The sequence below is a fragment of the Paroedura picta genome, chromosome 13 (assembly GCF_049243985.1).
Source record: "Paroedura picta isolate Pp20150507F chromosome 13, Ppicta_v3.0, whole genome shotgun sequence".
NCBI lineage: Eukaryota > Metazoa > Chordata > Lepidosauria > Squamata > Gekkonidae > Paroedura > Paroedura picta.
The window spans coordinates 22,235,054-22,306,442 of record NC_135381.1 but is presented as its reverse complement, the minus strand read 5'-3'; the positions used below and the strand labels follow the sequence as shown (position 1 = coordinate 22,306,442).

The following is a 71,389-nucleotide window of genomic DNA, read 5'->3' as shown; positions in this document are numbered from 1 at the left end:
TTTTTAAGGTTACTTAGTTTTTTAATTGAACAAAGCTTAAATTCAATAACACCTTTAAGACTGACTAAGTTTTATTCAGGGTGTTAGGGTTGTCTGATGACGTGCCCTGGGCACAGGACAGCTTACACCTTGAATAAAACTTGGTTGGTCTTAAAGGTGCCAATAGACTCAAACTCTGTTCTGCTACTTCTGACCAACAAGGCTGCCCACTTGAATTTGATTTTAATTGTTGTTCTTCCATTTGTATTGATCTGCTGTTTTCAAATGATGACAATTACTGTGTTAGAGAATATAGTTGCAAAAGCCATTTAAAGTTAGAAATATAATAATTACATTATAAGAGTATGGAGCTGCTCCAAACTGAACTGCTTGCATAGTCACAACCATTAAGAATGCTATTGTCTGCAGTTACCATGGGATTTTCAACAGCTAGTATCTAAGAGCAACCTTGGTGATTATGCTGGGTCGTGTACTTACATGCAGCAGGTTCCAAGTTCCATACCCATTACTTCCCATTAAAAGTATCTAAAGCTGCCTGTGTTAAACTACTTAACATTTAAAGGTTCTCAACCTTCATAGAATCATAGAGTTGGAAGGGGCCATACAGGCCATCCAGTCCAACCCCCTGCTCAACGCAGGATTAGCCCTAAGCATCCTAAAGCATCCAAGAAAAGTGTGTATCCAACCTTTGCTTGAAGACTTCCAGACTTCCTAATGCTACGACCCTTTAATACAGTTCCTCATGTTATGGTGACCCCCAACCATAAAATTATGCAAGTGTCCTTAATTCAGCCTTTTCCATGCCTTCCCTTTCATCCGGTGATTTTCTGAGCAGGAGGGATACTGTGTGTCAGCAGTTGAGCTACTAGGTCAGATGCCTGAAGCAGAACACCTATCTTTCCCAGCTAAAGTTATAATGCTGGAACTTATTCTCAAATGCTTGTTGTCTGTAGCTGGACAGAAGGGAGAATTTTGAAAAGGCAATTTTCACATATGCAAAGCATATGATGTCATCCTAGGAAATGGACCAACCCACTTGTGTAAACAAGGCCAAAACCCTTGGCTGGCTTTCTGTTTCTTTAAGAAGAGACCTAAGGATTTGCTAACTCATCTCCAGATGGCAGTTTGCAGGGATCAGCGGCCCCAGAGGAATTTATCTTTTCTACTACAACTTCTCAGGAACTGACCAGTTTAGGGAGGTTTGTGAATGAGTGAACCTGCTGTCTACTTTCCAGTGTAGTTATACACACACATGCATTATAGCAGTTAAATGACGCATTGCAAACTTTTTTAAAAAGCTGATTAACTAGCTTTTCTTTTTAAAAGTTTATTCTAAATTTCCTAGCTTTTATGGGAATAATATGTTTTTAAATGGCCTGGACCCAACCATCCTTGCCTGGATTGCAGATTTCTCAGTGTTCCTATCCATTCTATCTGTCCATTATGACACCCTCCCCCCCCCCCAGAAAAATGATTTCTAGGGTTGCTGGTCTAGAGGAATAGCTGTATGGAATGGTGCCCTGGAACACAGAGAAGGAAGGAAGTGAAACTGTTCCTTTGGTGTTTTCCTCAAATGCTGGGCCACTGTAAGCAGAAAGAGGAGAGGGCAATTTCACTCCTTTTCCCATAAGAATCTGAAGCAAGCACCGAGTTCTCAACAAGACACATAATCCTCTCACTAGGAGAATAAGCAAAAAAAACTAAAAAATAAAAACCCTAAAGCTCAGGTCTAGATTCTACAATAGATTCTTCCTGTCTTTCAAGATCCATGCTATGGAGGGCTGACAGTCTGGGAGAAATCAGGTCAAGGCCAACAATGAAATTCACAATTATGTGGGTAGATTTTTGTCTCAATAAGTTAGCCTGGTGGCTAGATTACATCTGTCGTGTCAATGTGTGTGCTATTCACCTAGCTTTACACTAACCAGGTGCGTTCGACCATAACCTTCAAATTTTCTATCAAATTGATGTTCCATGAAGACCAAACAAATTTCCCTTTGTTACTATCGGCGCACATACCAAGGGGTCTTCTTTTATTCCAGATTCATTAAATCAGCACCTCAGGCTCCAGATCCATACTAAGTTGAACATGAAAAACAAAAGACGTTTGTATCCAAGAGGACAAACTCAAATGGCCCTTGTCAAAATTCACTTCAGGACCTAAGCTAAACTGTGGATCACCCATTTTGCATCATGCTGAATATACTGGGAGTGGGGGAGACTGTGAGGGGGGTTCCGGTGCTACAAGGCCCACCACATCTTTATCACACCCCCAGTATAAAACCTACTGCTGCTCATTGAGGGGAGGAGAAAAAGCCCGCTAAACCCTGTAATACTCGATTATATTATTATTATATTGTAGATATACTAGAGAGAAAAATACTGCCGACTACTAACAGGAGAAACAAAATGAAGCAAGGCTACATTTATATCTTACTGTGATTCTCACATACCATCACAGAACTGTATGCTGAACTTGGTACCCAATTACTTTTACTACCAGTTTTATAACTCTGATCCTTTATCTTTCAACGGGGCCACTGAAAGGCTCTACGGCAGGGGTAGTCAAACTGCGGCCCTCCAGATGTCCATGGACTACAATTCCCAGGAACCCCTGCCAGCGAACGCTGGCAGGGGTTCCTGGGAATTGTAGTCCATGGACATCTGGAGGGCCGCAGTTTGACTACCCCTGCTCTACGGCCTCCAAACTGACTCAATCTGCCCCCCCCTTCCAAACTCAGACCACACAGATTCAACCCAAACATCTCATGAAAGCAAACAGCATCACTCGCTAGGTCCTCGGGCCTCCAAGAGGAGCAGGGTGACCCCCTTTTGTCACCCCTCTTGACAAGTGACCCATCAAAGGCCTGGTGTTCTATATCAGGGGTAGTCAACCTGTGGTCCTCCAGATGTTCATGGACTACAATTCCCATGAGCCTCTGCCAGCAAACGCTGGCAGAGGCTCATGGGAATTGCACTCCATGAACATCTGGAGGACCACAGGTTGACTACCCATATTACCACAACACCATGCCACAATAAATTGGGCTAAGACAGGCATGCAAATGAGCGTGTTCCTCCTGAGATCTGAGGGTTTTTTTCCACATGAGTTTTGTGGGTAGGGGAAAAAGCTCCTTGATGCTGGTTCCCATTCTGCCATCCGTTCAGCAGGAAAACCATTTTGTCTGCAACAACCAAGAAACTCAGACAGTCTATCTTCTGGGACCAAATCATCATCAAGATGGTTATCTATTTACTAACCGTTGCCCATTTTCAGTTTAACCCAGCCCAGTGCGAATTAAAGCATCTTCATGCTATAGGAACAATGTCTGAAAAGTTTTTATAAAAAATCCAAGCAGGATTCCATACGTGCAGCATCTTGCTCAAGCTAGGCACCCCCATAGCTAGCACTGGCATGTCACACTAGCATGTCAGACAGATCCGTTACCCAAGTGGGTTATGTAGTCCTTGGGTTTTGTCATTACACATGTAGTGGCCGGTAGCCTAGCTTAAATGCAAAGCTAGATGTAGGAAACGAGGGGTGTAACTTAATATTGCAGACCCACCGTTTAGATACAAAAATCCCCATTTCGTTTGTATTTCTCCCTTGTGCAAATCTGTCCCGTGAGTCTGTATTTTCACATCTTTTCCTGTTTTCTCACAACTTTTCCCCCATTCAATTAACAGAATTCATGACAATAGGTACGTGTCAACTGAACAATATTGGCATGAAATAAATGTAAAGAGTAGAAATGCTGGCAATGAAAGGGAGCTCACAAAAAAAGGATTCAGATAGACATCATACAAAAACAAAAGAAGGGCACCTTTGTAGATTCTACATGGAATATCACATGAGCAATAAGTAATTTTAGCCTGGATTCAAATGGGTAGCCATGTTGGTCTGAAGTAGCACAATAAAACCAGAGTTCAGTAGCACCTTTAGGACCAACAAAGATATATTCAAGGCGTGAGCTTTCGAGTGCAAGCACTCTTCCTCAGGGTTTGCACTCGAAAGATCACGCCTTGAATAAATCTTTGTTGGTCCTAAAGGTGCTACTGGACTCTAATTTTAGCCTGGCTAGTGTCATGTTTAAAGGTCATTTTCCTTCACAGCCTGTGTGCCACCCTACATAGAGAAAAGAATGGAGAGATTAACTCAGAACAGGATCATCTGCATTAAGGGATCTAGTGTAGCTACAGCTGCTTCTATCAAGCCAAGGATAGTTGTTGACATCTCCTGTGCTTTGTCCTACACCCTGGACAGACCCCCAGATCTTCACCTAAGAAATTCCCTATCAGCTCTCTAAAATCTTACAGAAACAGACAGGCAGCTGCATCCAAATCTAGACCTCAGGAGGGAAGAAGGTTTACAACCCAAGAGCCCAACTCTCTGCTATTAAACACATCAGGGTAAAAGGCCAGGTTTCTGGTATTTTTGTACCAGGTTTGGCCACCAATAGTGTTCTCAGCCCTGTGTGAGCAAATGTTCAGAGACCTAGGAAAGGTGGAGTTTCAGAAGACTATGACAAATTGAATATGCCCGGAGTGTCACCAACAATGCTACTTTCCATCCTTTTTTCTCTCACTTGTTGAATTATCAAGGATGGGAGATTCAGGGAGGCAATAGGGCAAGCAGCAAGCTTCTCCTACCCAAAAACATCATGCTGTCTGCCAATCACACGGGCTGTTGCTGTAGGTTGCTTCCCTTTCTAAGTGGACTCTGATTCCCAGCCTTGCGAGGTTTAAACCCCAGCACAATAAACTTTCTGATTCAAATCCTGACATCCAAGACACATATATACACCAGCTCTCTGCAATATCACAACCAACCCAAATATAAATACAAAAGAACCTCATGAGTTCAACATTGGCAGGGATTCAGCCATCCCAAGGAGAGAGATCGACCCCAAAATAGCAGTAAATGCTGAAGATCATTACTTTAGATTGTTTTTATAAAGAGTTAAATTAATATAGGCTAGGTGTATCAACAGGAATTAGCCATAACAGCTAAGTAAACCTCCAGGTTCAGAAACACTATACTAGATAGTAACAGTAACAACACAGGAAGGCTACCACACACACTTCTTAACTGGACATCCTGTGAAATAGATTCTGCAGTGACATAAATTCTCGGATATTTCCTGTGAAGCAAACCCAGTCACTTACACCCAGAAAGTAGCACAATTAAATGTCCAGGAGCACCTTTAAGACCAACAAAGATTTATTCAAGGCGTGAGCTTTCAAGTGCAAGCACTCTTCCTCAGACTAAGAACTGACCAACAGAAAGTAGGTCCTTCCTGATCCTCAGATCCTCCAGAAAGATCCTCCAGAAAGAACATCAAATAGGTCCTGGTCCATATGGTCATATAAAGCAATGGCATACATCTGACGCCCAGCATTCCACACCCTTTGATAGATCATGCAACAAAGCTTCATAAGTTATATTTTGAAACCCCAGAATTAAATACACAACCACAGAATCCCGTTCAAATATATATTCTAGTTCCAGAATATGCTAAAACTAACAACACCTTGGAACTCTGGCCAAGAGCAGCCTTCCTCAAGTTTTTTTTTGCCATTGAGAAACCCTTCCAGCGCCGTCAAGAAACCCCAGGGTTTTGTGAAAGCCTGACCTAAAGAAAAGACGATCTTATTCTGCCCAGATATACCTGTCCATCTGCCTCTATCCCTAATGGTGTTCCCAGTCCAATGTTTCCAAAGACAAAAGGCTGTTTTGTACCTGTAATACCTGGAATGAATTAGTTGTGTTCTGTGCAATGGACAAATACAGAAATAAAGAGAATCTTGCTGTCTAGAAGGACATTGCCCTGGATTCTGGGATACCCACTGGTCTGTTAAAAGGCATTGACTCTCAGGATGTACATTCCTTACAGATGAATGGGACAAGCCCCTGGAGAAACCCTTGCCTACAGTCTGCAGGATGTAACGATGCATAGGGACAACACATACAGCAGGAATCCGTTCTCTTCCACGACAATGCTGTACAGTATCTAGGACCATCTATCAGGCCCAGAATCCATCAGCTTTCTAAGTTGCAGGAAAAAGTGAATTTCACCAGATGCAACTTTGCCATGGGAAACAGAAGCTCTTTGTTTCATACCCTCTTTATAGCCATGCTGAAGACGGGCGCTGCCTGCTGGTGCACACGCAGTCTTCTTGCCCCAGTTGAGCTCTGCCGATTGCATTTGCCAGGCTCAAGGACAAAGCTGTGCTGGATTCTTGCTGCCCCCACATTGCTGCACACTAACCAAAGTCTGAAAACAGATCCTGGGCCTGGCTCAGATTAAACCCCTCTCCAGAAGAGGCCTCCTCCAGCTCCCTGATGGGTCCATCTATTTCCCACAGCGTTGCTGTTCAGCCTGTCTCCTCCTGCTTTCTCTTGGCTTCTTGCCAAGGAAGAAAGCAGAGGAGCCAAGCAAGGCAGCCATAGCTGTTTCTCTCCAGACTGGGCTGCGCTCCACAGGACATCCAGAGCCCCTCCAAGAGTTTTGCAAGAGCTGACAAGCTCTCTGGGGGGAGAGGGGTGGTCAGCTGCACGGCAGAGTTTCCGCTGACTGAGTAGCTAAAACAATTCAGTGCTTCCCTTAGTAGCTTAGAAAGAGGACCCGGAGTTTAGCGCAGTCTCTCTGCCCTGGCAATGCTTTCTGCATAGTGAATGAATCAGATTCTCACCCAGTTGAGAAATCTGCTGTATTAAACAAAAAACTGGCTCTCCGAATTGCTGTGAAGTTTTTGATCTTCGGGAGCCGGCGTGGGGCTAAAAAGACCTGAAACAGCAGGTCTTCCTGTGAAACCCAGATGCATATGAGAGAAGCAGAGGGACTGAAGCTGCTTCCCTCAGTCATCCCAGCTTGGGTGCCTTCCCTTTGCGTGCAGGAAAGAGGTTAGTTATATCGGGTGTTCTTGAGTTTTAAGCCCTGTCCATCTATAAATAAACTGTCTTAGCAGAATCCTGAAAGTGACTCCCAAGGGAATAAAAATACAAGCCAATCTCAGGCAAGCTTGCAACCTCTGATGGGGGGGGGGGAGAGCAAAGGAAGGGATGGACACAGGGTTGCCAACTTTCCAGCTGGTGTCTGTAGCTGTGCCTTTCATAGCAGCTTGACGTACAAGCAGCGGGGGAGGGGGGTTAACTCCCAGCTGGAAAAAGCTTCACCTGCTGATTTCTATATGTGAAGCCTTTCAAAGGTTCATGGGCAGGTCAGGCTGATTGTCCTTGTCCTCCCCCCCCCCCCCAAACTGGCACTTCTATAGAAAGGAAGATAGAATTTGTTTCCTTTTTAATGAAAGTAAAGGCTGCAGTCCTTGAACTTGGTAAGGCTTCCTTGTGAGTAAATGTGTCTAGCGTGCTTGATTTCCATTAAATTTATTTCCAAATACATGTGCTTAAGTGCAGCCAAAAAAATTGGAATTCTGTGCACACAAATGTTATGCAAGAGCCACCTAATCGTGAGCAGACTAACAGTCAAGAATTTCATTTGCTCTGATGTAGCCAACTTCCCATTCAGTTTACTTCTGAGTTAATGGAAACAGGCTTTGGTTGTTGTGCTACAATCCTACATATATTTATTGTGAAACTCCATAGGACTTGCTTCTGAGGAAACAGTTATAAGGCTGCAAAAGATCAGAAGCCAAGCTGTTAAGGAGCAGGTTTTTCTGTCTTTCTCAGTTTGTAATGTACCAGGACATCACAGAAAGAAGACAGCTAGGACAATACTTTTCTAGTACATGTGCAGAGTGCATGTGATGACTGCAGAGTCACACCTGTACTTATGACCAATTAATTTATTCTGTATGAATGACTTCTGTTATCAACACTTCCTTAGGATTGATCAGATTTATATTAATACATTAATCATCAATCAAGTAACAAGGTAAGACCGCTATATAATAGATTTGCATGTCAAAGGCATAATCATTTGCATTTTAAAAAATAAAAAAAGTTAACTGACCAGGCTTGAATACAATGTTTTAGCTAATACTAGTAATCTTACCCAATATTTCTAAAAAGCACTGTGTTTTACCCAACCTGAAAGAGTGCATATACAGCCCCCAAACATGGTGGGAAGAAAAGGAATTCTTTACCAGGGCCCAGGACTTCAGAGGGTGCCATCTCCAAGCTACAAGTCCACTTATGTTATTGCAGAAATGAAATGTTTTTCCTCTTTTATGACAGTGCATTATGGGATGGAACTGTGGTCAGGAAGACCATATCACAAGCTTGCACTGGGGCCAGAAAGACGGGGACTACACAAACAGTAGAATTTTTCCTTCTAGCTTACTTTATTCTGATTCTCCTAAATAATTTGGAGAAATCTGGCTTTTAAGATGAACGCAGATCTCTGCCCAGTTCTCTCCCCCCATCTCTGTGCTTTCAGCAGAGTCACAACCCTGACCCCAAAATCAGAAGCAATAGTAAATCTCTCTCACACACATACACACAAAAAAACACTACCACCACCCCTCTCTCTCCCCAGCCTGCCTCAATTCTTTGCATATGACACCAGCCATCTCACTCTAGTTCTGGCATTTGCAATACAAAAAGATCCTGGGAGACAAACTCAAGCGCCCATCTCCTAGCTCAGATTGCTGCTTTGGGGCAAAAGGGGTAGGGTTAAATGACAGCAAAAAAGCAACTCTGTCCACATAGATCAAGATGCGCAGCCCTTGCTGTAGTAGTAGAAAAGACCCAGAGTCCAGTAGCAGCTTAAAGACTAACCAAAAATTGTGCTAGATTCAGATGGGTACCTTTGATGGTCTGGAGCAGCAGAACAAAGTTTGGGTCCACTGGCCCTTTTTAGACCAATAAAATTTCATTCAAGGTACAAGCTTTCATGCTCATTACTTCAGATCAGCTGTTTCTGAAAAAGTGAGCAGCTCCCCCCCCCCCCCGCCACAAAATTCTGCTCTTTTTTTCTGCACACTTAAAAACAAAATACTGTCATGAAAGTGCCAGAGGGAACAGCCATATTTCCATTCAGAGAAAAGAACTAGGATGCTAGCCAATCAAGTCAAAATAGTGTGTGTCCCCCACCATAAATTATGGATTTCATCTTCCAAATAACTGGTTTTGCTAAATATTTTCCCTTCCACTGAAGAGTCATGTTTACTCAGAACTGAGCTGAATGGACTTACTTCAAAGCAAGTATTATTTTCCAAAGAAATAACAAGTGATCCACCCAAATGTAAAGCCATTTTAAGATCTACTGATTTGCACAGAAAATGGTTGAAATCCTCTTTACCTGAGAGTAATCCCACTGATAATGATAAATGCACATAGGCCTGGTTGCTGAACTCCGTAGGAGCCTGGAAGTTTGATTTCTACAGACATTTTTGTGTATTAGAGTCCATTTCTTAAGATGCTAGAAGCAAGAATCCAGTTTGTTTTGGTTGCTACAGACTAACCTTAGCTTCCCTTGTGGAATGATTCTCAGCCAGGTTCAAAACTCTGAAAAGAAGGTGTGGCCACAGAAAAAGAAAGGGAAGGGGCAGGCCATTGCAACCACTTAACTATTTTACAGCCATAAATAAACCCTCAGTATGGATGGTCTTTTTTATTTTATTATTTTTTTAAAGCCAAATATCTCACCTTTTATGCCTTCCCCCTTTCAAAGTGCAGAATTCCTTGTTGGAGTGCAAAGATAAATTTTTTGTTCTCCTGCCTGAAAATGTGCCCCCTATCCTGGGGCCAAGAAGAGTGGTTTCCTTATCCTCCCCTGTAGTTCTGCATACAGTAAAGAAAGAAAGAAAGAAAGAAGGAAAGAAAGGATTAAAATGTTAAAATATACTCACTTTCTCTATACTGAGTAAGCAGAAGTTTGAAAAGGGGGGGGGGGTACGTGAGAGTGGAATTCTACCATTCTAGCCTCTGCATACACACACCCACAGACAGAGAAGAGTAATGTTTCCTCAGAATCAAGCTGAACGGACTTACTTCCAAGGAAGTGTATTGACTGTGAAGTGTGGCTACAGTGGAACTGTTCCAAGCTGCAAAGGCTGTTTCCAAGATGTGCCTTTCTCTAAAATTACTTATTTCTCTGGCTTCAAGTGTGTTTTGGCCTCCAACCCTAAAGCAGCGTAAACCCCCGCTGAATAAAAGGGGACTTACTTCAGAGTAGACCTCCTTAACTTTGCTCCCTCACTCCTCTGCAAATAGACACACTTACTTCCTAAGGTGACCAGATTTTAACATTGGTAAAGCAGGACACCATTGACCTATGGGGGTTCTTGATGACAAATTTGGTCTATATGGAGCAACAAAAAGTTTCATAGAACGCAAAAATCATATTGTAATATGTATATATTTTTTTAAATTTCAACCTAAGTACAATTTGCCAGGTGCCCCCAGATGTCCCTCCAAAAGTGGGACAACCTGGTCACCTTAGGGAAGCCTGCACAAACCCGATCGCACGCCTCTCTGAGGCCCAAAGCCCACGCACGGCTGCCTCGGGCTTCCCACCGCGCCAGCACCTCCGGCCCTTGAACTCTGCAGCAGCCGGGAGGCCGCGCAGGAGGCTCGGCCCTGTGTCAAGTTCAAGCCGCGCTGGAAAGGCAGGAGGTGGAGGGAGACCCTCGGCTGCCTCAGGACAGGCCAAGACTTGGCGCCGAAGCCCCCCCCCCCCCGCGGGGCTGCCGGAGCAGAAAGGAAAGCGCTCCCAGCAGCCAAGGGCGCCTGCTTGCCAAATGGGCCGGGAGATCCCGATGCTGCCCGCCCTCGAGGGGAACACTAACCCAGGGGTAGTCAAACTGCGGCCCTCCGGATGTCCATGGACTACAATTCCCATGAGACCCTGCCAGCGAAACAGTGTGGCCAAGTCCGAAGCGCAGATCCAAAGCGACTATCATTCCTTTGGGCCTTGAAGATTTACTCGCAAGTAAATCCCGTTGGTTCCACGGTTAGGTGCGCGCAAGGTTACGCTTTGCTCCCAAGTGACCCTCCACAGGATCGCACCTCCCGTTTGCACTGTTAAATTGACTGCGCTGTAAAATTACAAAAATGACATATATTCGCGTCCAAACAGGTTTCACCAAAGCCACGGTTTTGGGGGGATGAATAAAATATCGGATTCCTAGTTTTCTGAAATCCTGCTTGCATGTTGATCGGCTATTGTTCCATTGCGATAGTCTGTTATGCATTTTCTGTACCCAGCCTTTTTTTTAGTAAGTCACAGATGCATAGAAAACTGATGCACACATCTACCCCAAATATCCATTGTTCCATTCTCTTTTAAAATCCAAGATTGAGAAGTTAGCCAGAAATATTTCTTCAGTGTCTTTCGCAAATACATACATACATACATACATACATACATACATACATACATACATACATACATACATACATACATACATACATAGTAAAATAACATACTCCCCCCCAAAAAAAAGACCCCTGCATTTCACAGAGACTCATGCACAGAATATTGACCCGAGAGCATTGAAGGCAGCCCAAGAATCAGCTGCAACCCCACCCCCACCCCAGACATTCAAACACCCACACAGTCTTTAGGTGCCCCAGTTATGGACTCCCATGCTAACTGGTTGCATGTGCTATTCTATTGAGACACCCCAATCCTCTGGCTTCCTGTTTCTGGATCAGAGAAGCACTTTGGCTGGTGTTCCCATTTACTAGGGAGTAAGTTCCTCTAGAATGAGAGCGATCCGCTCTCTCTGAGCAAGGCCCAGTAAAGGAGGAATGTTTGCTGGGAGACACCCTCCTTCAGGGGAACCCAAGCCCGCCCTCCCACCGACCCTTCACCCGCACCTAGTAGGTAAGTAGTAAAACTCTTTTACCTTTCCGTGTTGACACGTGGCTGGCAAAGGTGGCTGCAGGTAGATCTTCCTCGGAAAGGGGGCGTTATGTTGCCACAAGATCAGCAGGAAGCGGGGGGGGGGGGCTGAAATGTTTGCGCTGAAAGGAAAGGGGGTGCCAGGGGGGGGGTGTTTTGCCCAACGGCAAAAGGAGTAAAAACCCCAACCTGGTCGCTTTTATGAGAGATGGCAGCATCTTGCAAAGAGGAAGCCTGGGGGGGGGGGTCCCCAGGTAGTTATGAGAAGGGGGGGAAGCTTGGGAAGAAAAGTGTCTGCTGGGTTCTTTCCAAAACAATAAACTTTTAATGCTAAAGCAGTTATATAACCAAAAAGTTGTACAGCATTTGTTTGAATTTTTTTGTTAGAAAAAAAAAAACAATTTTTCATTTATCCTGTTTTGTGGGACTTTTTTTTTTTTGTCCCCATAAATATTGTTGAGTTCCCGGCACTTATCTCAATAATTAAATTACAAACGATAAATATGGCATCATGGATATGTATTTACAAAAAGAGAAAGAGAGAGAGTGAGAGAGAGAGAGAGAGGTTGTTACGAAAAGGCAACTGTTTATACTAGACCGTCACGAGGTGGGTGAAATTAAGATCACATTTCTGTTTTGTTCGCCATCCTGGAAAACAAGTATGCGGAAGGACTTCTCCCCTACCACCCCCCACCCCCACCCCCCACCCACCCCCCATCCCCGTCAGACGAGATACATTCACAAGTGTATGCTTGGAGAGTGGGACAGAGGGGAGAGGCGCCAGAAGAAAGGGAAAAGTGGAGGATCAGAGAGAGACAGAGACAGAGAGAGAGAGAGACAGAGAGAGAGAGAGAGAGAAAGTTCAAGACAATACAGGACTTTGGCAAGTTTGTAAGACTGCGTTTTTCATTTTTTCAACAATCACAACTAAGGCCAAGGAAAAAAATTGGAGTCCTCGTTTCTCAACATCCCCTAGAAGGAGGATGGAATGGGAGGGGTGGGGGGATCCACCATCAAAGTCAAACTGACCAAAGCTGGCCAAAAGCAGAAAAGAGGGGGGGGGCTGGGGCCAGAAAGCAGGGGTCCCAACGAACAGCAGAGAAATCACCCTCGATGCAAAAAAAAAGAAAGAAAGAAAAAAGTGTATATGTGGGGGCTGGAAAACCTGAGAAAAAACAGACATAAAACTCGTCCGGCTCTCTGTGGGGAGGGGGGTCGATGAAGCGCGACCCTCTCCCCCCCCCCCTCCTCCACGCCCCAAGATTGTAGTGTAAACTCCAGGCTGCAGGCGAGAGCTGGGGGTCTTCGAGGGGGCTGGGGGTCCTTTTGGTCCAGGGCCTGGCGGGCTCTTCTTGGAGGGGGGGTGGGGTGGAGAGTTCCGCTTGTCCTCCTCAGACGTACCATTCGTTGAAGTTGGGGGGCAAGCCGGGCGTGTGGCTGGGGGGAGCCGTCTGCGGCGCGGCCGACGGGGGGGTCTTGGCGGAGTCTTTGCTGGTGGCGGCCGCGACGGCCGGGGGCGTGGAGGACTCGTAGCCCGAGCTGGCCGCGGGAGAAGAGTCCGAGCCCTGCGTCTCGTGAACCTGCGGAAGGAAGGCGGAGACGGCGGTGAAGCTCCAGGCGAGGCGAGGCGAGGCGAGGCTTGGCCCAGCCGCTGGCCGCCCCCGGTGGCGATCCACGGACGGCCAAGCGGCGCTCGGCTGCGGAGGAGGATCTGGGGGAATCCGGCCAAGGGGAGCGGGAGCCGTCCGCTTCGGCCAAGCCTCCTTCCAGGAGGAGAAGAGAGGCGGGGAAGTGCAGGGGGAGCCGGAGAGGGTTCAGCACCCAAAGGGACCCCGGGGCCGGGAGAACCCATGGTCGGGCTGCAGGGAAACCTCTGAGGGTCACGCTCCGTTTCCCTGCGAATTAGAAGGGTTTCCTTTCCTCCCTCTCTTTTTCAAATAAGGGTTCCTCATTCGGAGGCTGAAGGACTCCAGTCCAACCCCACCGCTTAGGGCCTCTCGCAGGGCGAAATTTAATTCTTGATCTACCAAGAACGTGGGTGGGTTGAAAGTTGGGAGAAAAATCCTACCTTGGTCAAGACAAAACCAGGCCTCGGCTTGGGCCAGGCCGCCCCTTCTGGGACATTTTTGTAAAATGCACACATATATGGGCCATATTTTTAAAATGCATATATATATGTATATATATATATAGGGATGCATATAAATGCATATATATATATAGGGATCCCTCCAAGGTGAGGGTCTAATGTACAAATAAAATTAGTTAGAGGGTTAGGATTCTACACATGGAGTTATAATTCCATCATATTTGCAAGGCAGAATCTCTTCACTTTGACCTCTTCAACCACAAAGTAGAAAAGATTTTCTCTGTACATGTGTAGGTGTCTCTACATACATTGAACTATACATGAATACTGCAAGTATCCCTATCCCCGCCAACCGGGCCACGAGGAGGGGTTCGGTACCTTCATGTGTTTCCGTAAGGAGCTGGGGTGGGTGTAGGACTTATCGCAGACTTTGCAGATGTAGGGCTTGTCTGACGTATGGACGTGCATGTGTTTCTTTCTGTCGCTGCTGTTTGCGAAACGCCGGTCGCAGCCCTCGAATTCACACTTAAAAGGTTTCTCGCCTGCCACATTCGGAGGTGCCCGTTTCACAATGCAAAGAGGGGAAAAGAGGACATGGTTAGTCTTCTGCTCCGGAGGATGGCCTGGTGGGAGAGAAAACACAACTACGACTTTCTGAATATTCAGTTTTTCGTCTCTGCTTCTTCCACCCCCAACTCCCCGCCCCCTTTCTTTCTAGGGCAGAAGTTTCGGCTCCCTCTTACAACTTCACTCCTTGCTCGTGGCACAGACAGGAACTTTCTGGCGTAGGTTCGAAAAAGGGCAAGGCGAAAGGAAGGGGAGCGGACTCTTCCCAGACAAGGGGGTTTGTTCGGTTACAGTTCAATTAAATCCGCTCCTGGTGGCTTTTCATTTGTGCCTTTCCAGCGTGAGGTTCCCTGGAAGCGGAGGCCAAGCTGGGAAGGGGGGGGGGGGGGGTCCGGGGAGAAATGGATGTTTGCGGGAGATGTGGAGGAGAGAAGGGAAGCCCTCCGGATAGAAACAGTACAGAAGGGTGCTTGCACTCGAAAGCTCGCGCCTGGAATAAATCTTTGCTGGTCTTAAAGGTGCTACTGGACTCTGGTTTTATTGTGCTACTTCAGACCAACACGGCTCCTCATTTGAATCTATCAGTACAGATTCAAACAGTTTTAGACGATGTATTCAAGGAGACAACAGAACGCCTTGGCTTCCTGCTTGAACGTTATATTCCCCACCCCACCCCTTTTTTCCCCCTTTCTTTTTTTTCCTGTGAATTGAAAAGAGAAGAAATAAAAAAAACAGGTAGACAAAAAGTATCACTGATTTAATTAGAAGATGTGCCAATCAAGGCATTAAAAAAGAGGAGAGAGAGAGAGAGAGCGGAAGTAACCGAAAATTAGGTGCCATTAGCATTTGTATGGTTTCCTCCACAGAATGTCTCCACCGAGCTGAACCTCTAGGAAAGGCCGCCGAAAACAGACGCCGATTTCTGGTGGCCTTCTATCAAAGCAGAGGGACGGGGGTGTCTCTGAGAGAAAGTGGGAAGGGGACAGGGGAGGGGAGGAACACGGAGACGCCCACCCACCCACCCCAAACCCGTTTCACGTCCCGTTTTATACTATTTTGCTGTCTTGTGCAAATCTATCCGGCTACTTTTCGCTTTCTAAAACGAATCCAGAGCAAAGTGGCAAAATGTTTCTCTTCTTTCCTCTTGCCCCCCCTCCCACCCGCCCCGATCCTTTGATCTTCCTCTAGGGGTGAATTCCCTCCCTCCTCCTCCCCCCCCGCCCAGCCCAAACCATTCCTGTAGAAACCCCACGCGGAACAGCCTTTCCCCTTTCGGCTGCAGGGCTGCGCGGCGGTGGCGTCGGGGACGTCCGTGGGGCTTTACCTGTGTGCGTCCGCTTGTGGATCTTGAGGTTCTCGGAGCGGGCGAAGATCTTCCCGCAGCCGGGGAAGGGGCAGGGGAAGGGCTTCTCGCCGGTGTGGACGCGGATGTGGTTGACCAGCTTGTACTTGGCCTTGAAGGACTTGCCCTCCCGCGGGCACTCCTCCCAGTAGCAGATGTGGTTGTTCTGCTCCGGCCCCCCGACGTGCTCCATCGTGACGTGCGTCACCAGCTCGTGCATGGTGCTGAAAGTCCGCTCGCAGCTCTTCTTGGACCGCACCGGCGGCGGGGGGGCCTGCGGGGGGACCGCCGCCGCTGCCGCCTCGTCGAGCCACTTGCACGACAGCTCCTGCTTGATGGGCTGGCGCATGTAGCGGAAGAAGGCCCCGGCGCCGTGCGGGGGGTGGTGGTGCGGGGCGTGGTGGTGGTGGTGGTGGTGATGGTGGTGGTGAGCCGCCGCCGCGGCCACGTTCATGCCGCCCATGTTGACGTTCATGGGGCTGTAGCCGTGGAACTGGGCCGGCCCGCCGTAGGGGTCTGCGCGGGGGCTCGCCACCGCTCGGTAAGGCTCCGGCCGTCCGAAGAGGTCCCCGCGCAAGCCCAGGTGCATCTGGCCGTTGTCCGCGGGGCCCGTCGGGGATGGGAGGCTTTGGTTTTGCTCGTGCAGGCCGGGGAAGAGCAAGTAGCTGCCGGCACCGTCCGGGATGCCGGGCGCCGGGTGGAGGCCGCCGGCCGCGCCGCCGCCGAAGAGGCCGTGCTGAGCCGCCGCAGTCCCGCCGCCGCCCGCGCCCCCTCCGCCGCCCGAGGCGGAATCCCCGCGGTTGCGGAACAGAAAGTCCCGCGTGGAGCTGAAGGCGGCGGCGGCGGCGGCGGCCGCATAGGAAGGCACCTGGCCGGCATGGTGCGGGTGAGGCGGGTGGTGGTGCGGATGGTGATGCGGGTAGCCCGAAGCCTGCGGCGTGAACGCCGAGCCTTGCCCCGACGCCAGCTCGTGGGGAGCCGGGCTCAGTTTGAAGGACGAGTCCCCGAAGGGGTGGTTGAGTCCCATGGCGGCGGCGGCGGCAGCGGCAGCGGCGGCGGCGTCGCGGTTCGCCACGTCGTGGGGGTGATGATGGCGCGGCGCTCCGAAGCCCCCGACGCCCAGCGCCGGGAACTGAGGCCCGCCGTCCAGCAACATGGTCATCGCCCGGCTGCGGGCGACGCAAAGAGGCAGCCCAAGGGCGGCGATCAGCGGCCGCCCCGCGACGGCGATCTCCTCCTCCTCCTCTTCCTCCTGATCGTGCTCGCCGTCGTCTTCCTCCCCCCTCCCCAAAGCGGTCGCCCCCCCCCCGGCCCCCACTGCGCGTGCTGGCTGGCCCCAAAGCTGGCTTCCCCCTCGCCCGCCTCCTCCGGTTCAGCCCCAAACAATGGCCAGGCAGGCAGGAGGGCTCGCGCGCCAGCCCCCCAAGTGCCGCATTCACGCGCGGCCCGAAAGCCCCCCAACCCCACCCCACCCCCGCGAGGGCCGAGGCGCCCCCTCTGCCCCGCGCGCGCCGCCCCGGGGGGATCCCCGCTGCCGCCCGCCCGCCCGCCCGCCCGCCTTCCCGGAGGGCGCCCCGCTCTCCAACTGCGCGGCGTCCTTGCACTGGGCAAAGTCAGGCGCTCCTCCCTTCCGAGCCCATCTTTTAAAAAAAACTGCGAGCCGGAGAAAGAGGCAGAGAGAATACCCAACTCCGGGAGGCAGCTTCGCGGCGAGCCAATGAGGAGCCGCCTGGCGAGCCGTCACCTGACCCCCAGCCCGCCAGCCCATTGGCCCCCGGCCGCCTGAGTGACAGGGTCTAACATTGACTATGGCAGCTCCGCTTAAGCCCTGCCTGCTGATTGGCCGGGCCGGCTTTCGCGAAGCCCAGGTAAGGTTAAAGGGTGGCCTGCCTGCCCAAATGTTTTGTTTACTGGAGCTACAATTGGGCTGGGGAGGGGGGAGCCAGAGGAGGGTTCTGGGCGAGGACCCGATTCTCAGCAAAAGCAGAGCGCGCTCGGCTTTGCCCGGGATTCTCCAGCCCTGGGTCAGCCCTGGGTTGGCGCAGGCAGGAAAACTCTGGCACCCTGCTGATGGTCGGCTCGGGATCTCCTGCCTACGTTATCTCTTTATCTATATCCCACCGCCCCCGTGTTCACGCACACCCACAGCCACACGTCTGCTCCCACCGTTTTCACTATGGGTGGGGTGGGAAAATGTCCCCTCGGTTTCAAAGAAAAGGGGGAGAAGGAATGGGAGGAGGAAGGGGACTGAAAGAGATGAGAAAAGACGGGAGGATTCGCCTCGGGCGCCAGACCTGCCAAATTTAGGTTCAAACATTGCAATGGTTATTTAACCACAAGAATGATTCGATCTAATGATACAGGGCGTGGAAACGGTTTCCAAAAACCGGAGTTCTTTCCTCTTTTTTAAAGGAAAAACGGAGAGGAGTGTTGAAATAGTCTGTTTACTCCTTTTTTTATTCTTTCCAATAAAAGAGTGTTTGGGGAAGTGTTTTGTTGTTTTTTTTTAAAGAAAGAGACAGAAAAATGTCTCTGGCTTCTTGTCTTCAGGTAAATATTTCTGGCAAAAACAATCAGAAATGTGCATAGGTAGTCACTCCTTTGGGAATCGAACGCCCTTCAGATTTTCAGTGCGTGCAAATAATTTCACACACACACACCCTTTCTCTTCCCCGCTCCAAGCTGGAGAAGATACGTTTACATTTAACTAGGGGGATTAGTGTATGGTTTTGTTTTGTTTTGTTTTTTAAATTAAACTTGCTTTAAAATTTCTTGCACTTCGGCCGCAAGGAAACAGGACAAATGGGTGTTTGCCTCTAGACAGAGAACAGGTATAATCCCGAAATCTGCAGCTAGCAGATCAAAGAGCTCCCTGTTTCATATTTGTTGATTAATTTTTCCCCCTTCCTTTTAAATGCGTCTGCGGTGTTTCTAACCAGCCTTAATGCTCCTCTTTCTTTGCAGCCGAGCGTCGCCCCCACCCCACCCCTTCCCTCCCCCAGCAGCCCTCTGTAAATCCACTCATTTTCTCGTCCTGGAAAGCATTTGCAAAGAACGATGGGGGGGGACCAAGTGTGGAAAGAAAAGGATCCGAAAGAAAGATGCCAGTAATTGTAATATCCTGAGATTTGCCGAGGCTCCCAAGACTGGCCATTGAGCGCTCCTCACAGGATTGCCGCCGTCTCTCCGCAGGAAACACACAATCTGATCAAGTTCAGAAGCGCAGAGAGAAAGTGCTTCAAACGGCGCTTTATAAAACACAAGCCCCTTTTCACATCCTTCCCCCCCAGTCCGCCCCAGGAAAAGACTCGCACGTTCTTTATTTTAGGGTCTAGCCAAAAGGAGAAAGGCACAGGCAGGCAGGCAGAGCAAGCGAGGGGCAATATACATCCTTACTTATGTAGGCATACAGACCCAAACCATTCCTCGGCCTTTCCCATTCCGCCAACGGGCCCCCACCCCTCGCCCGTCAGCCGCCAAACTGAGAGGTGAGTCTCTGTTTCTTCCAATATTGCTGCCTATTGATCGGTTTGCCCAGTTGTTTGTACCAAGTTCTCTCTTCTCCCGTTGAAGATAGTAGGAGGCAGAAGAAAGTGCTGGGGAGGGGCGACTTATTTTACTGGGGTGGGAGATTTGGGAAGGGGGGTGGGGGTTGCTCTTTGGCTCCTTCCTTCTCAGACCAGAAGGCTTCACTTTGTCGAACACGGCCAAGAGCGAGAGAGATTGGGCGAGGGACGTGGCAGCGAGGGCGAAGTCTGTCTGTCCATAAACACGCGTCGTCCTCGTCTGGCCTTCTTCTCTGGCCCTCTGAGATTCTTGTTTGGGAGTGAGATGGGGCGAGGCAGAGGGACACCCGGGGGGGGGGGAATGGGCGAGCTGAAAAATTGGACCAGAGAATGTATTTGGGAAGCTACAAAAGGGAAAGAGGGTCTTTTGCCACCCTGAAAAGTGGGGGTCTGAAAAACCCAAACAAGGGTCTCTTTTGCCCACCCATAGTCTCTCTCTCTCTCTCTCTCTCTCTCTCTCTCCCTCTCTCTCTGGTTCTGTCGAGATTTTCCCAGGAGCTACTCAAGGTCGTGGGAGGAACCGATTCTGCTTTTTTTAATTTAAAAAAACCCCTCTTCAGCTCCTTACTTCCCCCCAGACACACACACACACACACACACACACAGTTTTAGTTAAGGGTCTATCCAAAACTCCTTGACAACAGCAACTTGAGGCTGTCCCGGGCGATCCCTCTGGTGTGTGTGTGTGGGGGGGGGAGTCTCTGTGCCGACCGAAGCCCTGGATCAGATAATTAATTACCTCCCGCACGTGTTCTGTTGTCTCTGTAACAAAAAAGGCATAATTCAATCAGATCATCAACTGGGCACTGGGTTAGGGGACCTCTGTGAAGCTCCGGCGTGGGGGCAGGCTGGGGCGACTGACCTTTGCTAGGGCCAAGGGGCTCACGTGTAGCCCTTTCTCCATCGCCTTAGGCTTTCAGAGGATGTCAAACAACTTTTTGCTTTGGGGTACTCGAAAGCAACTTTCGCTGGACGTAAAAAATAAAAAAACAGAAACGAACAAGGCGGTTAAAAAAAAAAAGACACCCCTCCCCCAACCCGAATGCTTCCAGATTTACTCGTTTAAGTTATGTCCAAGCGTGCAAAACTCACAGCTTTCCTTGGCCTGCTCAGTTTTATAAATTATTTTATAAATTATAAAAGACTCTGTACTTTTAATGCTGGTAGATTACGTAGTCTGTGTTTCTACAAAACATGAGCTCATCGGGATGGGAGAGGAGTCAAGAAAGAGCCATTTCTTTTAGAAAAAGAAGTGGTTTGGTCCAAAGAAGAACGGGAACAATTACTTCTACTTTCAAAAGGGAGGCGGAAATAAATCGTAGCTTTCAACAAGGGATAGTAGTTCTTGGAAGTAGTTTATTGCTTTGGAAGAACGGGGGCTGCGGGTGGGGGCGGGAGAAGGAGGCAGACTTGACACCGTGCGGAGTCTACTTGTAGATTAGCCAACATAAATTATCCTATAAATCTTGTTTATCCACCCCCCCCCCATCTACTCTCTCCTGACTCTGTGCCCGAGTGATTGATAATAGGAGAGTCCATAAGAATGATCAGACTCGTGTACTCAGTCGAGAAGCGGAGAGAGAGAGAGTGTGTTTGTGTGTCCTCTGACGAAGTACGTAGCAAACTACTGCAAATATAGATATTTTCCCCAAGCAGAACAGCATATGCTGATTGTAAAAGGATATCTGTAATCATTCCCCCATCCCATTGCTTTTAAGATCCCCAGATTGCTTTGTTTGCTCTCTCTCTCTCTCCATCCAACCACCCAAAGTTAAGCATATATCAACCGCGTTGATTTCAAGGGGGTAAACGAAGCACCAACTTTCCCCCGTTAAAATAAATGGGACTGCAAAGAGTCTAATGTGGGCCAAATGGTGCCTGAAGTCTGTATGCACCTAGCCATGTATTTATGTGTTCATTTTCTCTATCTCTGCTCACCCTTTCTAGATCTTCTCCTATGTTCTTTGCCATGCTTTCCGGCATGAGATCGAATTTCTAGGAACTTAAAATCCCTTAAAAGATCAAGCTGGGCACGAACACACATGCACACAATTTTATACACACACACACCATTGTTCTTCTGCTGTTTTGGATTGGGGAAGATGACCAGAAGAAAAGAACTGCCAACAATTATGTCTTCTCCATAAACAGTAAAACCAGCGAGTGTTAGAAATCTGGACCAGACAGCACCACATTGATAATGCCAAAAGCATATCCAAGCATAACTCTGCCTCCTTTCTTGTATTAAATTCCAGGCAGCCGCCTATTTAATATTTAGCAGACGTTAGTATCTTTATGTAGGTGTTCCTCTCCCACGTAGCCACACCTTAAAACGTTATAGTTCTCACGAGAACACTTGAATAACCTTCCTCGAAACCCGGGAGGGAAATTTTATTCCAAGGTTTTATTCCACGATTTTTCTTTCTTTTTAAGATGACTGTCCCCACTCATCCCACGTGAACGACTGAGCCACCCTAGTCAATTTCGCCCTCTTCTCCGTCCTCCGTGTCAGTTTCTCTGGAGGGCCTTCCCTGGTTACAATCCCTGTTGCGGATCGGCTGCCCACCGTCTACTTGACGGCTGCTCCAAGCTGCTGGCAGGTTTTGTTTTTTTTTTTGCACGAAAATTACTAACAGTAAAGGTAGCCGTCGGCTCCTCGACGCGCCCCGTGTTTTTAATCAGTTCTCAGGCCAAAAGGTGAAGGCTAATAAGCCTTCGAGGAAGTCGTTCATTCCTTCGCTATAAACATGTGTGCGATTCCGGCGTAATTAAATGCAAGCCACAAAGCGAACGAGGCGTTTTCATTGTAGCGCTCCGCCGGAGCAAAAGGAATCACATGTACATTTGAACTTCAGGGACCCGAGCCGAGGTAAACAAGTCTGAACTCCGGCAAAGAAATTGGGGGGGGGGGGGCGTAGGGGGGGTGGAAGAAGTTGAAGGATAGGGGGAGATACTGAAGTACTAATAGAATCAAGGATGCTGCCCCAAAAGGGGGAAAAAAAGCCTGTAGAGTGATTTAAAAGAAGGGAAGTCAAAAAGGATTAGAAATTCAGATTTGAAGCATCTCCACTCCTAAATTAGTCGCATAGCAAAAATCTGAGCGATGGGAATTGGTTGTCCTGTAGAGTCAGCCCTGGCAAACCGCCGCCCCATCTCCTCGAAATTGGGGTGTGGGATATTTGGGGATAAAGGGGGCTCAAAGGCTTGCTTGTATAAAGGACATTGGGGGGGGGGAGACTAAAGGGAGTTGTGTCCGAGTGTGTGGGAGAATAAAACTTGGGGAGTAACATTTAGAGATGTTTAAAATGTGGGAAATGGGGGGAGGTGTTTGACAATACTCCATTGGCAGGAAAAGATTGCCTGCCACTTTTCAGCACACCACTAACGAACGACCCCTCTATTTTCTACCCTCTTTCACCGGGAAATCAAAACCGGAATTTGATAAGGACATGTTCCGTTTTTGGATCCGGGTTGCCTCCGCTCCTGGCCCTTTTATCCGAGCTCTGTGCGTAGGTCTGATCACTCACCCATCTGCACACTCACCCGCTCACACGTGCTTCGCTTCCCAAAATATACAAGTATCAAATCAGAATTCCTTTGATGGCGCTTATATTCGGTCTTGTCACACTTATGTAAAACATTCAGCTACTTGCTGTAAGTTGTACATACACACGCGCTGCCTGTATCTGCCAGATATATGCATTTAAGCTGGCTGTTTTATTTACATACTTAAGCATGTGTGTCTCCGCCGAAATAAAATCTTGTTTTAGATCGAGGACACCCAATGCAGGATAAAATGTATCAATCCATTTTAATAACATGATAGATAGATAGATAGATAGATAGATAGATAGATAGATAGATAGATAGATAGATAGATAGATAGATAGATAGATAGATAGATAGATAGATAGATAGATAGATAGATAGATAGATAGATAGATAGATAGATAGATGCCCTGTGGGGAATGTGTGTAGATGTAAGATTGCTACATTAAGACTACCAACAAATACACATTGGTTGTTCCATATAGGAATTAACCCTAAAAATGGACTAAGTCCTGTTAGATACGTGTTTAGGATTCCACCGTTACATGATCTAGAAATTCATTTGGTTTAAATGGTGGGTGGCCCCCTCTCCCGGCTTTCTCCTCTAAATCTTAAAATCGTGGCTTCAGAAATTCCGATTTCTGGAGCTTTTCTCGGTGGCAAGAATAATGTCAAAAATCTGGATGAACGCCATGCTTAGTCCCCATGAAACTCATCGAATTTATTTATTGCAAGGCAAGGTGTGTTTTTGGAGTGTGGAGCCAGAAGAAATCGACATAAATCAAGTAATGGGGGGTTAAGAGACTCGGGGGGGGGGGAGATTGGGTCTAGTATTTGCATCATTGTTTGGATGGGAAGGGAATTACCAATAAGGCCATGTTTACGGGCAGGGGTGGAGTGACCCAGACTTTCTCCCAAATGGCCTCTGAGCATTTTGCAACAGGCTAATAAAACGTTTGCTTTCATTGGCATGCTGGATACCATCTTAGCTGGAAATGCGAGTCCGGGTCGGGATTTTGGGCCTGGAGCCACAAGTATTTTAAAGGGCTGCCCCGCGGAGAACACACACACATGCAGCCGCTTGATTGACGCTTCTGGTTTATTGAGTTCAGATGGGCTTCTCCCGTCTTCCCGTTTCTTCGAGGTCCGGCGAATTCAAAGTCAAGTTTAAATTCAGCCTGGCTGCTAAATTTCAGGATGGGAAATCCGGACAATGAATCCCTTTAGATTTTTTTTGCAGATTTCGCTCTTTTTTCAAGAAACCAACTTTTAAAATTATTATTCCCTCGAAAGTAACTGTTAACGAACTTGGGGTGGAGAAGGGAAGACAGGAACGTGAAACGCCCAAATACGATTTTTCTAAATAAAATGAAAGAGCAGAAACGTTTAAAAGGGAATGGCAACCATTATCCGTCTGTCTGTCCAGTCCTAACGAGGGAAACAGATGCAGGAGAGTAGCCTGTGTTGGTCTGAAGCAGAAAAAGAAGGGTTTTTAAAAAGAAAGCCAACAAAGTTTTATTTACGATGTAAGTTTGACCAAGACTTCTTCAGATACAACGCTTCTTCAGTTTGGACACGAAGCCGTATACCGTGAATAAAATACTGGTCTTGAAGGTGCCCCTGGAGTCCCCCTTTGCTGTCCTGTCCTTTCCTGGAAGTCAGCCCGAGGAAGATTCTGAGTAGACCTGTTGAGAAGTGTTCTCTTAATTTCTTTTCTCATCTGTACACTAAGCGCAGGGGTAGTCTGCCTGTGGTCCTCCAGATGTCCATGGACTACAATTCCCATGAGCCCCTGCCAGCGTTTTCTGGCAGGGGCTCATGGGAATTGTAGTCCATGGACATCTGGAGGACCACAGGCTGACTACCCCTGCACTAAGGTGACCAGATTTTAACATTGGTAAAGCGGGACGCCATTGAACGCAAAAAATAGTATTGTAATATATATATATATATATATATTTTAATTTCAACATAAGTACAATTTGCCAGGTGCTCCCAGATGTCCCTCCAAAAGTGGGACAATCTGGTCACCTTACTGTATACGGTCAGTGTGTAACATTCTCTCGTATTCATGAAACCTGCATTGTTCTTTTTTTCACCTCGGCGAGGTCTATTCATTTGACATGCGTGCAACTTTTACGCAGACAGAGGCATATATGCATAATGGCTCATCAGGTCACGAGCCATGAAGTGTTCTTGCGAATCGAGGGCATGGCAAAAAGGAAGAGAGAAGCCCCTTTCCTTTCACCGGCTTGTGTGCCTTAAAGTTTTGGAGTAGACTCCCTGTTTCAAACCGCCCCGGAAGGGACATTTTTTACCTGGATGTTAGAACTAAAACCTATCGATCGTCTTTCTTTCGCTCGCCCTCTCGCCAGCCCATTTCTGCTTTGGGGATGACGAAGATGATGGTGGCGAAGAACGAGGAGAAAAGAAAGTTGGGAATATCTCAATCAGTGACGGAGTGACCTGTGACCCGGAGGGTGGCTTTATTGTCTCCCTTCTTTTGCGTGGGACGCACACTTTATTGACCCTTTCTGCCTGATTGAGCCCTGAGGAGCAACCGAAGCAAACAACCCTTCCGAAGGCATGTCTCGGCTTAAAGGACTCGCCACCCTTCCTGCCGGATCAGCCGCGACGTTTGGGAGAGTTGGTCAGGACAGGCCGGCTCCCCCCCCCCCCTGCCGCCGCCCAAGCTAACCAGAATAGGAGACCTCTCCCTGGAAGCGCTCCGCTGGCTTTTCAAGAAACCAGCTTTTAAGAGTGAATTCCCCTCTGCCTTAATCCCCCTCTGAAGACCAAACGAGAGGCGTTGGGAACCAAGTGGAAAGGGAAGCGCGACGGAGAGTTTGGAAGTCGGGCGGGAGAAGAGCGAGACGAAGATGGGACATTCAGCGTTTCCAACATAAATGCTTATGCGCGGGAATTCCATCGCTCTGATCTCTGCCGCCTCTTTCATCTCCCAGCCGAGAGCTCCGAATTAGAACGTTGCGTGTCAACTCAGCTCCGCTGTCCGGGGAAACTTTTCCCCGCGAAGCTTCGGGTAGAGCGGGGGGGGGGGGGGGGAGAAGTGTAGCGTCTCTTGCATATGCGGCGAGCTTATTGAAGCAGAGCGCTTCAGTGCCTCTGTCTCTGCTCTCCGGGGTTATTGGGAGGGGGGAGTGTCGGAGAATGGCCGGAGCGACCGGTGGGCGTTGAAACTGGCGTCTCTTTCAAAGTGAAACCTGCTGAAGGCAGCAGAAGCAGGCGTGCCCTTGGAAGACCCAACTCCGGATTGAACTGGACCAAGGCAACTCCTCCGATGATACTTGTGCTGGGGCCCACACCCGTCCACAACTGACAGAACAAACCGCACCATCAAATGGTCCCTAGTGAAACGAATTGACAAAGCTTCCGGGGACGGAGTGAGAGCCATTCACCCATTTTTGCTCAGGCTGCCTTTCCCCCCACACACACCCTGACCGTTCTTCACACCATCATCCGAGCTGACTTTGAACATGGGCCCAGAGGATCCGGGGCTGTCTTCTCCCTCTTCTGGATCACAGAATCACAGAATCATAGTTGGAAGGGGCCATACAGGCCATCTAGTTCAACCCCTCTGCTCAACGCAGGATCAGCCCAAAGCATCCTAAAGCAGGGGTAGTCAACCTGTGGTCCTCCAGATGTCCATGGACTACGATTCCCATGAGCCCCTGCCAGCATTTGCTGGCAGGGGCTCATGGGAATTGTAGTCCATGAACATCTGGAGGACCACAGGTTGACTACCCCTGTCCTAAAGCATCCAAGAAAAGTGTGTATCCAACCTTGGCTTGAAGACCGCCAGTGAGGGGGAGCTCACCACCTCCTTAGGCAGCCTATTCCAAAGACCCCTGCGCACTTCTCCTTGGCCACCAGGTACCACACCCAAAAAGGGATCTGATAATTTTGCATGGCATCAAGTGAGGGCTGGGCCAACCATAGCAAAGCTGGAGACCCTGCCTGCCACTTGCATTTTGGGGAGACCAGGCCTAGGGAACTGTAGCATAGTTTAATTAAGGAAGAGAGTGTTAGTGTTAAGTTACAGGAATTAAAAATCTAGACAAATAAGAAAATGTTAGCCTCCTGGATTTGTGATCATTTCATGTGCTATTGTCATGCCATTCACCACACGGCAAGTCACAATGTGTGTGTGGAGAGGGAAGAGTGTTAATTGCCTTAACCTGCCTTTGTCAAGTTTTTCAGTCACTCTGCTTTCGCCAGAACTAAGGGCATGCTAAGCTGTGCTCTGTGCACATACGCATTATTTCTTCTTCAGAAGCCCAGATGGAGCCCATACCCAAGAAAATCACATAGCACCTTCCAAACATCAAAACCACTTACATTGTACTGCTGGCCACAAACCACAACACCCTGTTTATTTTTGTACATAGATAACCACAGGCCTTTCACTCTGTGCTCACAGCTGCGCAGTCTGCTGCATGATCCCCCAAAGAAGACTGTGTACATGATTGGTCCTTAATCTTAAATATACACAATCATATTCCATTGGGGTGGGGAGCAGGGAGCACTGGGTGATAGTGTGCATTTCTGCATTCAGGAAGGGGGAAACAAACCTCTTCCTTTTCAGGGAGGAAGTATACTTACAATACTATACTTACAATCCTATCTCTCTCTCTCTCTCTTTCTCTCTCTCTCTCACACACACACACAAGTCAGACACCTGCAGTGTGGCTCAGATTACACATCCTTTGGGTCACATGTTAGAGCCTCCCACAGAATATAACCAGTATCTTAAAACCAGAGTTCTATGTCTCATTTGGACACATTGAGCATTCCTGTTGGGGCTACAAGCCACATGTTCTGCCCCCCCCCATTTTTCTCACAAATGGGGACCTAAAGTAGAATCAGATAAGCTTTTTTTCTGACGCACATGAGATACACTCTCAGCACAGAATTATATAATAGCAAAGAGTGGTGGTGTCCAAAAAGCATATGTCATAGGTGGTGGTCTCCAAAAAGTCTAAAATTTACATATATTGGTTGGAGCCATAATTTACAGATCCCATTCAACCACTCAGCTACACTTTATAATGAGTTTAGTATAAATATTTTATATAAAGTTCTGACCACTGAGGAAGACCCAGTAGGGTTGAAACGCGTTTGGTCTTATGTGTTCTGTATAGTTTTACGTAGCTTTTATTGTTTTTAATTGCGCACTATAATAAATAATCAGCATTTTTACATTATTTTATTGTACAGCTCAGCTTCTGAGTTCCGACCTAAAGCAGAATACAACATCATCTCTATCCGCCTTTTCATTCTTACTACAACAAATATGCAAGGCAGCTTTGGCTGAAAGAGGGAGTGACTGGCCCAAGGATACTCAGCAGACTTCCATGGCAGAGTGGAGATTTCAATCTAACTCATTCAAATCACAATCTGAGGGTTTAACTCAGGGGTAGTCAAACTGCGGCCCTCCAGATGTCCATGGACTACAATCCCCATGAGCCCCTGCCAGCCTTTGCTGGCAGGGGCTCATGGGAATTGTAGTCCATGGACATCTGGAGGGCCGCAGTTTGACTACCCCTGGCTGTTACTGCGCGCTGGCTCTCCAGCCCTCGCACCAAGGTGCTCAGGAGATCCAAGTTGGAACTGTACTGATTTGCCCTCATAAAAACAGTCGGAGGTAGATGGGGCTGTGAACTCCCAGGCACAGCGACACCAGGCAGTTATCATGACCTTGGGAACAGTAAAAAGCCCACTAAAACCATTTGTACTTTGTGCAGCATACCCCAAGAATGCCAGAGACAGCAGAAGAGAATGAACTTTTCAGAGGGCTAGCCTCTATTTTTATTACAGTTTGACAGGTTTTTGCCTCTACTGTACACTGAGTCTCATGGGATAGGACAGAAAATGTAATAATAACTAGGGACAAAGCCCACTGCATTCAGAAATACAATGGGTGCTAGATTGGGGGTGGGGGGGGGAAATCTGCAGATGGCCTCTCCCTCCCCCTAGGGCTGCAGGCTGTTAGGGAACTCACCAGCAGGGGGTAGCTCTCACTGGCAGGGATCTGCAGCCTCCAAGCCTCAGGGGAAAATGGAAGGAGGGTGGATGGTCAGGGGTGGGGGATGGAAGGCAGTTGGCTGGCCACAGGACGTACAGGCAAGCCGGTTGGAGGAGGAGGCACTCAGGGGCGGGACAGCTGCCCTGAGTGGGTGCTAAGCACTGAGTGGCACTTAAGCCATGAGACACGCTCCTCCTCCAAGCTCTTACCAGAAATATTAAGTGGAACAGATAATAATAATGGTAATAGTAATGTAGTTATGATGATTATGATGATTATGATGATGATGATGATGACGATGATGACGATGATGAATCCCCCTTCCTCTTCCATGTTGAGACCCCCCCAATTCTGAATTTGTCACACTCCTTACCCAAGTCACCCAAGGTTCATGTAATTTCAGCATCTGCATCCCCATCCTCTCCACCAAACCCAAGCACAAACAAAGGCTTCTGCACATCTGATGGGGCCCAAAGGTCACCTTTGAAAACTTTTGTAGAATTGCAGTTGCAAGCAGAGCTGCACCCCTAAACCTTTTTACTTCAGTGGATACAGCTCTTATTAGGATGGCACTGTAAAAGTTAAAGCCTTACAGCCCGTATTTCTTCCTCCCCGACAGATCCACACACCCCCACACACACCTACTATCAGAACCAGGGATGTGTAGTAGAGTGCTAGACCGTGATCTGGGGTTCAAATCCCCCTGTGCTGTGGAAGCAAACTGGGTGACCTTGGGCCACACGCTGATAACCTAACCTACCTCATAGGGAGATTGAACTTGTGAGGATAAAAATGCAGGAGAAGACAACCATGTAGGCCACTTTAAGTCCTCATGGGGGGACATCAGAGAGGTATGCATGATGTAAGTAAATAAATACCTCTCTCTGGGCACTACTCTCATAACCACTCCCCTGGCTCTATATATTGTTTCCCCACCATTTCATACACCTGGTGGGATGACGGCCTGCTTTGTGTAGTGATGCCCACACTGTTCCCCTCCTGACCCTAGGTCTGCTAGGAAGAAAGGTCAACCCTGAGAATGTTGAATATCTCTGAAGCTCCATCTATAAGTCAGTTTGAGTTTTGGTATTGTGAACTGCGATCCTTTTCTGTTTACAGCCTCAAACCTGCACACATCAACCAATAAAAGAAAATGGGCTTGAGCTGTAGGAGAATACAACATTCACAAATCAAAACTTCTCCCTAAAAGGAAGCCTAAAAGCAATGGATAAGAATGCATTCAGTCAGGCCTCCATAGGAAAGTACTCATCTCAGCAACCAGGAGGCCAAAAGTAGGTCATGCAGGGGTAGTCAACCTGCATTACAGGAATGCCTATCTGGTGGCAAGTTAGGAAAAGAGGGAACCAGGTCTCTCTGGGAACTGAGTTCCATTGACCTCAGAGGCTGAATGAGAAAATGCATGATGTAAAATTATCTCAAGAGAGCCAGTTTGGTGTAGTGGTTAGGATTGTGGACTTCTAATCTGGCATGCCGGGTTCGATTCTGCGCTCCCCCCACATGCAAACAGCTGGGTTACCTTGGGCTCGCCACAGCACTGATAAAACTGTTCTGACTGAGCAGTGATATCAGGGCTCTCTCAGCCTCACCCACCTCACTGGGTGTCTGTTGAGAGGAGAGGAAAGGGAAGGAGACTGTAAGCCGCTTTGAGACTCCTTTGGGTAGAGAAAAGCGGCATGTAAGAGCCAACTCTTCTTCTTCTTCTTCTTCTTCTTCTTCTTCTTCTTCTTCTTCTTCTTCTTCTTCTTCTTCTTCTTCTTCTTCTTCTTCTTCTTCTTCTTCTTCTTCTTCTTCTTCTTCTTCTTCTTCTTCTTCTCCTCCTCCTCCTCAGTGTGGAACTGAGGATGGAAGAAAGTGGTTACCCCATTGAGTTTGCAGATGATATTTGAATGGCCAGCTTCCCAGTTTCTTAGCTGCTATGCTGTACCACCTCCCAGTTTATTTCCTGTTCAGCTGTTTCCTCATTTGGTAAAAAGGCTTCACATTGTTCTATTCTGGTTCAGAAGACCTAGCCACCCATCATGTCTCCAAATCCCTTTTCATCTTTCCCAAGTGCAATTCTCAAGAAGCCAACTAGACCAGTACCATACTGATCCTGTTATCTTCTGGACACCTGACAGATATTGAGTCTAAACAACCAGGGCTGCAATCTTATGCATGTGTGTTATCTGGTAAAAATTCCAGTGGGATTTACCAACATTGCTTCCCAAGTTAAAGGGCATCAGGTCAGGCAAGAAAGTTTGTGTCATTTTCGAGTGCCTTCTGGACCAAATCTGTAATACGTGTGTATAGACAGCTATCAAATTACAAATTATGGTGACCATGGCAAGGTACTTTCAAAGCAAGTGAGGTAGCTTGCCATTCCCTTCTTCTGCAGAGTCTTCCTTGGTGGTCCGGACCCTGCTTAGCTTCTGTGATCTGACAAGATCATGCTGTAGCATGCCTCCTTCCCTCACATTCCAGAACACACAGAGTGCATTCCACACGTATTGTTTATTTTATGCTGTTCTTGAAGAAATTTAGAGTCCAGTGGCACCTTTAAGACCCATTAAGTTTTATTCAAGGTGTGAGCTTTTGTGTGCATGCATGCTTCCTCAGATCCAATTGTATCTGAGGAAGTGTGCATGCACACAAAAGCTCACACCTTGAATAAATCTTTGTTGGTCTTAAAGTTGCCACTGGACTCTAAATTTGTTCTGCTGCTTCAGACCAACATGGGTGTCCTCCTGAATCTATTTACATTGTTCTTACCACTACCTTCAAATTTTGTAATCCACCTTGAAACTCAGTGAGAAAAGAAAATCATGAACGAAGGGAATCCATCCCAGTACAACCTCTGGCATTTTACGGAGGTACAGTAAAGTTTGTTCTATATTTGACTTGGTTTTTAAACAGGAATGATAGCAATGCTGTCTGTTAGAATGTTTTGTGAATTCTAACGTTGTCTCCTGTCCTGGGACCTTGAAACAGAGGGGCTAGAAAGGAAATAAAACCCTGTGTGCGTGCGCATGTGTGCGCATGCATGCGTGCATGTGCATTTGCACATACCTGCCTGAACACAAGTGCACACTCGCATGTGATACGATTTATATTAGGTGAGTTAATTTCCCCTAAAATGATCCAAAAAAAAAAAACTGGGCTCTTCCCACAGCCCCCTGCAGTATTTTCTATTTTCTATCATTCATATATAGGCAGGATTCTGAGTAACAACCAGTGAAAAGAATTTACTATAAACCAGGGACAACAAGCAGCCTGATCTATATACAGCAGCCTGACAACTCCTAAACCCTTGTAATCTGTTTGACTTCCCTAGGATTTAAACCCAGGATTCTTACTCACATAAGCAAGCATGCCTACCTATAGGTTCACATGGCAACCCACATGTCATTCAGTCTTTAAGACGGTGATCCAAACAGGGATAATCTTTCTACCTGAGCTTGCAAAAGTACATTCCAGCCAGTTCACAAGTTCAGGGAGGCCGTTTGATCTCCCGTAATATGATAAGGTAGTAGCAGAAGGTTGGCACTGGGGGCAGATTTGAGATGCTCCTGCAGTCCTAGTGGTGGTCTGAATTGGGCACATTTTCCAGGGAGAGTGGTCACTGGATGCTGCAGTCTGCACTAGTACATGTGATGCTCCTCTTCCACTTACAGCAGAGCCACGCGATCCAAATCGAGATAGCAGGATGGTGACCTCTCCTTTAAGGATCACATCTCTGCCAAGAAGCAGATGGAGGCAAGCTGGAATTGTTTTCCATCCCTGTGCAACAGCGACTACCTCACTGCTAATAATATCAGGGCAGCGAGCGGGGTGCAGAACTCCTTAAAGTGTCTTGGAGACCCGAGTTCAAATCCCCACTTTGTCAGATAAGCGGGCTGGGTGGGTTACCTAGGACCCAGGCACCCAGAATCATTGTCAGGGTAAACAGGATGAAAGGAGAAGGATTTGGAAGAAAGGCAGGCTCTATGTCAGGGGTAGTCAAACTGCGGCCCTCCAGATGTCCATGGACTACAATTCCCATCAGCCCCTGCCAGCATTCGCTGGCAGGGGCTCATGGGAATTGTAGTCCATGGACATCTGGAGGGCCGCAGTTTGACTACCCCTGCTCTATGTCAACTTAAACTGAGGGGACAACTTCTCAAACCTGGGCTGGGTGGGGACACATTCTGCCGGGAATCCCTGGGAGCTGTCCATGGTGAGCGAACAAAAGGAAAGGCACTTTGCACATGGACAGTATTAGTCTCAAGTGTTTTCAAGCTTGGAAAACAATACGGACGATCCTTGGGAGTAGCCATGGGCTCATAAGAGCTCTGCTTAAACATTTCCGCCCACAGATTCTTGCACACTTTCCATCAAGTTTCCCCAGACAGAAAGAAGAATATACTTTTATTCTATAAAGCAGGGATAGTCAACCTGTGGCTCATGGGAATTGTAGTCCATGAACATCTGGAGGACCACAGGTTGACTACCCCTGCTATAAAGTATTTATTTAATACTTCTAGTCCCCACTCTAGTCGCCTTGTTTCCCTTGTTGTCAGAGACGGAGCCGCTATTCAGGTTCCCCCACCCCCGTCCCCATGCATTCACACTTTCCCCTGGACTGGACTTCCGTGCCAGGGGCTATGGGTATTCTGTCAGAAGAGGGAGGAGCCAAGGCCGCTGAGAGGGTCAGAACCGTCATGGGCTGGAGGTCGTGGTTGCTTGGGCTTCCTGGGGCGCCGGGGGAGTGGGGCATGCGCGGACGTGCACCTCTGCACTTGTGGCTGGTGGAAACAGGATTGGGGGGGGGGGGCGTCTGTTCCCAGGGAAACTTCTGGTTTTTAGTAGTTGGCCAATAGGCAGATCTTCAGTAGGTTCAGTTTCCAGCCAGTACATCAGGAAAGCTGGAAAAGCCGCTTTTGGAGGAAGGTGGAGTGCCAGCATTTTAATCCAACAGACACGATTCTGCTCCATCTGTTACAGACGACGCACGGGGAGGGAGGGGGAGATGCATATCAAAGGGTGTGAACTTTTAATCGTCCTTGTGCAAAAGGAAGTTGCTTTTTATCCTTCCGGACCCCTGGACCGAACCTTGCTGATGCAGCTCCTCAGACCGAGAAAGGATGCCCCCCCCAAAATCTGGAACCAGAGTTTTTTTTCAATGGGAGTTGCTAGAAACTGAACACGGGACCTTTAAGCAGGCGAAGCAGGTGCTCTGCAACCAGCCCCCTTTTTTCTCATAACAGGTGCAACTATCCAACTAGCCTTTCTCAACTTTCTTTTTATCATTGAGAAACCCCTGAAACATTCTTCAGGCTTCCAGAGACCCCCAGGAATGGTGCAATTGTGCAGAATGTGGTTGGGAAGCAGAGCTGTGTGCATGCACACCTGGGGCTCCTCCACTTCCCACTCCCTCCAGGCTCATCACTGGCCATTTTGGGAGCGGGAAGCAGGTCGGCCATATATGCTCATATCACCCAATAAAAGCTTAACACATTTTTTAAATTATCTAGAAAATGAATTCCGGGGCCGTCAAGAAACCGCAGGGTTTTGTGAAAGCCTGATCTTATTCTGCCTCCCTCCTGAACAGGCAGAGATTCTCGGGATATACATTCCTTAAAGGTAAAGGTATCCCCTGTGCAAGCACTGGGTCACGGCTGACCCTTGGGGTGTTTTCATGGCAGACTCAATACGGGGTGGTTTGCCAGTGCCTTCCCCAGTCGTTACCGTTTACCCCCCAGCAAGCTGGGTACTCATTTTACCGACCTCGGAAGGATGGAAGGCTGAGTCAACCTTGAGCCGGCTGCTGGGATCAAACTCCCAACCTCATGGACAGATCTGCCTCTAACCACTCTGCACCCCAAGAGGCTCTTTCCGTACATTCCTTATGGATACAGAGTATAGTTGGGAAGTATAGCTGTGTACATACCCACCTGTGGCCCCTCTCTTTCCCATCCCCTCCAGGCCCATCACTAGGCATTTGGGGAAGGGTGGGTTGACAGGACCATATAGGATCTTATCATCAATAAATAACAAAATTTAAATATATATTTAAAAAAATAATTGAAGTCGATGCTCTGCCACCGATTCCCTGCTCGGTCTTAGCCAAGTTACAGGGTTTTCATCCTTGGTAGCGAGGAACAGTGATTTGTGTGCAGAAGATTAAGAACTTTTTGTCCGTCTGCTGAGCCATGTAGTCGGAGAAAGGCTGATTCTCAACTTCTGAAGGCAAGAGAAAGTGGTATTCGGATGCTACGATCTCCCTCTCCTGTTCGCCTTCTAGATTAATATTTATGTGTTCCATTACCGGGAAAGATCGGGTGGGATCAAGTTGAGGTCTGGCTGATGAGTGTCCCGGGACTGGAAAAGGTTTAGCATGAGGCTCTGGACTTCTCTTAGCTAGTTGAAACAGATCTTGTGGAGCACGGAAAGAGCCAGGGAACAATTCACGCAGTTGGCGCTGATGGCAGCTCGAAGCAAAGGAAACGAACGAGCAAAGAAAGACACTTGTGTTTTTGTCCTGTAATCGTGAGGACTAGAAACTTACCAGCAGTTTGATATCGCCTTGAATTTTTGTGTTTTGTCAGCCTTGAATTAATATTTCTGGTTAGACCCTTAGGGTATCATTTAAGGGGTAGGGGTGACTGGCCTGGAATTAAACTAGTCACTTGTTTTGTGGGGTGGGGGCTGTCTTTCCGTGCCTGGTGTCATTTCTTTTGATAGCCTCTTGCACTCCTGTCTCCAATATTCATGCGGGGGGCGGGTGGGGGGAGGCAGTGTTGATCGAGATCACTGGGATGCGAAAAGCAGTCCTTATATGCCCAACCGTGCCTTCTTTTTTAGCGGAGAAATAAATTTTCTGTATTTAAGAAGACCCCACTTTTTATGACATTCCGGGGGAGGGGGGAAAAGCTAGTCTTGTAGTTGAGGAAATACAGGTCTTGGGGAATTGGGAGGGCTGGTTCATAATTGAAAGCATTTCCCTCCATTTCTAGATTGCTGTCCTCCAAACGTCTGAACGGTGACAAGGTTGGGTAGGGCGGGAATACTGCGCTTGAATTGAACTGAGTCATAGGAAAGGGGATTAATGCAAGTCCACACGCAATGAACAGGTGCTCGTCTGAGTGCGATTGCGAGAGAAGCTTCCGAGTAAGCGAGCTTTGACCGGCAGCCTTCAAAGCAGCTCAAGTGAGTTGTGGATCGCACTCGAGGGATTTCAAAGCTGGTTTTGTGGCTTCTCTGCCCCTCCCCTCTGCTGCTCAAACGACCTCATCTGTAAAACCGGTAGGTACAGGTGTGATTTCCCGAGATTTCCGTCTGATGCATGGTTTGTTTTAACACAGACCTTACATGACACCGTATTATTCAGCTCGTGTCTCTTTTCACATTGGTACCTCCAGAAACTAGGCTAATAAGCGGAGAAGGTGTAGTTTTGCGTCTCCCTCTCTCTCTCTCTCTCTCTCTCTCTCTCTCTCTCTCTCTCACACACACACACACACACACACACACACACACATATCCCGCTTGCTCTCGCTCCTTCTTCTGAAGCACCTGCAATGATAATTTAACACCCCTCTTAAGGAATTTAACGAGTTTCTAAATGTCAAAGAGGAAACATTTAAAACCACTTGCTGAAGATTTCATGAATTAAAAAGAACTCACCGAAGCCCATGTCAAAAGAACTCGCTCGTTTAAAAAGATAGGTTAATTTACTTTGTTCTCCCCTCCCTGTAAACGGAAGAAGAAGAAAGACTCTTTCCAGAAAAATATATTTTGCTAGTTTTCCATGCGCTTTCTGATTTTGTCCTACCGCTCTGGGGAAGGGGGAGGAGCATTGGGGGGGGGGGGGTCCTATTGTCCGATGGTTTGAAACAACCTGCATGTTTCTAAAGAAAACAGGAAGCAATAACCGAGATTTATTTTATTTTATCTTGGTTACAAGAACCGTTTCACGGATTAAGATTTAGGTTGTTTTGTTTCAAAACCGAATTAGGTAGATAGGTAGGTAAAGTAGGTAGGTGAGAGACTTATATTTGAAAATGTTTTATGCCATGAAGTCCCTCACACACACACATACACACAAACGCGCGCACACGTGCACAAAGGCTCAAACATAACGCCTTTTGAAAGTACCAATCAAACCAGGACATCCGCTTCCCCTTTGATGTCAGTGTCAACAAAAATCATCGCGTTCTCTTTCGAGAAGTGATTGTTATTTCTCATTGTGTGGCTGCGAAGTAAATAATCTCCCCTTTGTTTTTATAACTGGGCAGGGGAAGAGACCTCCTGTAGGAAACCTGCGTTTTAAGCCCGGATCCGCGCACCTCAACCTAATGAGTCCTCTTGGGAGCCAGAGGGGCTCAGAAAGAGTCCGGAAGTCTGCCTTTGGCCTTAAACAAAAGCAATATTTATTTTGGGGAGAAAGGAGGCTTATCGCTTCTTCTGGCTGCCGGGATCGCTTTCCCCCTCCGTAACAGGTTGCCTTCTGCTTGGCTGCCTCCTTTCGCCGGTCAAAAGGAACCTTTCCTCCCAAAGTCGCGGGGGCAAATCCCAGGCGCTTTCTCTCTTCCGAATGGAGTAAAACGGTGGCCAGAGGGCCGGCCAGCCACGATATCGGTCAAGGGGAGTTTCTGCTTCACCCTTTCCCTCTTAATACAAATAAAACACAAGCACGTCTAAAACCGAACATGAAAGAATGGGGACAGAGGTGCTCCTGCAGGACATTTACTCGTTTTTTTTGTAGCGAATGTATTCTGCAAATCTGAATTGCGTCGGATCGAATGAGCCCCCACCCCACTCTGGGTTGGTCTGTCTGTGACTGTTTATGCACTGGGAACTTCACTGCCCCAGCTCCCATGCAGGGGCACAAATCTGGGGTGGATGAGGTGCACCAGGCCAGATGCTCCCCATGTGGGTGCAGGAAGAAGTGGGGCAACCTGCCCCAGCTCAGTCTCCAGGCTGCAGGCGGGCATGAAACCTCCAGTGCATAAACGGTCTGTCCGACGCAAAAATATCTCCCGGATACATCGAATTAATCGGTTTCCCACCTTCCAGGCAGACTCAAGGGAGGCAGAAGAGACCCACGGTCGATTTCAGAATTGCTTTCCCCCCTCAAGGTACAAGAATGCCATGGGGCAGGGTCTAAAAGGGACAGAGAGAATGCTTTTTATTAGGCCACCTTCCCGTCCGATTGTGTAGAAGTATTGAAGGGATTCTGCCCCATCCTTATCGAGCAAGCACTTGCGTCCTGATAGGACAACCAAAAACGATTTACTATTTGTGGCTAAGGTAAGAAACGCTCACGCGAGGAGTCGGTATACTTTGCTTAAAACAACACGGTCGACATGTGTGAGGCGGGGTCTCCTCGTGATTAATTCCTGCCTTGGGACCAGAGTCTGGGGGCGCCGTTCTCTGCTTCAGGCTCCAGCACGTCTGATTGCTCAGCGTCTGGGGTCCAATGTTCGGCTGAAGAAGTTCAGAACTGAGCCCGCATCCAGCTGAAAAAACGACTCGGTTCCTACATCCCTGTCTCTAGACCTTTAACATCGATCAGCAGGTCTTACACTGATCATGCTGAAATATCTGCCGTGGACATATTAAATCCCCAGAGCGTCTAGAAAAATCTCTATTTAGATATTATATTCCTAGGCCATTATTCTTGACCAGGCATCTATTTACATAATATACAGAGATTCGATGGATGTGTGGATTGGTGGGTGGGTGGACAAATGGATAGATGGATGGATAGAAAATTTCTGTAGCCATTATATAAACAGATGTATGCATATCCGAGAGAGAAAGAGCAATTAATTTGTCATTGGTTAGATACATAAATGATGGATGGATGGATGGATGGATGGATGGATGGATGGATGGATGGATGGATGGATGGATGGATGGATGGATGACAGAGTTATTCTCCTTGAAGAGCAGAGTGTTTCTTCAAACAAAGGACTGGGCAGATCTTCTTACGATTATAAAGTCATACTAATTTGTGATTAGGGTTTGTGAGCTTGTGTGTGTGGCCTACGTGCGTAAAACCTTTGCCCAGTTTCCTGACAAAGAGCGTGGTAACAAAGTTTGAGTCCAGTGGCACCTTTTAGACCACACTCCTTCAGATACAAGGAGTATAGTGTGGTTCAAAGGCTGACTTCCAACGTTTCGAAAACAAATCAGTCCAAGGAAAGCCAGGTAGGGGTCTTTGGCTCAGCGAATCAGACCAAGTTCGGTGACTTGAAGCCGATTTTCAGCTCCCCTCCCCTCTCCTCCCCTCGCCCCTCTCCCAGTGCGATTTTAATTAATGGGAGATGGAGAACGTGTTTGAAACTAAAGGGGACAGAAACTCTTTTTTGGAGGGTTACCTCCAGGTTACCCATCTTTTAAAAGAGGCGTTCTGAAACGCAAAGAATTACACGCAGGGCAGGGGGCGGTGCAAAGCAGGCTTAGGGGGTGGTGGTGGAGATATTCAAATTTCGTTGGAAAAAGATCCCAAAGGTTAAAACAGCTAGAAACATCTGTAGATTTTAAAGAGAGCGGTCCCATTTCAATATACTCTTGCGTGTCAGAATCCTCCCTCCCTTTGGGGAGGGGCGATGCCCGCGGGACCAGCTCCCAAGTGTGGCTTGAATCCCCCAGTTCCAATTCTCCGCCCCACCCATAAAAGATCCACTCTGGAATCCTGTCCCCACCCCACCCACCCCCCCACCGTTTCAATCCCTTCCTTTCTCCCCCTTTCAATCCACCGCGTTTTATCCCCCCCCCCTCCTTTGCATAGGCTCAGAACCTTCTTATCCAGCTTCTTTTTATTTCCTTCTCTCCACACATAACAATAATAATAAGAAGGAGGCGAAAGTTGCAGGCGTTGCCTCTCGGTCGAAGGCGAGCGCCCGGGTTGGGCGGGGCGCCTCCGGGTGCTACAGGCACCGGATAAAAGGCCAATGCGCAGAATCAACTAATTAAAACATTGTGTTTGGGCCACGCTGGATTCCTTTTTTTGATCTTCCTTGTGTTTTAAAGAAATGTCAGCGCACTAGAAAGCCATCGCGGGGAGGAGGGGGCGAGGGGGGGGCCTTCTCCCCTCCCTCCCTCCCGCTTGAAGGCGCGGCGCTTTTCAAAGACAGCTCGGCTATATTTGCCAAACGAAGCCCCGCTGGGATCGCTGGCGTATCTCCTCTTTACCAAACTAAGCTCCTGTCCATCAGCGGCCGCCGCAGCCAATCCCCGAGCGCCGTTCGGGCTAGCAGCCCACCCTGCTGTGCTTTTATGGAGCGCGCCTCAGCATGTTTAGAGATGGCCGCATTTCTCTCTTTCTGTTCTTCTCTCCCCCCTCCCCACACACACACACACTCACACACACTCACACCACCTCCCCACACACATACAAAAAGCCGCCACCCCTTCCCTCTCTCGCTGCCACTTGAAGGGGGGGGGTAGGGGGCGACGAGGAATGCAGGGCCGGAATACTGGGGGGTGCCCCCTCCCCCCAAATTCATACATCCCCCCCTCCCACATGCCGCTAACTCATTTATCTTTGCTGGGGTAAATGTGTGGGTATGTCTATGTCTGAGCGGATGGAGGACTGGGGGTGTTGAGTTGGCGACTCATGAAGCAGCAATATATGCATGGATATATCTAAGCCCCGAGCTAGAAGAGGGGGACAGGGCAGCAGAAGGAGGGGCACATACTTATTAAGTGGGCAGGTTGACATCCCCCAAATTTAACAGGTCTGCCAAATGTGTTCGTTCGTTCGTTGCTTCCTTCTTTCCTTGCTTGCTTGCTTCGTTGCTTCCTTCCCTCCTTGCTTGCTTGCTTCGTTCCTTGCTTCCTTGCTTCCTTGCTTCGTGGCCCTGCCCTGGGGTTAGCAGTCCTGCAAGTCCGCGTGGGGGCTGCCACCTTTTGGTCGAGAGGAAGGACGAGGGGGCACCCCGGTGGCAGGGACCCTCCCTCGCGCTCAGATCCGACGGGAGGGCAGGCGAGGGCCCCTTGTCGTCCCCGACGCCACTTCTTGGCCGACCCGCCTCCCCCTTGGCGCTGGCCCGATGCCTTCCTGCACTTCGAAATGGTCAAGGGCTCACCCATCCATCCGTCCAGGGGCAATACGCCGAGGAATCTCGCCCCCTCCCCCCGCCCCGACGGCCCTGCCTTCGCTTGTAAAAATGGTCCCCGGGATTGGTGCTGGAAGAGACACAGACGCCAGCCCGTCTTCTTCTTCGCCTGGTCGCCCCGGGGTGTGCCTGGCGGCTCCCAAAGGCTGGGGGAAGCGGCCCTTCAAGCCAACCGGGACCGGCGCCGGAAAGGTCTGGTGCCCCGAGGAGAGGCGAGCCCCGGGGGTGGGCCAGGGACCTTCCTCCTTCGCCGCCGCCCTCCGGACAGGGACCGCCGCGAAGCTCCCGGCGAGGTTGCCCGGCCGCCAAGTCCAGAGGCCTCGAGAGGGGAGAAGCGTTTCGGAGGCAAACGCCAGCCAGGCCGCCACCTTCCTTGGGCCCACGGCCCAGAAGGCCTCCCTCCGCCTGCCCGGAAGTCTTTGCCCACCAGGATCTGAAGAGACCCCAAAGAATCCACACAGGTCAGTTAAGCACCCGGGGGACCCAGCCCGCGGGCTGGAGGGTGTCATCCAAGGAGGGGGTATCCTTGGGGAGGGGAGAGAGAGAGGGACCGTTTATGCACTGAGAAATTCATTGCCCCAGCTCCCGTGCAGGAGCACGACGGATGAGGCGCACCAGGCCAGATGCTCCCCCAGGTGGGTGCAGGAAGAGGTGGGGCAACCTGCCACGGCTAAAACTCCAGCCTGCAGCCTGGCATGAAACCTCTGGAGCAGGGGTAGTCAACCTGTGGTCCTCCAGATGGTCATGGACTACAATTCCCATGAGCCCCTGCCAGCAAACGCTGGCAGGGGCTCATGGGAATTGTAGTCCATGGACATCTGGAGGACCACAGGTTGACTATCCCTGCTCTAGTGCATAAACGGTCAGAGAGAGAGAGTCCAGCCTCTGGGAAGCTGGGCATCGTCACCCTTCCAAGGGAAGGGGCAATTCGACGGAGAGGAAGCGCTCTCGAAACCTGCGCGGCATTTATTCCCCAAGCAAACACGCTCAGAGTCGGGCTGCGCAGCCGCTAACTCTTTCCTCGTAAATGTAGTTTAAAGCGCCTCGGCAGCTCGGTCTGATGCACACGGACAAAAACGGGACTTTCTGGAGAAGAAATTTGCTTCAAACTGGATCTTGTGAGACTTCCCGCCCCTTCCCTTTAAACCCGAAAAGCTGGAAGTAACCCGCATGGATTACTTTAAAGAACAATGTTTGAGTCCAGCGGGCACCTTTGAGACCAATCCAATTGAATCCCGGATAGAAGCTTTGGCGAGCATGCGCACGTCTTCGGATATATATGCTCAGGGAAGCTCCTACCCAGGATTAAACTTTGTTGGCTTTAAAGGTGTGGCTGGATTCAAACGTTGTTCTGTTGCTTCCGACCAGGGGTAGTCAAACTGCGGCCCTCCAGATGTCCATGGACTACAATTCCCATGAGCCCCTGCTGTCAGGGGCTCATGGGAATTGTAGTCCATGGACATCTAGAGGGCCGCAGTTTGACTACCTCTGCTGCAGACCAACACGGCTTCCCACTGGGGTTTACTTGAAAAGCCTCCTCAGCGACTCCTCTCTCCTTTTTCCAACTCTCTCTTCTTCCAGGGGTCTTCCTTTGCGATCCCCCACTCCCCGCCCGAGTATCCCCTCCTGCGTGTGTGCAAAACTGCCAGCCGGAGCAAACTGACAGCTCTTAAGGCCAGGCGCTGCCGGAGAATAGCCGTGGGGGCTTCGAGGGGCGGCCTTCCTCCCCTTGAGCCCAAGAGCCCTGTTCACACGTGACAACGGGAGTCCAGGCCGTGAGCGGTGTCCCCTTGGCTTTTCTTGAGCAATCCTCGCGTTGCGTCCAATGCACGTGCCTCTGGACCCCGGGACTCCATCCAACGACTGAACCACACTTCCATGGGGAAACAGAAGGCAGGTGGTCGGTTCTTTATGACAAACGGACCGAGACAGGTGCAAGCAGGCCGGCCATGTGGTCTCCTAGGCTGGCTTGCCTGGCTTGAGACTGACCCATGAGGCGGGGACTCATCGCCTTGGCAGGGCGTCTAGGCAACTCTAAGAGAAGGTGTCATCTTTGCTCTTGCCCTGTGTTTGTGTGTGTGTGTGTGTGTGTGTGTGTGAGAGAGAGAGAGAGAGAGAGAGAGAGAGAGAATGAATACAGCCTCCTCTACATCTGACTGGGGGCACTCCATGTTCTAACGCAGGAGTGGTCAAACTGCGGCCCTCCAGATGTGCATGGACTACAATTCCCATGAACCCCTGCCAGCTGGGCTCATGAGAATTGTAGTCCATGGACATCTGGAGGCCCGCAGTTTGAGTACCCCTGTTCTAACGCCTCCTCGGTCCAATTGTTTAGAGAGGATCTGTAAAGGTTTTCCGAGGTTCCCCCTTTCATTCCTGCTTTCGAAATATTTTTGAAACATTTCCTTGCTAGAGACTTCGCTTCGAAGATCACAGTCCCCCCCCCCCCCCCCCGTGAACGACTGCCATTAGCCGTACCGGCACAACACAGAAACAGTCTCTGTTTTCTATCTAATAAATATAGATACAAAAATGAGATTCCAAAACTGTTTTTTTTTTAATCACAGTTTTATATCATGGCTGTTGCTCACAATTAACAGTACCCTAACAATTTCCCTCGCCGTTTCAGGGAGAGTCAGGCCATTGTGGGGAGGGTTTTAATTCACCCTGATTTGGGAGTGGGGGGAGAGAAGTCACCAAATTTGCAATCCAAAATGGGCTTCTGCCAAATGAAAGAGCTCAGAAACCTGGTCGGGCCTGTAAAAAACCTCGGTGGTGTTTTCAAAGCACAGAGTCCTTTGCTTTGAATCCGAATTAGAATCCGAATTAGGTTTTGATTCAGGGACTTGTTGCTTCGGCCACTGAAAGGGAAACGGCGCTCTCTCTCTCGCTCTGGCAGTGAGCCCAGCCTCCCGGGCGAGCGTCTCTCTCCATTCCCCTCCGCCATCTCCCCAGATCGCACCGCTGCCCGTCCGGCCCCGGATCTGTCTAGCAGAGGAGCTCCCAGGGGCCGGGTTGCCGGCTCGGCCGACCTTGTGCCTTGGTTGGCCCTGCGAAGGAGAGAAACCCGCTGGAAAGGAGAACCCCCCCCCTCCAAAAAACCCCGTCGGCCTCAGCTTCCATTTCACCGCTCCGCCTTAATCATGTGGCTTTGCCTATCTTACAGGGGTGTTGCAGGGTTTGCGGGGAGGGGCGTATGTGAAGCGCTTGGAAGGCTGAGAAGCGACATCAGTTCTTATGTTCAACAACGATCTTCTCCTCTCTCTCTCTCTCTCTGGCTCCGCCTGCCAGGAAGCCTTCCTCGATCCCTTTAGCTCAGCCATTTTTCCCAGCCGCGGGTGCGAGGGGGGTGGGTGGGGGTGTCTTCCTCTGCGGAAGAAGCCCGTGGAGCGATCTCTCACCTGGATTCACACACATAACCCTTTTCTGGAATTGGCTCGTGCGCCCCCAGACCGATCACTGCCCGCCCCCAAGAGCGATGGGACTTCAGACGGACACATCCATGTGCAAGCCCCCCTCGATCCCTCGAGTAACAATTGCCTGTTTTGTTAACCTTTACAACAGGACTTTCTGCTCCTGTCCCTCTCTCTAGCAAGGGTTTAAGTTCAAGTAGCGCGAACCTTGGACAGCAACCCTGGGGATGCCCTACCCAAACACCCCGAGGCCTGCCTGGACTCAGCAGCTAGGGCAGGGCTAGTCAAACTGCGGCCCTCCAGATGTCCATGGACTACAATTCCCATGAGCTCCTGCTGGCAGGGGCTCATGGGAATTGTAGTCCATGGACATCTGGAGGGCCGCAGTTTGATTAGCCCTGAGCTAGGGAAAGGATCTTGTTCCCTGGTTTTCTGCCAAGTGTCGGGGAAGAGGTGTGCGTGAAGAGGTACAGAAAATCAATGAGGACCCAAAACAGCTTGCAACATTATTCTCCCCCTCCTCCATCTTGACTTCCCAATAACAGCCCTGTGACAGAGGTTATCCTGAGACAGAGTGACCATCCCAAGTCACTCAGAGAGTTTCCATGGCACAGGATCTGAATATGCATCCTCCAACTCCTAGTCTTAACATGCAAGCACCCCCTCCCCCCGACACTCCCCTGAGGGTGAAGGCACTGAACATGAGTTCCGGACATCTGGGTCTTGAAGCTTTGAGCCACTTTGATGCACACAAGGGCCAAAAAAGAAACGATCCTCAAGGTTTTGTTAGGCATTGCTTTGATTCTTAGGATTTGTTTCAGCAACTCTGGGCTTTATGCTCAATTTATTTCCCAAGCCAGTCAGGTTTAAAGAAAACTCTTCCAAAGAAAACTCTTGTAAACCTTCCCAGACATTCAATAAGGGACCTGAAAGTACCTGTTTTATTGCAAAGGAACTTCAAGAACAGGCTAGAAAGGGAGATTGCAGAAATGCAACACTCAAAACAATCACATACCCTGGACTCAACAAAGACATAGGGTTTTTTTAATCTCACTATGCATGCTAACCTTGTTTAACTCATGTATCCACATTCCTCACAATTGATTTTATTGGGGACAATGTGACTGTAAGGGGATGGTGGTGATAGATGGTGGAATTTTGAGTTTAACTCCCTGGTCTCGGGATGAGAGAGTTGCCAGCGCAGCAATTCACTTGCAGGAATCTTTCACACCTGTATGGAGATAGATGGGGCCAGCAGCAAATGGTGGGGTGGAAGCCATGGATCACTGACATAGACAGCTTATTTCTCTTATGTTTTTGTGAACTACAAGTGAATTCGAGGGGACTGATTGGACGTTTTGGCAAAGAATTATCGTATGGCTGTATTTGGATGTGTCACACAGTTTACTGATTTAACAGAATTAATTTTTGCTTTATATTCCCACTGTCATGATGGTAGTTCATAGTCTGAGTTCGAGTGCTTGCACTCGAAAGCTCACGCCTTGAATAGATCTTTGTTGGTCTTAAAGGTGCTACTGGACATTTTATTGTGCTACTTTCTGGGTGTGACTGGGTTTGCTTCACAGGAAATATCAGCTTTACTTCCAATATGCTGAGGTGGTCCAATCCAACAACCCAGGGACTTTCTTAGCCACCATTTGTGAGAATTAAGATTCTGATGGTCTTTTAGAAAGTAATATTAATCCAGATTCTCTGTCTCCACCTACCATTGTTTTTTAAAGTTAAACACAAAAGAAGCTCCTCAGAAAGCTCAAGGCAACTGAAAATTTTGGAGTAAGATTTGTACAGATGCAGCTCTAAATATCAATGGGCAAATGAACATAATTAAGCAATAACAAGAAGCCCCCCCCCTTCCCTATAGAAACATTTAAACAGGAACCCATTTCCTGCAGGCAAGCTAGAAGATGGCATACCTAGTCAGGACCCCACTTAGTGTTGTATGGCAGCTTGTCAGGGAAATCAATTGTTGGCATGGCAACAAGTCTCATTTTCCCACAATAACAGAATTCCTCTTATTAAATTTGGCCAGCTATTGATCAGTTCCTGATCCATGTATTAGAAACATGACACGCACTTAGTGGAGAACAGAATCTTTTTTTTTTTTTTAGATATATTGATCCGAACATTATATACATTAATCAGTTTTTTAAAAAAGATACACAGTGTTGGGATGTCACACCCAGAGTCTTTTGAATCTCTCACTCCCCCCACCCCAAATCCTGGTCACCAAATGACTTCCCAAATGCTCAAGTCTTATTCACTATCAAAAGTATGAACTAGCTAATGAATCTGCAGATCTGTCGCTTCTCCGTCATGTCTGAAAACATCCTCTTTTTTCTCATGCCCTTTTTGTGGGTGTGTTCATCGAACTGGACAGCCACCTTAATGAAGATTTCTCCGGAAATCACCATCTTTCTTGGTCCTAATGAAAAAACATTTCACGATTACAATTTGGGAGGATTGTTCTCTCCAAACCAAAACAGTTTCCTGTTCTCTCCGTTAGTATTATCCCATCTTCTTTTTTTTCTGAGGATGGTTCAAAGACATTTCTGGTGCCTTCCTGTTTTCAAAACTTTGTGATCCTGTATCTGATGCCTTCCCTGAATAATTCAGATCTATTTTTCAATGAATGTTCTCTCCCTCTGCTTTTAAGATGGCATCATAACTGATTATGAGATTTCCCGCCCCCTCCTGGAGTTCTTTTCTTTAGTATTGTTGATATTCCGGGCTCTGTTTCAAACTGAGACCTTATGAAGCTTCAGATAGCTTAAGATTCCTACTGTAGACCTATTGTCAGGATAACTCAATGTAAAGCAGGGAAAATTTCAGGCTCCACATGGGATGATGAGAAGGGGGAGCTGCAGTCAGAGGAGATGTGGCTCAGTGGTAGAGCATCTGTTTTGCTCATGGAAGGTCCCAGGTTCAATCCCCAGTATCACCAGTTAAAAGGGCCAGGCAGGAAGTAATGTGAAAGCCATCAGCCTGGGACCCTAGAGAGCTGCTGCCAATCAGAGTACATAATACTGACTATCTGACTCAGTATAAGGCAACTTCCTGTGTTAGGGCCCTGCTTCTGCCAACCATGGACCTTTCTTAGTTTCCATAAACTGACATACAAACAGGTTAGGGAAATGCAGCTGTCATGGGGATTGGTCTAAGGATAGTGGTTTCTGAAGTTTCTCCATATCAGACCTGGAAAGGCCTTGAGCTTGGTCAGGAAATGTGCTGCCAGTTGACACTGCAAACTTGTCTCAAGCTGAACAGGCTGGAGGCCTCCCAGGAGCATCCCCAGGACCAGAGGTTTGGCCTAGATGGACTGATGATTCAGTGGGGCTGTTCTTACATTCTTGTGTATAAAGTGTGTCCCTGGGCACTTCTGTCTTCCCATATAAAGCTCTAAACTTCTAAAATCTGACACCTGGAAAACGTACACCTAGAAATGGGTTATGGACCAGGAATAATTCTGAATATTGAATTGATTTTGAGAAAATCCTACACTGTTTGCACACAAACGGCAGCCGGGACCAGAAGTGACATCGCCATCATGCATTATTCATGACCATCTCTGGTTTACATACGAAAACATATCCAAGTTCAAGACTATCAGGGGAGATGAAAATTCATAAGGCAAAAGACCATAGCAGCCACTGAAGTTTCAGTTTCAGGCTCACTGAAACTGCCTTGGGGTGGAGGTGCATTTCCCATCTTCTGAACTTCTAACTCCACTTCAAAAACATGAAAGTCTTAAAAGAGAGAGGATATTATGCCACAAGGCCAACTGTCTAACATGCAGTACTAGGATATTTTACTGATTGCTTAAGTCATACAAATGTCACAGAGGGACGGAGTAGGTAGAGTGATCTCTGGCTTCTGCTGGCTGAGCTGCTCTCATCTTAAGGCTCCCTCCCTGGCTGTCAATGGCTACGCAATTGGTATTCTTGAGAGATCAGCAAAGTCAGAAGAAGAGACTCAGAAGGCAGAACCAGGAGAAAGACAGAAGACCAGGAAGCAGGTTTTGTTACTGGCAAAGGGGGGACCTGAAGGGAAAATATTTTTGAGGAAGTAGGGACAGGCAAAGGGAAGGAGCTGGTCAGAAAAAGAAAACTGAATTCAGAGAATGGGCACTAGAATCCACTAATGAAGAAGAAGAAGAAGAAGAAGAAGAAGAAGAAGAAGAAGAAGAAGAAGAAGAAGAAGAAGAAGAAGAAGAAGAAGAAGAAGAAGAAGAAGAAGAGTTGGTTCTTATATGCCGCTTTTCTCTACCCGAAGGAGTAAAGTGGCTTACAGTCGCCTTCCCTTTCCTCTCCCCACAACAAACACCCTGTGAGGGAGGTGAGGCTGAGAGAGCCCTGATATCACTGCTCAGTCAGAAGCTCCCTCAACCTTTCTTCATATGTCTTGGTCTCCAAACCCCTCACCATCCTTGTTGCCCTCCTCTGGACACGCTCCAGTTTGTCTACATCCCTCTTCTATGAAATCTATGAAACAAAATATTGGCTGTAAGAGTGTACTTAATATTGCAAATGTGTGTGGGGACAGGACTGGAGAATCACATTTAAAAGTCATGAGAAGTGAGGAGGTGTGGGGGAGAAGAGAGACACAAAACTTTGGTACAATAATGATGTACTGCAATTATAGAAAGGAAACTAATGAAGTATAGAAGAATCATATAGCAAATTCAAAGTTGAAGAGATGACTACAGACTTGGTAATTTGCCAAATGTATAAAGAGGTCACCAGTGGTGAACATAGGACTTTGACAATGGATTTGGAGGTTTAAGCGGGGAGGGGGGAGAGTAACAGAAAGATGGGTAACATGCGTGAAAGACTTCAGCAGTACTGAAGGACACCGGGCTCACATTGCAATAGACAAACAAGGAATGAATATGTATGTAGACCGAAAGATCTGAGGGGCTTGCACAGGTTCAACATAATTATGAAAGGGAAAGGAAACACTAAATCTTTTGCAAATATGTTTAAATCTCAGTGTGCACATGTTAGCCCAGTGACCTGCAAGTTAGAAAACGTGCCTTCTGTGACCAAGCACATCAATAACTTGAGAAGAGACCCCAGGGATATATTTACCTTGCAGGCTGGAATCTTCCAGGCTGCTCAGAGGACTCTGATAACAATACTTTTGACGTAACTTCTGGCCACAGCTTTATTGTTATGTACATGAGCGCGGGCAAATACCAAAGGGCAGATCCGGCTTCCGAGTGGCCAGATGAACAAATTAAGCCCCCCCCCCAACCCTAGCAGGCTGCCTCTTTGAGGACCAAGCAATAGCCCTGGTCAAGCTCCACTGTACCACCAGGCCTGCTGGGCCCAAGGAAGGGTAGTATTGGTGGAGGCCCTATGAGCATCAGCCTCTATTAGGGTGCCCACCATCACCCACACAGTGAGGCAGCTCCTTCCCACCAGAGAAGTGCTGTTGCTCAGCGTGCACCCAGCTTCTTTACTGAGGCCCCCAATACTAACCATGCCCAGCATGCAGCACAGGCCACTCCAAGAGCATTTGCCCCTTCCCAAACTGCCACAGAGTAGGGCTGCCACTTGGCCCTTGACTGCTTCGCGGCTCCTGATTTGCCCCTTCCCAAACTGCCACAGAGTAGGGCTGCCACTTGGCCCTTGACTGCTTCGCGGCTCCTGATTTGCCCCTTCCCAAACTGCCACAGAGTAGGGCTGCCACTTGGCCCTTGACTGCTTCGCGGCTCCTGATTTGCCCCTTCCCAAACTGCCACAGAGTAGGGCTGCCACTTGGCCCTTGACTGCTTCGCGGCTCCTGATTTGCCCCTCTGAGTTTTTATCACGGACAGGGCCCGCCCTATCTCCTCCCCATTAGCCTTTACTCCTTTATTTATACCGCTCCGCAGGAGTGGTTTAAAGATGTTACAAGGCTTCCTTTACTGGGTTAATATAAGGGTTACAATTTTTATTGTTTGTTTGTTTGTTTATTAGATCTTTATTCCACCCTCCCATATGGCTCAGGGCAGTATGATATTATCTATGATTGGAGGAGGGCAGGATGCTGTTTCTGTTGGCTGCAGAGGAGAGGACATGCAGTAATGGGTTTAAACTTCAGGTACAAAGATATAGGCTAGATATCAGGGAAAAGTTTTTCACAGTCAGAGTAGTTCAGCAGTGGAATAGGCTGCCTAAGGAGGTGGTGAGCTCCCCCTCACTGGCAGTCTTCAAGCAAAGGTTGGATACACACTTTTCTTGGATGCTTTAGGATGCTTTGGGCTGATCCTGTGTTGAGCAGGGGGTTGGACTAGATGGCCTGTATGGCCCTTCCAACTCTATGATTCTATGATTCTAATAGATTGGATCCTGCCAGTTCTTTAACTCAATCTTGCCAAATTTCCTTTCTTACTACAATCTCAGCCCCTTGTAGCTTTTGTCCATTTAGGTTCCACGGACAGCTGGGATAATCAAGGTGAACCCTCCCTCCCTTTTTCACCAGTGGAAAAAAAGATGACAGTCCTAATATGTGTGAAGTGCTTTCAATACTGAATAAGCTGTACAAATGCTAAATATTGTTACTATTACTGCTGATCTGGCTTTTGACTAACACCACAATGGAAGACTATGCTTGGGTCTGTGTGTAAACTGTCAAAGCCTATCAGAAACTCCAAACACCTGTAACCTGCAGCAGATTCAAAACACCTTGGGGAAAGCCCTGGTTGGATTTAGCATCTCCTTCTTGCCCACTTTTACTTGTCCCCACTGCTTTATATGACTCAAAAATGGAGGATCTATTTCACAGTTTGCCACCACAAAATCTAGCTTGGTCTTCAGTCCTTCAAGACAGAAATCCAGGACTTTGACAATTCCAGTGGGTTCTGGTGCCCACCATTTTCTAACAAGCTATGAGAAAATGTTTCCTAGTATAATTTGGGAGAAAAGAGGGGGGAATCCAGGTTTAATTAATTGGGTACATGGATGCAATCAGGGATGAATCCAGGAGTTGAAGAACAATGTTTAACGTTCCGCTGAAAAATATGTGGAGGAAGACATCCTGAGATGAGGGTTTCAATTCCTTCCAGAAGGGGGATTTTTTTTTCTTAAGATGTTCAGAACTCTTTCCTCAAGGGACATCTCTGCAGGGGCTCTGCTTTCCTGTCCGGAACACTGTGGAGTATGACAGCATTTCAGCAAAGTCTCTTTATGTTCTGGAGTCCAGTCTGAAACAGCAGAAGCTTCCCAAGAGCAGTAAGTCCTTGTAGTAGAGTGTAGTTCTTTTCCGGAGCAGACTAAATGAACAGGGTCATCCGTCTAGATGGTAGAAGGTGATTGCTATCACAAGAACAGCTTGGGTTGAATGGAACTTCAGAAAATGATTTCTTTGGTCCCTCAACAGAGCATGCCCTTGTATAGTGTTCAAAAAGCCAGAGAACACATCTCAGAGCCTTTCTTCTGTATAAGACTACCCATGACATCATGTCATGAGTCTGCCCACTCCCAAGGACCATTGAACTTCTGAACTGGAAATACTTCAACTGTGGTGTCCTTGCCTGAGGCACATAATCCTTCACAGCCAAGTGTAGTGTGAGAACTGCTGACCTCACCAAAAACTGAAATTGCATGCAGGTGAACCCACCTGTTTTTGGAAATATGCCAGAACAACCCACCTGTTTCTGCAAATATGTTGCATATCAGTATGATGTGCCCCAAACATCACAGCAGATGGATATGGTTCTATGTCTCATAACCTATACTGTGAGTTATGGGTGTCTGGGCCACAGTTTATTGATTGATTTTTATTTTATTACATTTGTATACCTCCCCTAAGGCTTCAGAGTATAGTGGTTAGGTGTGGAGTTTGCATCCTAAGCTGCCCTGTAACTGTGGAGACAAGGCAGAAAGCAATGGGGAGGGATTGTTTTTATAGCTTGGCAGGAATGACCCAAGGGCAGATGTGTGCCTACCCAATCTGGATGGAGTGCAACTATCAGTGGCTCACTCCACCAGTAACCTGGGCGTGATCCTCAATGCCTCCCTGTCAATGGAGGCTCAGATCATGAAAGTAGTACAGCTGACATTCTATAACCTTCACCAAGCCAAACTACTAGCGCCTTACCTGGCCCCGGAAGACCTGGCCACAGTGATCCACATGATGGTCACCTCAAGACTGGACTCACTCTATAACGATATAGGCTATATCCTACAACAATATAGGCTAGATATCAGGGGGGGGGAATTCACAGTCAGAGCAGTTCAGCAGTGGATTAGGCTGCCTAAGGAGGTGGTGAGCTCCCCCACACTGGCAGTCTTCAAGCAAAGGTTGGATACACACTTTTCTTGGATGCTTCAGGATGCTTAGGGCTGATCCTGCCTTGAGCAGGGGGTTGGACTAGATGGCCTGTATGGCCCCTTCCAACTCTATGATTCTAGGATTCTATGCAGGCCTGCCCTTAAGCTTGATCCAGAAATTGCAGCTGGTCCAGAATGCAGCGACCAGGGTTGTCCGAATGGAATAATTGAAACTAAATTCAACCAATTGGCTGGTACACAAATGCGTCCTCCTTGTAGGGTTGCCAGCTTCAAAGTGAGGCACTAAACCTACACCAAGAGCTAGCGCTCTGTCTACCCCGCCTCCCTCGTGGGAAGTCTGTTATGGGGAGAGTGGTAAGCAGAGTGGTAAGCAGGAGAAATGCTGTCTGAAGTGATGTCCATGAGGTTGGGAGTTCGATCCCAGCAGCCGGCTCAAGGTTGACTCAGCTTTGCATCCTTCCCAGGTCATTCAAATGAGTACCCAGCTTGCTGGGGGGTAAACGGTAATGACTGGGGAAGACACTGGCAAACCACCCCATATTGAGTCTGCCATGAAAATGCTGGAGGGTGACATCCCCAAGGGTCAGACATGACCCGGTGCTTGCACAGGGGATACCTTTACCTTTACTTTACACATGAAAACAAGGTAAAGCACCAAACACATGAACAAATCAGGGAACCACAATATGGACATATTTCCCCTCTTTGATGCCCCATTTGCACTTAAGGCCCAGAACAAATGGCTCTCCTTGTTGGCAGAGTTTAGATATGCAAAAAGGCATTCAGCAACAGATTGCTTAAATTAATACAATAATTTCATTGTGAAGAGAAGCAACTTGGTATAGAAAAGAGAGGGAGAGTCTTGTCTTACTGTTTAACTAACTGTTCTGCCTGCTCTGTCTGTTCTGGAGGCAAGCAGGGAGGAAGTATGCTCAAAGAAGCAGGAAGTCTCTAATTGAGTCAATCAAGACACTGGAGGAGACTATTTAAAAAATATCAGGAATTCCTAATCCGTGCTAAATACATATTTCCTCTGATGCCCCCTGTCGGATATTCTTCATATCATTTTGAAGCATGCACAGACCACAGATCTATATTCCAACACTCCTGACAGATCACCCCTCTGATTGGACATGAATGTTGCTTAATGGTTTGCATAATTGGCATAATACTCTACTTGAGCCAATTAGATAGCAAAAGATACATTGTAGCCCCCTTCTCTTTCACACACACATGCATACTCTTTCTTTCTCATTTCAATAACTCTGGCATTTACCTGCAGTTGATGACTAAGCTGACCATGCTCCACTCAAGCAACAAATTATTTTTTCACAAGCAAAGCAATGCACTACACAGCATTAAGCAAAGGTGATCTGTGTTTTCCTCCCCTCCTTAATGACTATTTCTCCTTGTTGCATGCTTGCAGTGTGTGATGTGAAGCAAAGCCTGGATTCCCACCACCATTTGCATCTGTCATATCACAATAACTGTGAAACAATCGGTTTCAATATTGCTGAGAAGGCTAATTGCCATGGGACCAATGCAGGGCCGTTTTCAGATGTGTAGCAATCATGGGGTTATGATGATTACGAGACATCAAGGTAATGAGTGGGTCCCGGGTGTAATATGTAAATCAAGGTGGCATAAGGTCACCATGCCCATCATAACTTTTTCAGCATGCCTGCTTTCCTGACAAGAGCAATTTATGCAAATTGATTACCCCGGCAACTCCATTTATTAGGATTTTTGACTTGGCTCCTTGGCTTCTTTCAGGAATGCACAGTCATTCTCCATTCTATCAGTATGCTGAATAAACTGAACAGAGGAGGGCAACAAAGATGGTGAGGGGTTTGGAAATCAAGACATATCAAGAAAGGTTGGGGGAGTTTGGTCTGTTTAGCCTAGAGAGGAGACGACTGAGAGGGGGTCTGATAACCATCTTCAAGTATTTAAAAGGGTGCCAATTAGAGGATGGAGCAGAGTTGTTCTCTCTTGCCCCAGAGAGATGACCAGAACCAATAGGATGAAATTAATTCAAAATAAATTCTGTCTAAACATCTGGAAGAAGTTCCTGACAGAGCGGTTTCTCGGTGGAACAGGCTTCCTCGGGAGGTGGTAGGTTCTCCATCTTTGGAAATTTTTAAACAGGGGCTAGATAGCCATCTGACAGAGAGGCTGATTCTGTGAAGGCTTAAGGGAGTGGCAGGTTACAGTAGATGAGCAATAGGGTTGTGAGTGTCCTGCATAGTACAGGGGGTTGGACTAGATGACCCATGTGGTCCCTTCCAACTCTATTATTCTATGATTCTATGATAAAGCTGTTCTGACCGAGCAGTAATATCAGGGCTCTCTCAGCCTCCCCTCCCTCACAGGGTGTCTGTTGTGGGGAGAGGAAAGGGAAGGTGAATGCAAGCCGTTGTGAGACTCCTTCAGGTAGAGAAAAGCAGCATAGAAGAACCAGCTCTGCTTCTTCTGCCTCTTCTGCTGCTGCTGCTGCTGCTGCTAAGAGTCCACCCTCCAGAGTGGCCATTTTCTTCAGGGGATCTGATCTCTGTCACCTACAAATGAGCTGTAAAACTGGGGGATCCCTAGGTCCTACCTGGAGCCTGGAATCCCTACTGTACACAAACATAATTTTGCTATAATCCATATACCAACTCTATGAAGTAGGCTGGCACAGTTAACCCTCTGTCAAGGATATGGGACATGTGCAGTGAGGGTTGAGATAGTTCAGGGTAATAGTGCAGGGAAAGAGAAGTTGTCTCCTCTACCGTTCTGTTTCCCCAATCAAACATGCCCCCCCACACTACTTTATACTCCTTTTTTTTAAGTGTTGCTAAACTTCAGCTGACTTGTGCCCCCTTGTGGGGTTTGCAAGTCAAGAGTTGAGCAGAGGTGGTTGGTTTGCCATTTCCTTCCTCTGCTTAGCAACCCTCGTTTTCCTCAGTGGTCTCCCATCCAAGCCCAAGCAAAAGCCAACCCTGCTTAGCTTTCCAGATCTGTGGAGTTCAGGCTAATCTGGGCTAATCAGGATCTAGGAGGGAAAGACAAAGAGGCACAATACAGATATTTGTAGTGTTGCCAGCTGCCCGGAGAAAAATATCCTGTCTATTTATAGAGGACTGATGTGTTGAAATGGACAACTGAAGTTTTTCATAGAATGGAACAGATAATATCACCCACTAAGTCTAAAGGGACAGAACAATATTTTTTTTCCTTCCAGGTGACTGACAGCCTAGGTATTTGTCTGTCTGTCTTCTCTCCTCTGGCATAAAACAGTCCTATTTCCAACCAGGGAAATTATGTGCTGAGGTTTGGCAGGTTCATCCTTGCCTAGCAGTGTAATTTTGATCCTTATGGACCTCTGCCCCCCTTCCCCCAAAGCAGAGCTCTACCACTTATGTACACAAACAGCTTACTGAAATCCAGCAGGTGAGTTCTCCGTAGAGGTGAGTCTCCCTGGTTCCACGAAGTTCCCATTGGCCAACATCAGTGATTTTTAAGCTTCAAAACTCTGGAGCAGGGAGAACAGTTGCTCTAGGGTCTCTCTCTCTTTCAGTGGTTCCTTGGAGTAAGCTATACTGTCTCCTTCCAAAGCAAAATATACCTTGCAAAAGTCTTGTGCATGGAGACTGGAGCCATGCAAGCTCATCCCAGCTCTATGCAAATCAGCTCCCATTCAATGTAATGGGGACTGTACAACTTTGGGATTGGCTGCTCTCTTGGTCTTCTTCCACCAAGCTATCTGATCATGGCACACCTCAAGCCCTCACTGATACAATAATGTTGTGGTTTTATATGGAACTATGTTCATGTTCAGATTCAAACTCTTTTAAATCAAGAAGGATAAGGAAAAATTGCTAGACCAAGAGATCCAATCTGGGAGTGAAACCAATGAAACAGAATTGGACAGGAGGGCATTTTCATAAAGGAAATAGTGCTGTAGTATAAGGGAATGGTTCAGGAAGGAGCAGGGACAGTTCTGTGTATTAGTTCTGTGTATTATCAGTTATTTGTGGTGTGTGCTATCTGTTCCATGTATTATCTCCCTTTCCTATTACTGCACTTACTGTACCATTTGTTATACCATTTTGTGACCCTAGTCCTATTACATTGCTGATTGGATCTCTCATGCTATTGAATTGCATCGCTGTGCAACTTTTTATACAAGGCATGAGCTTTTGTGTGCACACATCTGAGGATCCTAATAAATCAATTGTTATGGTGCAGCAATGCTGGTCAAGAGCAGATACAGTAGTATGTCTCAAGACATAAGGGATGCCCACCCCATGATAGAGCTGGAGGACTTCCGGAATTCCAGCTGATCTCCAGACTACAGAGATCAGTTTTCCAGGAGAAAATGGATGCATTTGTGGGTGGGCAATTTGGCACTGTACCCCCACTCCTCTGCAAACCCCACCCCCTAGACCAGGGGTAGTTCCCATGAGCCCCTGCCAGCGTTGTAGTCCATGGACATCTGGAGGACCACAGGTTGACTACCCCTGCCCTAGACTCCACCTCCGTATCTCTAGGAATTCCCTATCCTAGAGTTGGCTGTACTACATTTCTGCCAACATAATTCAGAGATATTTCAGCATAGTTATCAGTGCAAATCCTGGAGCTGTAAGACACTAATGACCTGTTTCTATGGCTACTTTGTAGATAGAGCCAGTGCTGACCACCCAGCTGTGATTTCTCCTCCTAAATCGGAGGCAGTAATATGATACTTGATTCATTTTGCCCAGTTTACTCCCAGTCGCATCACCTGAAAGCATGCTTTGAACATTTTTTGCCCAATAAGATTTAATAGCCTTCTTTTCCACTCCTATTTTATGTGATTTCCCGAGCTATTTGCAACAGCAGAGACAATAAGAAACATATATCTGCAGAACAATAAAGTATTACCCTAATGACAGTTTCTTGATGTTTTCTTTTACGCTGCCATTGTCGTTAAAACCGATCCTTTGAAATTTGCAACCTATTGTTCTCCTTTTGCATGAAAACTTGAAAGGTCGTTTTAACAGGAAGCTTTACAGTCTTTCATGAAATTGATTTTTTAAAAAGTATGTCCAGAAGGTAACACTCCTCCCCCCCCCACCCCAAAATACATTGAACTCCAATTGTGCCATCAAGGAAAAGTTTTTTAAAACCTTGTTCCCTTTTGGATAGTAGATCTCACCCCACCATAACCACCACTGCAGCTATGCCTTATGACAAACTACATTTGAAAGCAGTTTCAAAAGCATAGCTAAATAGGTCTGGGTGCATAATATATTTTTTTCATTCAAGCCCTTCCTTTTAGTTAGATTTCCTTTTTGCTACATATGCTGGTAGCCACTTTCCCTCTCTCCAGTTGCCCTCCTGTGGCACAATCACTGCATTTACTCATCCCCCAAAGAACTCCCAAAAACCTGTGTTGAACCCATACAAATATGTATTAACACACATATACTTAATTGTAACTCTCTTAAGTGGAATGTGAGGTTTATGGCCCAAAGGTGGCTCTGTACTACATCTCTCATCTCTAGAGTTAATGAAGCCTTTCTGTAGTTTTCAGCACCCTGTACAATGGGGGAGCCACCAGTAAGAAGTTAAGAGCGTCAGCTTCTAATCCAACAAGCTTTGTTTTGGGGAGAGGAATGGGAAGGTGATTATAAGCCACTTTGAGACTCCTGAGGCATATAAAAACCTTCTTCTCATCTCAGCGCTAATATCCCTTTAGCTGATGTTCAGTTCTCTTAACTTGCTCTTTTTATACCACTGGGTCATGTAGACAAATCTGTATCACTGTAAAAAGAATTTTTTTTTAATGGTTGTTATCAAGATAACTACATCTGTTTGCTTTGGAAAGGGCTAGTCCCTTCAGAAGGGTCAGCGGAACAGAAAGCTTAACCATCTTGGATATTTTTGCACAACAAGGTCCATCTTTCTTCACAACAGGTTCTCATTAACTAGTCTGGAGAATAATTCTTCCAAGATCAAAAGCAGGGCCAGCCAAACGTGCAAGTAGACGGAGCAGTTACCTGGTACTGGTCGTGCCCACCCTGCCACTTTCGAGCATTATATGAATACACTTGAGAATTCTCAAGTTTCCTTCTGAAGCCCCTTGATTTACATGACAGAGTCCAGTTACTTAATTTCCAGACTTCGTTGTGGTACTTGGACCAGGCTTCAGTCATCAAGGCGAAGGAGGAGTTCTTCAATGGACAGCCATCTTCCCAAAGGAACAGAACAGCACAACAGAAGCTTTTGCCAAGTAGGCAGAGATGAGGAAGAGAATGGATAAGGTCTCCTTTCTGTGGCATGAGGGAATTACCTCAGTAATACAGACAAACCATAAGATGCAGTGGTGGTCTGTCAAAATATGCCTACTATGGTTTATGGTACCCTAGCTAAATTAGGAAACCAGCAATTTTTAACCAAAGTTGTATGAAGAAGTGCTTTCTTTACTTGGACCTAAACCCAGCTGAGTTTTATTCCAAATGGGAAGAAACATTTATCTCTACCACTTTGCTTCACCTTATTCACAACCTCTATAATTCCCCACCCCCATTCATCTTCCCCCCCCCCTTGATCAAACCACCTCTGAATATTTAGCCTTTCCTCTTCATTGATGTGCTCCCATCTCCTGGATCATTTTAGTCATCTGTTTCTGTACCTTTTCTGGCTTTGTGATATCCTTCCTCAGAAGTGAACAGTTAAAAGACAGAATCCCTAAGCAAAAAAACACATGCTTTCATCCATGCCAACTAATTTTTAAAAAATCTGTACTGTGAAAAGAATTAATTTATCCCCTGTTCCAACATCCCCTTCTTATTAGTTGGAGCCCTTCCTTTAGCTTTTGTCATTCCAAGGATTTCCATGTTAACACCTCCATCTAATCACTGTGGCACAGTAGGAGCAACCGCCATTTTGTTTCACTCCTACAGCCACTGATAAAATGGTGGTTTAGATGAAAAAGTGCCAGATCAAACGCACATCTTCTGCCTGTCGTCACCTCCTACAGCTCTTCTCTGCCTGAAATGTCAATCTGAATTCTTAATCATGTTAATATTTGATTTGTTGGAAGTTAAAACAACACACACACACAAAACACAAAAGAAGACGTTCTGCGTGCAACCTGCAAACTTTACTATTACAGCCAAGCACTGGTAAAATCCATGACTTTATTTATCATGTTTTTCTCCTTGCAAAACATTCTCAGATCAGTTTCTTGGAGGGATTACAATAGGATGACTATATCTGGGGGCTGGCCACATGAAAAGGTCCAGGGCAAAGTCCATAAACATCACACTGTTATAAATAACTTGGATCATGTAAGGTGACTCAATATTTTTTTAAAGCTCTTCTCTTCTGTATGAAAGCATGCCTTGGCTTGAATGTAAGAGTTTTAGCATAAATGGGCTCAAACACACAATTCAAAACACAGCTTTATACAGTAGAATAGAACTCCATGGGGCAGAGAATGAGTGATATTTAAATATGCAGAAATCCATGTTTAGACAGCTCCGACTTTGTATTTTTCTTTTGCGTTAGTGAATATTTGATATACTGATTTTTATTTTATGGAGAGATCATAGTTCCAGAAATGTAATGCAAGCAAGGGAATGCTCATACTCTGTTTGAAACAGGAAGGTAAGAATTTATCTTTTCAATTGAGATACTTTCGGCAGCACTAAATGCCCCTGGGGACTTGTGCATCCTTTTTAAAAAAAGGATTAAGGAGAGTTTTATAATGGATGAAATACATTTCTAGATATGGACATTATGCTGTTCTGTTTTGTTTGACATTCAAACGTACTCTAATATTACAACGTATAGTTAGTTTTTCATCTGTGGCAAATGATAGCTTGTCAAAACCTTCTGAAATTAGGTTATGTTCAGTGCAATTAAGTACCTGTACATGCAGGAGGTTCCCAGAATTACACATCTTGAAGAGTTTAGCTCCAGTTAAAAATTCCATTTAGTTATTTGAAGTGTTCCGTTGACTTCTCAGAATACTGTTCAAATGAGCACTAATTTATTTTCACTCACTCATTTTGACAGCTATGTTTGGGAAAGGTTCTAATTAACAGGAAAGTACTTCCACATTAACATTCTTCACATTTATATATATACTAGAATTAAAGCCTGTTGTAGCTGATACAATGGACACTGGGGGGAGGAGATATAGCAAAGAGAGAGGGAGGTAGAAAGGAAGAGAGTGATTAAGAGAGAGAGCTTGGCACGGGGAAGAGTAAGGGGAGGGGTTGTCCATTTGTAAGGGCATGAGGTTGAATATGTGTGTTGTAGGGGGGGTTGTAGTGGCGTGGTGACAAATGAGGGCATGGGTGTGGAGAGGTGGGTGTCAAGCAGGCTACTTTGGAGGCTGGACCCTGAGGCATTGTACCATTTTGAAGTCCCACCTCTAAACCTCCAGAAATATTTCCAACTCAAGGGTAGTCAACCTCCAGGTGTGGCCTGGAGAGCTCCTGGAATTACAGGTCATCTCCAGACTATAAATATCAGCTCTCCAGGTAGAAATGGCTGCTTTGGAGGTGGACAGGGCTGTTGTACAAAAGAAGCATTTAAGGCCCTTCATGGAGGTTGTTGTGGAGTTGAAACATTTGAGGCCTACCACACAGGGTTGTTGTGCAGATGAAACTGGATGCTGTTGTGGAGGTTCTTTCACCTCCTGTTTCATCTGTACAACAACCCTGTGTGGTAGGCCTCAAATCTACAGAGAGTTACTTGGCTGCCTCTTCCCCCCAGCAGCGAGGCTGGCCAGAGCAGTATTTCAAGTGAGAAGGAGGTTTTCTGTGGCCTCCTGTCAGCCAACTGTTTGGCAGAAGGGGAAAGCTTCCCCCCCCCCCCAAAGGAAGCACAAGTTCTTGGAGAACAGGACTATTAGCCAGGATTGCTAAATAGAACCTCCAGTCTCAGAGGCAGCAGATCTCAAAAAACAAAGGTATCCAGCTAACCACAGCTATAAACAGGAAGACCTGCACGATGCGATATTTTTGACTCATTCATCAGAATTCTCCTTATAATCAGCAGGGACCAAAGTTGGTGATGTTAGATATACAACAGTTTCTCTCCATGTGCTCTTGTAACATTTATAGTGAACAAGCTGTTGGTTTTCCCCTGCACTCAGGGCTGCTGTGGTGATTCAATATGCAGTCCCATTATTCAGAAGGGTAATATATATTTATACATTATTTGCTTGGATTACAGGCCTACTAATGAAAGACTTGATTTACTTCTTGCAAATGAAATTTGCACAGGACCCACACTGATTGCTTTAATTGATAAAACAGATTCACTCCAGAGCTAATGTCACTGTTTGCTTAGTGGCTTCATTTCATCAAGATGATTCACCGGGGGGATGTGGCACCATTAGTAAAACTATCACAATCAATTTTTTTCAAAAACAGTTGGAGAATAGTCTTGACGTGGTCAAGTCATACACAAGGGATTCTTTGTAATGTTCTAAAGCTTGGATGGAGGAGCCTCTTGTGGTGCAGGGTGGTAAGGCAGCCGACATGCTGTCTGAAGCTCTGCCCATGAGGCTGGGAGTTCGATCCCAGCAGCCGGCTCAAGGTTGACTCAGCCTTCCATCCTTCCGAGGTCGGTAAAATGAGTACCCAGCTTGCTGGGGGATAAATGGTAATGACTGGGGAAGGCACTGACAAACCACCCCGTATTGAGTCTGCCATGAAAACGCTAGAGGGCGTCACCCCAAGGGTCAGACATGACCCGGTGCTTGCTCAGGGGATACCTTTACCTTTACCTTTAAAGCTTGGATGACTTTGTACCAGTTTCCTGTTCTTCTCATATGAGAATGTAGAATGCTCGTTTCATGGGGATACCACATAGCTTTCTATTGAGAAAAGTTTATTTAAACCCTTGGGTTCAGGCTTTGGGAGTTCCCCAAAGTGGGACAGCACATAAGATGACTCTCTTTATTACTACAAAATAAGGCTGAAGCTACAGTGGGAGAGGGAGATGCAACATCCTGGCCTATTTGGTGTTATGCAAGGCCTAAAGGAGCCAAAAAAAAAGCTGTGTATGATGCAGATACTGAAAGATGATAGAGGGCAATAGATCCAGGGAAACTGAACCTCAGCCCAATAGAGTGTATTAGGACTGGTGCCATTTTCTGAGCAGTAACGCTGTTCAGTTACCATGGGGTGATAATTACACATTCTCTGTGTTGCCATGGAGATATGCATCCTCACAGGGTCTCCAGGTTACAGCATTCTTCAGGATGGTCTCTCCCTCTCCTTTGCCCAAATTTCATCAACCATTTTGCACCTGTGGGCAGGTATGGCTTCTTGCTTCAGAAAGGAGTACAGGGATGAAATTCCAAACTGGTGCTTGCTTGACAGACTCTATGCTTGGACTAGCAATCAGCTTCACGGTGGAGGCAAAATGCAAGCATTCGCAGCAGAGAGATGAAGATGACTTTTACAGCAGAAAATCCAGGAGAAGAACCAAAAGGGTAAAACAGTCTCAGAAAAAGAAAAAGGAAATTATATGAATACAGATTCAGTGAATGAAGATTCCATGACGTCTATCTCTGCTTTGGCACATCATGGGTGATGGACAACAACATGTATTCATCCCCTTCTGCGTCTCTTTCTAACCTGTAAAGTTGAAAGAATTGCCTTCCAGGATTGTATTATACTTTTGCCCAGTCAAAAGTGTTATGTGCATTACGTTATGGTTGTTCTTAGCTGTTCTAATAAAGTGACTCATATTAAAGGTGCTTTTTCATGCTGCAGTAATAAACATGGGTTTGTCACCAAATCCTCACTTTTGTAGCAAGTCATAGCCAACCATGCTTTCTGATCAATGTATCTAGAAGACACATGTATTCCCTGTAATAAAAAATGTTTATTTTTTAGCTGTACCTTTTTAGGATTCATATGTGAAGAGCCTAATGTTCCAACAGTGTACAATGATCACCATCTTTTAAGATAAAAATAAAATTGTTGTTCTTGTTGTTATTCAATCAAAAATGAAACCTGTAATATATTCAGGCCACAGGGGGCAAATGCTGAACATGAATACATGATGTTAAGTTTGGCTGACAGGTGAGTGTCACTACACTGAACTGACACACACCTTGGTCTCTGGGCATTCAAACAAAGGACCAATATTTATTTATTTATTTAATATTTTGATACTGCCCTTCCTTACGGCTCTGGGCGGTTTACACAAAACATTTTAGAACATTTACATAGAACAATATCAATATAACGGATAACAATCATAAAATATCATACCAACTAGAACAGCATTTCAACAAATAATAACATTGACAATCCCTAGGGAGGTTCGACCTCTCAGTCTGGGGGGGGGGGGACCTGTAGATATTTTGAGTCAGAAATTCCATCTAAACATCTGGAAGAAGTTCCTGACAATTAGAGGGGTTTCTCAGTGGAACAGGCTTCCTAGGGAAGTGGTGGGTTCTCCATCTTTGGAAATTTTTAAACAGAGGTTGGATAGACATCTGATGGAGAGGCTGATTCTGTGAAGGTTCAAGAGGGTGGCAGGTTACAGTGGATGAGCGATAGGATTGTGAGTGTCCTGCATAGTGCAGGGGGTTGGACTAGATGACCCATGAGGTCCCTTCCTACTCTATTATTCTATGATTCTATGTCTGTGGTTTTAAGGGGAGTTTTACTGGGGGTTTTATTCAGACTGTTGTAACCCATCACGAGCCACTTCGGAGTGACAGGAAATAAATTGAAATAATAATAATAATAATAATAATAATAATAATAATAATAATAATAATAATAATAATAATAATAATAATAATAATAGTGGTTAAGAGCATCGGACTCTAATCTGGAGAGTCGGATTTGTTATCAATGCATATTTTATTTTTTAGCTGCCTTGAAAATTCTCACATACAATTTTGTTTAACAGCTGAAGCTCATTTTTTCAAAGTCAGCTCATGCACAGTCTCTGGGTAGCGACGGGGAAGCGTCCCATTCCCTGATCCCTTTGATGCCTACTCTTCTACCCAGGGTCTGTGGGCAACAGACATTCCATGGCAGCTGTGAATAGTTCTTGCTTCTCCATCACAACTCCATCGTTAGAATCAACAACCTCTCCTCTTTTCGTCACAATGCCCTGCCCTCTGCTTACTTGAGTGGAAAATTTGATGGATCTGCTCTGTATCTGCAACGAGGGTCAAGTAGAGAACACAGAACACATCTTATTTGAGTGCAAGCTGTATAATCATATTCGCACAGGTGCATTACTACCAATGCTTATAGAATGACCTCACAACCTGAGAAAGCATCGCCTGCAACTATTGCTATCAGATTCAGATAATTTTTTAACCAGCAAAGTAGCAAAATTTGTGTGGCTAGCTTTAAGAACTAGGAAAGATTGGGTCACTGATGTATGGCCATTATAATCTTGCTGATAGGTCCACCGAATTTCTTATGTTTTTTGGTTAATAGCTTTGATGGTACGTCTCTTAATCTTGTTTTTATTTTATATTTTTAACAGCTTTAATAGTTTTATTGCTTTTATGGCTCGTTTTATCCTTCTAAAATAGTCAACGGTATTTAATGCTTTTGAATGTTGACTTTTATGGTGGAGAAGTTTTTAAGTTTTATTGTTGATGCATTTTTTTAACCTTTTAATGTATTACCTTCCCTTTTACAAACTGCTATTGTATAGTAGTGTATCTAAAATTTTGGTCTAAATCAGGGGTAGTCAACCTGTGGTCCTCCAGATGTCCATGGACTACAATTCCCATGAGCCCCTGCCAGCAAATGCTGGCAGGGGCTCTTGGGAATTGTAGTCCATGTACATCTGGAGGACCACAGGTTGACTACCCCTGGTCTAAATGACCGTAAACAAAGATTGGTTGGTTAAAATTTTGTCTTCTCTCTCCCTGTCTCTCCCTCCACAGACAAGATGGAACCTGTATTTGCCCCGTATACACGCCCTCCCTCTTTTCAGAGCAGCTAGGGGGTTCCAGGATCATGTTCAGCAGAGTGTGGCAGTTCCCAGGAGCAACTGGAGCCCGTGTCTCAGAGGACTGTGGTGATAAAGAATGAAGCGGTTCTGCCAGCGTTGGGAAACAAAAGTACCAAGAGGCTCCCCCCTGGGACTCACAGCTAGTGTCCCTGGAAAACCGCAAAAAGGGTTGCCTGCAGAACAGAGGAAAGCCCTGATGCTTTATGCTGAGTCTGACAGACTTGCTCCACTGGACAGTGCCCTATATAGATGTGGCACTGGAGGGCTGAGGAGGAGAGGGAAGAGAACATTGGGAGAAGGAGAACAACCCAACAAGTGAAGCCTGTTCTTCTTGGGATGAAGTCAAAATTTGTTAGATTGCCGGTCTGATTCGAATAGGCTGTTTGAGTTTGTTTGGCTTGTGTGCTGAGTCCGGGTGAAAATTATAAGAAAGAGATAACAGAGACTCTTATAATTTAACCTTTTAATAAGCCATTGGACAGATTCTTTTTTTCTCTCTCTTGGTATAAAGCAATGAACCAGCCCTTAGATGCAAAATTTAGATAAAATACAAACAGCAGAAATATCAACATTTTTAAAATTAGGATCAGGATGAAAATCACAACATAGCAAGCTAGAAGACAAGTCATGCCTTACCTTCCTACCCAACTGGCATGCCAGTGTGCACCCAAGGAAAACCCTAGCATTCAATAGGATGTATGGATACATCCTAGAATAAATGCAGGATTTCCGTTGTGTGTGTGTGTGTATATACACATACACATACATATACATACATACACATACACACACACACACACACACACACACACACACATATATATATGCAATGGTCATGTCTGACCCTTGGGGTGACGCCCTCCAGCGTTTTCATGGCAGACTCAATACAGGGTGGTTTGCCAGTGCCTTCCCCAGTCATTACCGTTTACCCCCCCAGCAAGCTGGGTACTCATTTTACTGACCTCGGAAGGATGGAAGGCTGAGTCAACCTTGAGCCGGCTGCTGGGACTGAACTCCCAGCCTCATGGGCAGAGCTTCAGACTGCATGTCTGCTGCCTTACCACTCTGTACCACAAGAGGCTTATATATATATATATATATACATACACATGCAAACATTGGTCTTACCTGAAGGTTTCTTCTATTCAGTGGGGTGAAGTCATCCAAGGATGGTTAGGTCACACCTCTACTCACTCACGTAGGGCTAATCACATTCAAATAAATTGGGCGGCCTTATCTGTGTGACCAAGGATTGGCCTTCCTGGTTTTTTTTTAAAGCTCACCCATAAACATGTCAGTCCTGATGACGAGGACCATCTGAGTTTAACATTCCGGCAAATCCTCCGGGTCTTGTTTTCTTTTTCTTTTAATATTCTTTTATTGGTTATTGTTAGATATAGCAAATAGAGGGAGCCTCCCTTATGGGACTTTAAAGAATATAGTTTTCCCTGCCCCACCCTCAGTTCTACCTGCTGAGAAATTCCGAGTAATAATCTTGGAATTCTTGTCCTCCCGATCTTGTTTTTGTTGTTTCTCCTCTATGTCACACATGTGTCAACCTGTGACCATGGACTTCCTCTTCAATTTCCTGGTTTTGCCTTTTTTTCTTTTCTTTTTTTGTGTTTCCCATGGGGTGTGACCACAGAGGTTGTAAGCCGAGAGGCAATCCCTCAGGTACACTGGACCCAGACTGCATATGGCCTTAAAGGTGATAACCAAAACCTTAAGTCTGATCCGGAATTCAACCAGAAGCCAGCACATCTGCTGGAGCAGTGGTCCCCAACCCGATGCCGGGCCGCGAAGGACATGGCGCCGGGCCGCGGCTCCCTTTCCTCTGGTGCAGCCTGTAAATGACATCATCACTCTGGGACACTGCAGCAACACTTTGGTATTTGAGGGGGGATATGAGGCGGGGTTATGGGTTTTTATGGGAAAGGAAGGAGGAAACACAGGGGGAAATTAATACCCCCCCCAGCAAATCCTCACATGTTCCTGCTTGCTAGTTATAATATCAAAGATAAAGAAAATAAATGACTTAAAAAAAACAACAAAAGCAAACCCAAATTATGCACATTCCTAGCATGTTAAGAATAGAGGTGCAAAAGAGATATATGTTTCTAGTTTATTGTTTGAATTCCAGAAGAAACTCCACAGCAGAAGGCATATATTAGATTTGATTTCCTGATAGCTTTATTGTAAATGACAAAATCTAAGCTGAAAGAAAAACTCTCAAGGATGTTCCAAAATCTCTAATGTTTCCAAGCTTTCATAAAACAAAATAAAATGTTTGTAATGAAAAACACGTTTTCAATAAAACAAAAAAGTGTATTTTCCACAGTGTGTCCTGTAAATATTAGGAATGTCAGGAGGAGACAGACAGGGAGATGTTTGTGTCTGTAGGAAACAGCCCTTGATAGCTAGCAGCTGATTGTGGGAATTGAAGATATGTGGAGGTAGAACTATAGCTGCCCATTCACACATGCAAATCATCACTAGTTGTTGCAGGCACTTTTGATGTATTTGAACATGTAAATCAACCTCTGCACAAGCAGAATGCATGGAATCTCTTTAAGTGAGCTGGTCTTGCAGTGATGAAGGGAGAGGGAGAGAGAAAACAAGCACTTTAAGTACTGAAATTAACAGTGATCACTGATGTATTAGAAACCTCCCTCACATCTTGCGTTTCTGGGCAAGGTGGATGAAAGGACTGTTGTGGACCAGCTCCTGGTGTTCTAGGATGAAGCTTCATCACTCATCCCATACCAGTATAGCTTCCATCCTGACCATGGGGTGGAGACCATACTGGTCGCTCTGATGGATGACCTCCAGCGCCAGCTATTTTGACTAGCCTCGTGATGTTAGATCTGTCAGCTGCATTTGACATGGTCGACCACAAGTTGCCTTGCCAGCTCTGGGATATGTGGAACAGCCCTACAGTGGCTGATCTCCTTCCTGCAGAAATAGACACGGATGGTGGCAGTGGGAGCTGTCACTCCCCTCTAAACTCCCTTGTGAAGTTCCACAGGAAGTGGTTCTTTCCCCCACCCTTTTAAACTATATGTACTCTCTGGCCCGGCTGGTCCAGAGTTTGGGGATGAGTTGTCACCAATATGCTGATAACATCTTCTAATGGATGGCTGCCAAGACTCCCCCTTGGAAACAGAGTTGGTTCTTATATGCCACTTTTCTCTACCCGAAGGAGTCTCAAAGTGGCTTACAGACACCCTGTTAGGTGGGTGAGGCTGAGAGAGTCCTGATATCACCGCTCGGTCAGAACAGTTTTATCAGTGCCATGGTGAACCCAAGGTCACCCAGCTGGCTGCATGTGGGGGAGTGCAGAATCGAACCCAGCATGCCAGATTAGAAGTCCGCACTCCTAACCACTACACCAAACTGAATGATTCCAGTGCTTCTGTGTTCCTTGACCCACAGATTCAACACTCCATATGTACTATCTTCTCAGTCCTTTATGCTACTGCAGACGAAGAACTCTGTCCTCTGTCTCTCTGATTGTCTTGGGTTCTCCATATCATGTGAGAATGATACATCTCAGGGTCCTTTCCCAGTCTTTCAGATGCTGGACATAACCATCACCTTTCTTCCCCAGTTTCCTGAGTCTGCTTCCTGCTGAGAAGCAGCCTTGTAGCTGCCATTCTGTCTCTTTTCCACATCTGCTTCTTGAATGGGGGGGGAATTAATAGTAGGTGCAGATTTATAACACTTCTTAGTGATAAATATACACACACTTCGTTTTTCCTCCCCCCCTCCCTACATTACCTTTTACATATGAAAAGAGTCTGCATGAATATCAGTGCTTTGAACTGGAACTAATCCTTGCACGGATAGTTTATGATTTCCAAACAACAAAAGCACGTCTTCAATTGGTAATGTGTTCTTTTAATTCAGCAGAATATCTCTGAATGATTGTTCTAGCCTCCCACTCCCCCCCCCCAAATTTCACACCCCAGAAACTTCTTAATAGGGCTTCTCCTAACCCTCCTAGCTATATCCCCTTGATTCCTGAAGGGAAGAGACTCTCCAGCAGGTGGCTGCACTAGTTCTGGGTTAGAAACTACAGAGCATAACATCCGACAACTCGTGGGAAATTAAGGAGCTGACATGCTGCTGGGTTGAAACATGGCATCCAGTGCTGGCTGTCCAGATTCTTATCCCTGGGACTGGGATGCATACAGGGCTAATTGGAAAAGTCACAGCGCTGCAACTTAGCTTTAAAGCTTTACCCTGCCTTAAGACGTGAAGGTTGATTGCAGTAGCATTTTAATGGGACAGAATCAAGCTACTTTTTATGGAATAAATAAAATGCCTCTTTTACCCATTGTAAACCTCAGTGTACTTTAAAAAATACCAAGTCAATTGCAAATGAGAAAAGTAATAAGGTAAGAGTTTTTCTGAGATAGTTGCAGGTAAGAAATGTGAAGGGCTTCACGTTCAGCTATATTTACATATTAAACCTTCCTGCTTGGAAAATCAGCAAGTCCAAAAGAAACAAACAAGCCTTACCTGTTCCCCGATGAGCTGTTTTCCTACATGCAAGGGGTTTTATGAGGACTCAGATAAGCCAGTCTCCCATCTCTCAGGACACTATGGTACAATCTGCACTTTGTGATTTCTCCGCTTGCAGAGTTTGGTCCCATTGAACAGCACAACATCTTAGTTACAAATGGCTGCTTGAAGGTTTTTATTGCCTTTTTGGTGATAAAACTTGGCTAAAAGGGATAACTGGCCTTTTGCAGTTTTGATTGTTTTTTCTCTATGGTTGGCCCAACTGTTATTATAAGTAAGGTTAATGCCTAAATACTTATAGTGATTGACCCGTTCTATATGTTTACCATTTAGTATCCAGAGAAACTTATAGCAGGTCTTTGTGAATACCATGATCTTCATTTTTTCAAAGTTTATTTGTAGTTGATTGTCACTACAGTAATCTCTGAATGAACGGAGCTATGTTGAAATATCATCAATCCTTGTTTGGGCAAGTCACAGCTGTCCATCCACCCCTCACCCCCAATTACAATTCCCAAAAGACATTGCAAGAATACCCATATGACAAAATATTCCAATGCACTTTAGAACTTTTTTCTCATTTGGTAAAGAAGCTTGTGACAGTTCAGATCCAGTTTCATTATCTCCATTTGTGTTTCACTGGAATCACAATTGTATGATATCATTTTGACCATCCCAGGTTTTCGGAATGTAGGGATCATTGATCAGCAAAATGATATCCCTTTACAATTTTTTAACATGATGCAGTAAAAGCAAAAAAAAAAGTTATCTAAAATTACAGTAGTTAAAGTTTAGTACATTCCCTAGTTTTATAGGGATTCCCACAGCGTCATTCAAGATGGATACAAAGTCTATGTAGGTCTGTATGTAATCTGCACTTTTTAAAAAAAGGATTTATTTATTTAAATTTATATACCACCCTCCGCGGAGACTAACTCAGATTCTCCTTCAAGAAAAGTAGCATTGTGCTTCCATAATTTATGCATTTAAAATGCATACATTTGGGGGGGGCTTTGTGTAATTTATTCTGATACTCATGGGGAGGAGTTATGAAAAGCACAGAAGCCATATCTATAAATTCGGGGTGGGGAAGGAGGGAAATGCTCC

General features: G+C 46.7%; 2 protein-coding genes across 3 annotated transcripts; one reads left to right on the top strand and one right to left on the bottom strand.

The window, feature by feature from the left end:
• Window positions 1-12,312: 12,312 nt before the first annotated feature.
• On the bottom strand, window positions 12,313-17,165 carry ZIC3 (Zic family zinc finger 3). The gene is made up of 3 exons (XM_077309173.1): window positions 15,791-17,165; window positions 14,278-14,441; window positions 12,313-13,390 (listed from the first exon to the last, which is right to left on the bottom strand). Exons 1-3 carry the CDS (start codon window positions 16,968-16,970, stop codon window positions 13,202-13,204), a joined length of 1,533 nt encoding a protein of 510 aa, XP_077165288.1. The 5' UTR covers window positions 16,971-17,165; the 3' UTR covers window positions 12,313-13,201.
• A 1,790-nt stretch (window positions 17,166-18,955) lies between these two features.
• On the top strand, window positions 18,956-68,031 carry LOC143823170 (uncharacterized). 2 transcript variants are annotated; one of them, XR_013226401.1, is made up of 2 exons: window positions 18,956-19,296; window positions 65,691-68,031. XR_013226401.1 is itself a non-coding variant. In XM_077309174.1 (2 exons), exons 1-2 carry the CDS (start codon window positions 41,002-41,004, stop codon window positions 65,836-65,838), a joined length of 675 nt encoding a protein of 224 aa, XP_077165289.1. In that variant the 5' UTR covers window positions 40,541-41,001; the 3' UTR covers window positions 65,839-68,031. The 2 variants fall into 2 exon arrangements, 1 of the variants encoding a protein (XP_077165289.1); XM_077309174.1 differs by lacking the exon at window positions 18,956-19,296 and adding an exon at window positions 40,541-41,528.
• The last annotated feature ends 3,358 nt before the right edge of the window (window positions 68,032-71,389 follow it).

Coding starts and splice junctions, on each gene's coding strand:
- ZIC3 (XM_077309173.1), bottom strand. CDS start 16,970: ATGACCATGTTGCTGGACGGCGGGCCTCAGTTCCCGGCGCTGGGCGTC. Junction 14,442..15,790: donor CCACAAGCGGACGCACACAG/GTAAAGCCCCAC, acceptor CGAATGTGGCAG/GCGAGAAACCTTTTAAGTGT. Junction 13,391..14,277: donor CCTTACGGAAACACATGAAG/GTACCGAACCCC, acceptor TTCCTTCCGCAG/GTTCACGAGACGCAGGGCTC.
- LOC143823170 (XM_077309174.1), top strand. CDS start 41,002: ATGCCTTCCTGCACTTCGAAATGGTCAAGGGCTCACCCATCCATCCGT. Junction 41,529..65,690: donor ACCCCAAAGAATCCACACAG/GTCAGTTAAGCA, acceptor CTCCCTCCACAG/ACAAGATGGAACCTGTATTT.